Below are 71135 nucleotides of genomic sequence, written 5' to 3'. Positions count from 1 at the left end.
TGTTGCTCGTTGTGTGTGTGTCTGTGTGTGTCTGTGTATGTGTGCGTGTCTCAGTGTGTGTCTCGGTTTGTGTGTGTGTGTGTGTTTTGGGGTGTGTTTGCATGTATGTGTTTATGTGTGTGTCTCGGTTTGTGTGTGTGTGCGTGTGTGTCTTGGTGTGTGTGTGTATATGTGTGTGTGTGTCTCGGCGTGTATGTGTGTGTTTTGGGGTGTGTTTGTATGTATGTGTTTATGTGTGTGTCTCGGTTTGTGTGTGTGTGTGTTGTGGCGTGTATGCGTGTGTTTTGGTGTGTGTGTGTTTGTTTGTGTGTGTGTGTGTGTGTGTGCGCGCGCGTGTGTGTGTCTCAGTGTGTGTGTGTGTGTGTGTGTGTGTGTGTGTGTGTGTGTGTCGCGGCGTTTATGTGTGTGTGTTTTGGTGTGTGTGTGTGTGTGTGTGTTTGTGTGTGTCTCGGCGTGTATGTGTGTGTTTTGGGGTGTGTGTGTATATGTGTGTGTGTGCGTGTGTATGTGTGTATGTATGTGTGTTTGTGTGTGTCGCGGCGTGTATGTGTGTGTGTGTGTGTGTTGCGGCGTGTATGCGTGTGTTTTGGTGTGTGTGTGTTTGTTTGTGTGTGTCTCAGTGTGTGTGTGTGTGTGTGTGTGTGTGTGTGTGTGTGTGTGTGTGTGTGTGTGTGTGTGTGTGTGTGCGTGCGTGTGTGTCTTGGTGTGTGTGTGTGTGTGTGTGCATGTGTATGTGTGTATGTATGTGTGTTTGTGTGTGTCGCGGCGTGTATGTGTGTGTCTTGGTGTGTGTCTTGGTGTGTGTGTGTGTCTCGGTGTGTGTGTGTGTGCGTGTGTATGTATGTGTGTTTGTGTGTGTCTCGGTGTGTGTGTGAACTGGTTCAGGTTTTTATCCAAAACTTTTCGCTCGGTAAGCTCCACTTCGTGCCTCTTTCTGATCTACAGCAGTGAGACTCAACCCACGGCCCGCGGCCCAAATCTGGCCCCTGATAGGGTCCCTGGTGGCCCCCCCAAACATTTTCTAATTGACAGTGGAAATAAAGTGATGGACACTGTGGTGGTTTTGGTGTCCTCCCAGTAAAGACAGACTCTGTGCTGCAGGTGTGATGGAGGTGGACGTCCTGGAGTTCAGGGTTCCTGTGGAGAGCAACAAGACTCTCTTTGTGTGGGACATCCAGCCGAGTCAACCCGAGGCTCAAATCTACGTGAGTCCACCTGAAAAAAACCAGCCTTCAAAGTCTTCAACATTTTTCTTTTATAGAAAAAGATCAACACATTTTTGTAATTCTTTGAAGAATTAAAAAAAATAAACTAAACCCAATTTTTATGAAAAAGTCAATTAATTTTAAATAAAAAAATGCCCAGATTTTGCATGAAAAAGGTTCAAGCAAAAGACATTTTTGAAAGGAAAAATAAAACAAAACAAAAAATTTAATGAAAAAAGATGCTAGATGCCACAAAATTTTTCAAACAACAAAAAAATGACCCACTAACCCCACCAAACATTTTTACAGAAATAAAGATTGTCAACTTTTGTGAGGAAAGAAATAAAAAAATGCCTAAAATTTTTGAGTGAAATAAAAAAATTAAAGAAAAGAAATTAACAAAAATAAAAAGAAAAGACGAAAACATTTTTTTAAAAAATGTGCCCAATTTTTTTTAAAGAAAATATTCACCAAAGAAAACAAATTAGCCAAAAACCATTTAAAGTAAAAAAATCACAAAAATGTTCAGAAAAAGTTCATCTTGGGGGTTCGGGTCTTTTTTAACAGTCGTGTGTTGTCCTTCAGGACGGGCTGCACCGTGTCTTCTCGTTCTTCGGTCCTCTCCACCTGCTGAAGGTGTGTCCAAACGCCGCGCTCGGCCCGCCCGGCTTCTACGCCCTCATCAAGTTCTACTCTGCCGCTCAGGCCTCGGAGGCTCAGCGGCAGACCGACGGACGCCCGCTGATCCAGAACGCTCCGCTCAAGGTCGCCACTCAACGGTTCGTCTTCTTCTTCTGTGATTTATCACAGCCTCTCACCAGGGTCGTCTTCTTCTTCTTCTGCTGTGTTATTCAGGTGAGGCTGAGCTCCAGACAGACGCCTCACTTCCTGTCAGACGGCTGCAGACCGCTGAGCCACGCCCGCTGCCTGGAACTGGCCAATCACTGCCTGGGATTCAACGGCTGGACCTCTGACATCATCGCAGTGAGTGAAACACACACCCCAGCGGTTCTCAGGTGAGTCGGTGTGACTGCAGGTGACTTCTTATCTGTGTCTGCCGTCCTCAGCTAAAGGAGCTCACCAACGAAGAAGAAGAAGGTGAGGAGGAGGGTGGAGGCAGACGCAGGAGGCTGAAGTTCGGCTGTCTGCTGCAGCTCCGCTTCCCCCGTCACGGACAGACCACCAGAGCTGCAGCCGTGGTGGAGGACAGCTTCACCTGCACAGGTGAGTCCAGGTTCACCTTCGTCGTTCTCTTTGAGCTGAGTCATTCTCTGTGTGCTTAGTCATTGTCTGTGTGCTGAGTCATTCTCTGTGTGCTTAGTCATTGTCTGTGTGCTTAGTCGTTCTTTTTATGCGGAGTCGTTGTCTTTGTGCTGAGTCGTTGTCTTTGTGCTGAGTCGTTCTCTTTGTACTGATCCGTTCTCTTTGTGCTGAGTCGTTGTCTTTGTGCTGAGTCGTTGTCTTTGTGCTAAGTCGTTCACTTTGTTCTGATCCGTTCTCTTTGTGCTGAGTCATTCATTTTGTTTTGAGTCGTTCTCTGTGTGCTGAGTCGTATTCTGTGTACTGAGTCGTTCTCTTTGTGCTGAGCCGTTCTCTTTGTGCTGAGTCGTTCTCTTTGTGCTGAGTCGTTCTCTGTGTTTGCAGGTCCAGATGTTTTGATTCAGAAACGCTGCAGACTGCAGAAGTTGGCGAGAGAGCGAGCTCTGGTTCAGGCCTTCAGCAGCGTGCTGCTCATCCTGCTGGGTACTCACTGACTGTGTACAAATACTCTGAATACTCTGAATGCTGTGCACTGATCTGAGAGCTGCTGAGGTGTGTCACAGTGAGCTGACCCGTCTGTGTGTGTGTGTGTGTGTGTCTGCAGGTGACGGTAAAGTGATGGTTGAGGTGAAACAGACCTCAGATCAGTTCCTGGGTGATGAGGCCGAAGGAGTCGTTCAGGTAAATTCACCTGCTGTCAGAAACGCTGAGTCACTGGTACACTGTACCGCACTGTCAGCGTCTGCGCTGCTGTTTAAAACAGGCTTCATACAGTCATGAAAAACCTGGACAAGTCATGGAATATGCAAATGGAAGTTTTGGAAAAGTCCTGGAATTTTGTAGAATTAGTAGAATAACTAATGATATATTCAAGGAAATTTGAAGATCCAAAGATAATTTCTGTTTTTACAGTTTCTGGCTGATAAACTGGTCATTTTTTAAAGAAAACTGGTCTTCCAAACCTACGTTCTTTAAAAATCACACACACAAAAAAAGATAATTGTCAAAATTATTTTTGAAATTACCAAATTAAAAAAAAAAAAAAAGTCACCATTAATTTAAACAAAAAATAGAAAACGCTAAAAACCACACAGCAGAAGACACACGGTTGTGTCGGTTTTTATTCCGGATGGCGGAGTATGTTGTCTGCGCGTCTTGGGCAACATGCCGTTTCATTTTGTTTCGCTTCATTTTTTTGATTATTTTTTTTTAAGTTAAGTTAAGTTTTTTAAGTTTAGTTTTTATTTTAAATAATTTTGAGTTCTGATGGAGTTTTTTTGAAAATGCAGTTATTATTTTGAGGGGTTTTTTTAGGTGTTTTATTTAGAATTTTATTTTTTTTCAAAAAATTTGAAATTTTGGGATGTTTTAAAAAATATTAAAATAATTTTGTTTGTTTTTTGTGATTTTCTTCTTTTTTGGTTCTAAGAATTTAACATGTGTGGAGAGTACTTTTTTCTGCATTTAGTATATTAACTTTTAGTGCTTTAAGTATATTTTTACCTAATTATACTTATTAACTTAAATACCATTTTTTATGCAGGACTTTAAGTTGTAACAGAGTATTTTCAGTATTAGTACTTTTACTTAAGTCAAGGATCTGAATATTTCTTGCACCACTGAATAGAAGAAAAACGTGTGTGTGTGTGTGTTAATGTTTGTGTGTGTTTGTGTTTGTGTGTGTGTGTGTGTGTGTGTGTGTGTGTGTGTGTGTGTGTGTGTGTCAGGTTAACCAGTTGTCCTGGGGGGAGTTTGCTGCTGATGAAGAGGAGGCTGATGATGAAGAGTGGGATCTGACTGATTGTTGGCGCCCAGAGGACTGTGGTGTCTCTAAAGAACAGTGATGCATTGTGGGAGTCATGGCTCATGTTTCATTTATTTAATAAAGAGTTTTATGACGTTTAACTGTCAGTTTCTTGTTTTCACAGCGACTGAATGAAGGGACTGTTGTGATTGGTTGTTCCTGCTCAGCTCTCCGTTACAACCATAGTCTGTAAATAAAGATGGCCGACACGCCCCTCTGACCCGCTGAGATTAAAATATTGGAGGATCGAGGATGATGTCATGTAGAGGCGGAGCCTGCACAGTGGCGATATCCGAGGTGGGTGAGTTCCACCTTTCACCGCTTAGTTTCATGTAGTAAGTTATTCAGACTGAAGTGATGATACAAACAAACATCAGGGAGACAAGAGTCAGCACACACACACACACACACACACACACACACACACACAGAGAGAGTGTACTAGGAGTTTTTATTTTGGAGTATTATTCACTAATAAGGAGGCTCTGAGCTGTACTGCAGACAGACAGCAGGGGGCGACACACTCACACACACAGTGGCGGGCTCCCATGGTGTCCATCTTTATTTACAGTCTGTGGAACAGACAGACAGATTATACTGTGACCTTTTCTCTGCTGATGCCAAAGTTGAGAGGTGGAACGGGACATTATGGTGACTTAAAAGAATGTCATCAAAAATTATCCAAAATGACCCTGAACTGTCATATTATACTATGCTGTCAAAAATGACCCCAAAAAGTCATAGTCTTGTATGTCACCAAAAACGACACAAAATCAGGATCAGAATATTTTTATTGTCATTGTAAAGATGAATACAACAGAATTCCTTTGCACTGCTAAGCGATCAATACAACTAAAAAATGTATAAGATAAAATAAATAGTGAAAAAGAATGAGTCACTTAAAAACATGACAACATAAATATCCATACACCCACATAAAAACACCATAATATGGCATGTCGAAAAAAAAACCCAAAAATTTAACACTATACCAAAAACAGCTGAAAGCTGCATGAAATAGCGTGCAGAGATACGCCATAGCATACAATGTTGCTAAAATTTTCCCCAAAACACCATAATATAGCATGTTGAATAAATGACCAAAAATGCCATACTAGCATGGAGAAAGATGTCAAAAATTGACATGTCCCAAAGACAGCTGAAAACTACATAAAAGAGTGTGCTTCAACATGCTATAGCATAGAATGTTGCAAAAACGGCCAAAAACACCATGATATGGCACATTGAAAAAAAACAAACAAAAATGCCATAGTATAGTATGGCGAAAAATGTCAAAATTTGACATGTCCCAAAAACAGCTGAAAACAGCATAAAATAGCATGCCGAGACACGCCATAGCATTGAATATTGTTAAAAACGGCCCTAAACACTGTAATATAGCATGTCGAATAAATGACCAAAAATGACATACTAGCATAGCGAAAAATGTCAAAAATGAACATGTCCCAAAGACAGCTGAAATCCACATAAAATAGTGTGCTAAAACACCCCAATAGCATAGAATGTTGCAAAAACCAAACGAAAATGCCAAAGTATAGCATGGCGAAAAACGTCAAAATTTGACGTCCCCCAAAAAAAGCAGAAAATCGTATAAAATAGCGTGCTGAAACACGCCAGGGCCTAGAATTTTGCAAAAATGTCCCAAAACACCATAATATGGCATGTGGAAAAACACACAGAAAATGACACAGTATAATATGTCTGTTGAGAGTCCAGCCAAAAATGGAAACTTGGATCCAGATCCTAACCCAAGCTGTTCATTCCCCCTAAAGGAAACTAACCCCTTCATGAACATGCAAACGGCCGCACCCTGGCTTATGAGCATGTTTTACATGTTCATTAATCAGCAGCAGCAGCAATCAGTGACAGGAAAGCACATGAGGAGAGGTAGAAACTCCCGGGCAGCAGCAGGTGGAAGCTTCTATTCGAACATGCCATCCCAAAGCCAGCCAATGAGGAAGGACGGAGAGTGGGGTGATGACGGGATGGACTTCCAGATAAAGAGGAACAGCAGATCACTGTGTGTGCTATTTGGGGCTTTTTGTGCTTGTGTGCTTCTGCTGTGTTGTTGTTGTACGTAACTCCTGTAAAAGGGAGCGAGGAAACTGTTGCTTTTGACATTTTTATCTTTGAATAAAGCCTGCCTCAAGCAGTTTTAACCTTTTTCTACCATCCCTTGGTGTTCACCTCTTCATCTCTCAACAAGACAATAAAGAAACAGATTGCTGGATGAAAGCAAACTTTTTGTTTGCTACTTGGCTTTGATCGACCATGAGTGAATAGAATCTCACAAAAAAACCAAGGGGGGGTAGTAACAGAGGTACTCCGAGAGCTGCCCTGGATCCCCCAAGAGGAGACACACAGGAGATGCGGACAGGGAAAATGTCAAGATTTGACGTGTCCCAAAAACTGTTGTTGCAAAATCTATGGTGGCCTTGAAGTGCAAAACACAAAGACAAATCACAAGCACATCATAACACAAGCACAAATCACAAAACACAACCTGTTAGAAGTTAATGTTGCATTTTCTGATTTAAATTGTGTTTTCTTATTAGCATTTGTATGTTCTCCGATGCACTTCAGGGCCACCGTAGCTTTTTGGCCATTTTTGGCCGTGTTTCCCACTTTGTATACTATAACGTGCTTGCACAAGCTATAATATGTTGTTTTTGGCTATTTTTACGACGTGTCAAAATTTGACATTTTCGACAGGCTGTACTAATTGCGTTTTTGGCCAGTTTTTTGGCATGCTAAATTGTGAAGTTTTTGGACTCTTTCTGCGTTCCCCCCGCTGCCCCTCCCGGAGCCAGGCCTGGGGTGGGGCTCAGTGGCGAGCGCTTGGTGGCGCAGCCTTTACCCATGGGGCCCGGCCGGGCACAGCCTGAAGATGCAACATGGGACCTCCTTCCCATGGGCTCACCACCCATAGGAGGGGCCAAAGGGGTTGGGTGCTATGTGAGTTGGGCAGCAGCCGAAGGCGGGGACATTGGTGGTCTGATCCTCAACTGCAGGAGCTAGCTCTGCTAGCTTCGACCATGTCCCGGGGGAGGCGGGGGACATTGAGTCTGAGTGGGCCATGTTCCGTTCCTCCGTTGTTGAGGCGGCCAATCTGTGCTTTGGCTGCTTTTGTCAGTGCCTGTCGTGGCGGCAACACCCGAACCCGCTGGTGGACACAGGCGGCCTTCTTGGCCTGTGAGACTCCGGAGGCAGCAGACGGGTACTGGCAGGCCAAGTGGAGGCGAGAACCCTGGCGTGGGAGGAGTTCGGTGAGGCCATGGAGAACGACATTCGAATGGCTGCGAAGAGGTTCTGGACCACCATCCAGCGTCTCAGGAGGGGAAAGCAGTGCTCTGTCAACACTGTGTATGGTGGGGACAGTGCGCTGCTGACCTCGACTCGGGACGTTGTGGATCAGTGGAAGGAATACTTCGAAGAAGACCCCCTCAATCCCACCGACACGCCTTCCAGTGAGAAAGCAGGGCCTGGGGACTCGGTAGTGGGCTCTCCCATCTCTGGGGCTGAGATTGCTGAGGTGGTCAAAAAGGTCCTCAGTGGCAGGGCCCCGGGGGTGGATGAGTCTGCCCGGAGTTCCTTAAGGCCCTGGATGTTGTGGGACTGTCGTGGTTGACAGAACTCTGCAACATTGCGTGGACATCGGGGGCAGTGCCTCTGGGCTGGCAGACCGAGGTGGTGGTCCCTCCCCCTACAGTGTCCCAACTATAGGGGGATCACACTCCTCAGCCTCCCTGGTAAGGTCTATTCAGGGGTACTGGAGAGGAGGGTTCGTTGGATAGTTGAACCTCGGCTTTAGGAGGAGCAATGCGGTTTTCGTGCTGGTTGTGGAACTGTGGGCCAGCTCTGGACCCTTGGCAGGATCCTTGAGGGTGCATGGGAGTTTGCCCAACCAGTCCACATGTGCTTTGTGGACTTGGAGAAGGCATTGGACTATGTCCCTCGGGGGTCATGTGTGAGGTACCCCGGGAGAATGGGGTATCGGATCCCCTGATACGGGCTGTCTGTTCCCTGTACGACCGCTGCCAGAGCTTGGTCCGCATTGCTGGCAGTAAGTCGAACTCATTTCCGGTGAGGGTTGGACTCCGCCAGGGCTGCCATTTGTGACCAATTCTGTTCATGACCTTTATGGACTGAATTTCTAGGTGCAGCCAGGGCGTTGAGGGGGTCCGATTGAGTGACCTCAGGATTGGGTCCCTGCTTTTTGCAGATGATGTGGTCCTGTTGGCTTCATCAGGCCGTAACCTTCAGCTCTCACTGGATCATGTCACAGTCGAATGTGAAGCAGCCGGGCTGAGAATCGGCACCTCCAAATCCGAGGCCATGGTTCTTAGCCGGAAAAGGGTGGAGTGCCTTCTCCGGGGAGGATCTCCTGCCCCAAGTGGAGGAGTTAAGTACCTCGGGGTCTTGTTTACGAGTGAGGGAAGGATGGAGTTGGAGATCGACAGGCGGATCGGTGCAGCATCTGCAGTAATGTGGACTCTGCACCGATCTGTCGTGGTGAAGAGGGAGCTGAGCCAAAAGGCAAAGCTCTCGATTTAACCGGTCAATCTCCTTTCCTACCCTCACCTATGGTCACGAGCTTTGGGTAGTGACGGAAAGAGCAAGATCGCACGTACAAGAGACTGAAATGAGCTTCCTCTGTAGGGTGGCTGGGCTCTCCCTTAGAGATAGGGTGAGAATTTCAGTCATTCGGGAGGAGCTTGGAGTAGAACCGCTGCTCTTCCGTGTTGACAAGAGCCAGATGAGGTGGCTCGGGCATCTAATTAGGATGCCTCCCTGACTCCTCCTTGGTGAGGTGTTCAGGGTACGTCCCGCTGGTAGGAAACCCCAGGAAAGACCCAGGTCACACTGGAGAGACTATGTCTCTAAGCTGGCCTGGGAATGCCTCGGGATCCCCCGGAAAGAGCTGGACGAACTGGCAGGGAGAGGCTTCCCTGCTTAGGCTGCTGCCCCCGCGACCCGACCCCAGAAAAGCTGTTGGATCGATCGACATACTATGTTCCCACTTCGTACACTATGGCACGTCTCTACAAACTATAATTTTTCATTTTCAGCCATTTTCACGACATGTCAAAATTGCACGTCTAAAAACCTGCTGAGACGCACTTAATATAGCATGTAAAGACACGTTATAGTATACAGTGTGGAAAAAATATCCGGAAACGGCCTAAAAAGTCATGAAATAGCATACTGAAAAAAATGACCAAATAAGAAACACTATGGCAAAAATGTAAATATTTGACATGTCCAAAAAAAAAAAAAGCTTGAACCCACTTAGTATTGCATGTAGATGCATATTATAGCATATAGTGTTGAAAGAAAACATTCAAAAAGTTCATAAAAAGCCATAAAATAAAATGTTGAAAAAATGACCAACAAAGATAGGTGAAAGTATGGTAAAAATGTCAAAATTTGACATGTCCAACAAGCAGCTCAAAACTACTTAGTATAGCATGTAAAGGCAGGTTTTAGTATATTGTGTTGAAAAAACATCCAAACACGGCATAAAAATCATAAAATTTAATGTTGAAAAAATGACCTGAGAAACAAGGCTATAGCATAAAAAAATGACAAAATTTGATACATACAAAAAACAGCTGAAAACCACTTAGTATAGCATGTGGAGGCATATTATGGTATGCAGTGTTGAAAAAAAACCTGTCAAAACGACCCAAAAGACATAAAATAACATGTTGAAAAATTGACCGAAACAGAGCAAGGCTATAGTATGGCGAAAATGTCAAAATTTGACATGTCACAAAAACTGCTGAAAACCACTTGGTATAGAAAGTAGAGGCATGTTATAGTATACACTGTTGGAAAAACATCCAAAAACGTACTAAAAGGACATAAAATAACATACTGAAAAAATGACTGAAAAAAAAAGCAAGGCTATAGTACGGTGAAAATGTCAAAATTTGACATGTCACAAAAACTGCTGAAAACCACTTAGTATATCACGTAGAGGCGTGTTATAGTATACACTGTTGGAAAAACATCCAAAAACGTACCAAACAGACATAAAATAACAAGTTGAAAAACTGACCAAAAAAAAAAGCAAGGCTATAGTATGGCGAAAATGTCAAAATTTGACATGTCCCAAAAACTGCTGAAAACCACTTAGTATATCACGTAGAGGCGTGTTATAGTATACACTGTTGGAAAAACATCCAAAAATGACCCAGAAAGACATAAAATAACATGTTGAAAAACTGACCAAAAAAAAAAAAGCAAGGCTATAGTATGGCGAAAATGTCAAAATTTGACATGTCCCAAAAACTGCTGAAAACCACTTAGTATATCACGTAGAGGCGTGTTATAGTATACACTGTTGGAAAAACATCCAAAAACGTACCAAACAGACATAAAATAACATGTTGAAAAACTGACCAAAAAAAAAAAAGCAAGGCTATAGTATGGCGAAAATGTCAAAATTTGACATGTCCCAAAAACTGCTGAAAACCACTTAGTATATCACGTAGAGGCGTGTTCTAGTATACACTGTTGGAAAAACATCCAAAAACGTACTAAAAAGACATAAAATAACATACTGAAAAACTGACCAAAAAAAAAAAAGCAAGGCTATAGTATGGCGAAAATGTCAAAATTTGACATGTCCCAAAAACTGCTGAAAACCACTTAGTATATCACGTAGAGGCGTGTTCTAGTATACACTGTTGGAAAAAAGTCCAAAAACGTACTAAAAAGACATAAAATAACATACTGAAAAACTGACCAAAAAAAAAGCAAGGCTATAGTATGGCGAAAATGTCAAAATTTGACATGTCACAAAAACTGCTGAAAACCACTTAGTATAGCACGTAGAGCTGTGTTATAGTATACACTGTTGGAAAAACATCCAAAAGTGACCCAGAAAGACATAAAATAACATGTTGAAAAACTGACCAAAAAAAAAAAGCAAGGCTATAGTATGGCGAAAATGTCAAAATTTGACATGTCCCAAAAACTGCTGAAAACCACTTAGTATAGCACGTAGAGCCGTGTTATAGTATACACTGTTGGAAATACATCCAAAAACGTACCAAAAAGACATAAAATAACATGTTGAAAAACTGACCAAAAAAAAAAAAAAGCAAGGCTATAGTATGGCGAAAATGTCAAAATTTGACATGTTACAAAAACTGCTGAAAACCACTTAGTATAGCACCCAGAGCCGTGTTATAGTATACACTGTTGGAAAAACATCCAAAAACGTACCAAAAAGACATAAAATAACATGTTGAAAAACAAACCAAAAAAAAAGCAAGGCTATAGTATGGCGAAAATGTCAAAATTTGACATGTTACAAAAACTGCTGAAAACACTTAGTATATCACGAGGCGTGTTATAGTATACACTGTTGGAAAAACATCCAAAAGCATTAAAAAGACATAAAATAACATGTTGAAAAACTGACCAAAAAAAAAAAGCAAGGCTATAGTATGGCGAAAATGTCAAAATTTGACATGTCCCAAAAACTGCTGAAAACCACTTAGTATATCACGTAGAGGCGTGTTATAGTATACACTGTTGGAAAAACATCCAAAAACGTACCAAAAAGACATAAAATAACATGTTGAAAAACTGACCAAAAAAAAAAAAGCAAGGCTATAGTATGGCGAAAATGTCAAAATTTGACATGTCCCAAAAACTGCTGAAAACCACTTAGTATATCACGTAGAGGCGTGTTATAGTATACACTGTTGGAAAAAAGTCCAAAAACGTACTAAAAAGACATAAAATAACATGTTGAAAAACTGACCAAAAAAAAAAAAACAAGGCTATAGTATATGAAAATGTCAAAATTTGACATGTCCCAAAAACTGCTGAAAACCACTTAGTATAGCACCCAGAGCCGTGTTATAGTATACACTGTTGGAAAAACATCCAAAAACGTACTAAAAAGACATAAAATAACATACTGAAAAACTGACCAAAAAAAAAAGCAAGGCTATAGTATGGCGAAAATGTCAAAATTTGACATGTCCCAAAAACTGCTGAAAACCACTTAGTATATCACGTAGAGGCGTGTTATAGTATACACTGTTGGAAAAACATCCAAAAACGTACTAAAAAGACATAAAATAACATACTGAAAAACTGACCAAAAAAAAAAGCAAGGCTATAGTATGGCGAAAATGTCAAAATTTGACATGTCCCAAAAACTGCTGAAAACCACTTGGTATAGAAAGTAGAGCCGTGTTATAGTATACACTGTTGGAAAAAAGTCCAAAAACGTACTAAAAAGACATAAAATAACATACTGAAAAACTGACCAAAAAAAAAAAAGCAAGGCTATAGTATGGCGAAAATGTCAAAATTTGACATGTCCCAAAAACTGCTGAAAACCACTTGGTATAGAAAGTAGAGGCGTGTTATAGTATACACTGTTGGAAAAACATCCAAAAACGTACTAAAAAGACATAAAATAACATATTGAAAAACTGACCAAAAAAAAAAAAGCAAGGCTATAGTATGGCGAAAATGTCAAAATTTGACATGTCCCAAAAACTGCTGAAAACCACTTAGTATATCACGTAGAGGCGTGTTATAGTATACACTGTTGGAAAAACATCCAAAAACGTACCAAACAGACATAAAATAACATGTTGAAAAACTGACCAAAAAAAAAAAGCAAGGCTATAGTATGGCGAAAATGTCAAAATTTGACATGTCCCAAAAACTGCTGAAAACCACTTAGTATATCACGTAGAGGCGTGTTATAGTATACACTGTTGGAAAAACATCCAAAAATGACCCAGAAAGACATAAAATAACATGTTGAAAAACTGACCAAAAAAAAAAAAGCAAGGCTATAGTATGGCGAAAATGTCAAAATTTGACATGTCCCAAAAACTGCTGAAAACCACTTAGTATATCACGTAGAGGCGTGTTATAGTATACACTGTTGGAAAAACATCCAAAAGTGACCCAGAAAGACATAAAATAACATGTTGAAAAACTGACCAAAAAAAAAAAGCAAGGCTATAGTATGGCGAAAATGTCAAAATTTGACATGTCCCAAAAACTGCTGAAAACCACTTAGTATAGAAAGTAGAGGCGTGTTATAGTATACACTGTTGGAAAAAAGTCCAAAAAGCGTACTAAAAAAACATAAAAAAATATATTGAAACACTGAACAAAAAAAAAAGCAAGGCTATAGTATGGCGAAAATGTCAAAATTTGACATGTCCCAAAAACTGCTGAAAACCACTTAGTATATCACGTAGAGGCGTGTTATAGTATACACTGTTGGAAAAACATCCAAAAACGTACTAAAAAGACATAAAATAACATGTTGAAAAACTGACCAAAAAAAAAAGCAAGGCTATAGTATGGCGAAAATGTCAAAATTTGACATGTCCCAAAAACTGCTGAAAACCACTTAGTATAACACGTAGAGAGGTGTTAATAGTATACACTGTTGGAAAAACATCCAAAAAGCATTAAAAAGACAAAAAAAAACATGTTGAAAAACTAACCAAAAAAAAAAAAGCAAGGCTATAGTATGGCGAAAATGTCAAAATTTGACATGTCACAAAAACTGCTGAAAACCACTTAGTATATCACGTAGAGGCGTGTTATAGTATACACTGTTGGAAAAACATCCAAAAACGTACTAAAAAGACATAAAATAACATGTTGAAAAACTGACCAAAAAAAAAAGCAAGGCTATAGTATGGCGAAAATGTCAAAATTTGACATGTTACAAAAACTGCTGAAAACCACTTAGTATAGCACGAAGAGGCGTGTTATAGTATAGACGGTTGGAAAAACATCCAAAACGTACTAAAAAAGACATAAAATAACATGTTGAAAAACTGACCAAAAAAAAAAAAGCAAGGCTATAGTATGGCGAAAATGTCAAAATTTGACATGTTACAAAAACTGCTGAAAACCACTTAGTATATCACGTAGAGGCGTGTTATAGTATACACTGTTGGAAAAACATCCAAAAACGTACTAAAAAGACATAAAATAACATGTTGAAAAACTGACCAAAAAAAAAAAAGCAAGGCTATAGTATGGCGAAAATGTCAAAATTTGACATGTCCCAAAAACTGCTGAAAACCACTTAGTATATCACGTAGAGGCGTGTTATAGTATACAATGTTGGAAGAACATCCAAAAGCGTACCAGAAAGACATAAAATAACATGTTGAAAAACTGACCAAAAAAAAAGCAAGGCTATAGTATGGCGAAAATGTCAAAATTTGACATGTCCCAAAAACTGCTGAAAACCACTTGGTATAGAAAGTAGAGGCGTGTTCTAGTATACACTGTTGGAAAAAAGTCCAAAAACGTACTAAAAAGACATAAAATAACATGTTGAAAAACTGACCAAAAAAAAAAAGCAAGGCTATAGTATGGCGAAAATGTCAAAATTTGACATGTCCCAAAAACTGCTGAAAACCACTTAGTATAGCACCCAGAGCCGTGTTATAGTATACACTGTTGGAAAAACATCCAAAAACGTACCAAAAAGACATAAAATAACATGTTGAAAAACTGACCAAAAAAAAAAAAGCAAGGCTATAGTATGGCGAAAATGTCAAAATTTGACATGTCCCAAAAACTGCTGAAAACCACTTAGTATATCACGTAGAGGCGTGTTATAGTATACACTGTTGGAAAAACATCCAAAAACGTACCAAAAAGACATAAAATAACATGTTGAAAAACTGACCAAAAAAAAAAAAGCAAGGCTATAGTATGGCGAAAATGTCAAAATTTGACATGTCCCAAAAACTGCTGAAAACCACTTAGTATATGAGAGGCGTGTTATAGTATACACTGTTGGAAATACATCCAAAAACGTACCAAAAAGACATAAAATAACATGTTGAAAAACTGACCAAAAAAAAAAAAGCAAGGCTATAGTATGGCGAAAATGTCAAAATTTGACATGTCCCAAAAACTGCTGAAAACCACTTAGTATATCACGTAGAGGCGTGTTATAGTATACACTGTTGGAAAAACATCCAAAAACGTACTAAAAAGACATAAAATAACATGTTGAAAAACTGACCAAAAAAAAAAAAGCAAGGCTATAGTATGGCGAAAATGTCAAAATTTGACATGTTACAAAAACTGCTGAAAACCACTTAGTATAGCACCCAGAGCCGTGTTATAGTATACACTGTTGGAAAAACATCCAAAAACGTACCAAAAAGACATAAAATAACATGTTGAAAAACTAACCAAAAAAAAAGCAAGGCTATAGTATGGCGAAAATGTCAAAATTTGACATGTTACAAAAACTGCTGAAAACCACTTAGTATATCACGTAGAGGCGTGTTATAGTATACACTGTTGGAAAAACATCCAAAAACGTACTAAAAAGACATAAAATAACATGTTGAAAAACTGACCAAAAAAAAAAAGCAAGGCTATAGTATGGCGAAAATGTCAAAATTTGACATGTCCCAAAAACTGCTGAAAACCACTTAGTATATCATGTAGAGGCGTGTTATAGTATACACTGTTGGAAAAACATCCAAAAACGTACCAAAAAGACATAAAATAACATGTTGAAAAACTGACCAAAAAAAAAAAGCAAGGCTATAGTATGGCAAAAATGTCAAAATTTGACATGTCCCAAAAACTGCTGAAAACCACTTGGTATAGAAAGTAGAGGCGTGTTCTAGTATACACTGTTGGAAAAAAGTCCAAAAACGTACTAAAAAGACATAAAATAACATGTTGAAAAACTGACCAAAAAAAAAAAAGCAAGGCTATAGTATGGCGAAAATGTCAAAATTTGACATGTCACAAAAACTGCTGAAAACCACTTAGTATATCACCAGAGGCGTGTTATAGTATACACTGTTGGAAAAACATCCAAAACGTACCAAAAAGACACATAAAATAACATGTTGAAAAACTGACCAAAAAAAAAAAAAGCAAGGCTATAATATGGCGAAAATGTCAAAATTTGACATGTCACAAAAACTGCTGAAAACCACTTAGTATATCACGTAGAGGCGTGTTATAGTATACACTGTTGGAAAAACATCCAAAAACGTACCAAAAAGACATAAAATAACATGTTGAAAAACTGACCAAAAAAAAAAAGCAAGGCTATAGTATGGCGAAAATGTCAAAATTTGACATGTCCCAAAAACTGCTGAAAAACACTTAGTATATCACGTAGAGGCGTGTTATAGTATACACTGTTGGAAAAACATCCAAAAACGTACTAAAAAGACATAAAATAACATGTTGAAAAACTGACCAAAAAAAAAAAAGCAAGGCTATAGTATGGCGAAAATGTCAAAATTTGACATGTTACAAAAACTGCTGAAAACCACTTAGTATAGCACCCAGAGCCGTGTTATAGTATACACTGTTGGAAAAACATCCAAAAACGTACCAAAAAGACATAAAATAACATGTTGAAAAACTAACCAAAAAAAAAAAAAGCAAGGCTATAGTATGGCGAAAATGTCAAAATTTGACATGTTACAAAAACTGCTGAAAACCACTTAGTATATCACGTAGAGGCGTGTTATAGTATACACTGTTGGAAAAACATCCAAAACGTTACTAAAAAGACAAAAAAAAACATTTTAAAAAACTGACCAAAAAAAAAAAGCAAGGCTATAGTATGGCGAAAATGTCAAAATTTGACATGTCCCAAAAACTGCTGAAAACCACTTAGTATATCACGTAGAGGCGTGTTATAGTATACACTGTTGGAAAAACATCCAAAAACGTACCAAAAAGACATAAAATAACATGTTGAAAAACTGACCAAAAAAAAAAAAGCAAGGCTATAGTATGGCAAAAATGTCAAAATTTGACATGTCCCAAAAACTGCTGAAAACCACTTGGTACAGAAAGTAGAGCCGTGTTCTAGCATACACTGTTGGAAAAACATCCAAAACGCATTAAAAAAGAAAAAAAAAAACATGTTGAAAAACTGACCAAAAAAAAAAAAGCAAGGCTATAGTATGGCGAAAATGTCAAAATTTGACATGTCCCAAAAACTGCTGAAAACCACTTAGTATATCATGTAGAGGCGTGTTATAGTATACACTGTTGGAAAAACATCCAAAAACTTACTAAAAAGACATAAAATAACATGTTGAAAAACTAACAAAAAAAAAAAACAAGGCTATAGTATGGCGAAAATGTCAAAATTTGACATGTCACAAAAACTGCTGAAAACCACTTAGTATATCACGTAGAGGCGTGTTATAGTATACACTGTTGGAAAAACATCCAAAAACCTACCAAAAAGACATAAAATAACATGTTGAAAAACTGACCAAAAAAAAAAAAGCAAGGCTATAGTATGGCGAAAATGTCAAAATTTGACATGTCCCAAAAACTGCTGAAAACCACTTAGTATATCACGTAGAGGCGTGTTATAGTATACACTGTTGGAAAAACATCCAAAAACGTACTAAAAAGACATAAAATAACATGTTGAAAAACTAACCAAAAAAAAAGCAAGGCTATAGTATGGCGAAAAATGTCAAAATTTGACATGTTACAAAAACTGCTGAAAACCACTTAGTATAGCACCCAGAGGCGTGTTATAGTATACACTGTTGGAAAAACATCCAAAACGTACCAAAAAGACATAAAATAACATGTTGAAAAACTAACCAAAAAAAAAGCAAGGCTATAGTATGGCGAAAATGTCAAAATTTGACATGTCCCAAAAACTGCTGAAAACCACTTAGTATATCACGTAGAGGCGTGTTATAGTATACACTGTTGGAAAAACATCCAAAAACGTACTAAAAAGACATAAAATAACATGTTGAAAAACTGACCAAAAAAAAAAAAGCAAGGCTATAGTATGGCGAAAATGTCAAAATTTGACATGTCCCAAAACCACTGAAAACCACTTAGTATATCACGTAGAGGCGTGTTATAGTATACACTGTTGGAAAAACATCCCAAAATGTACTAAAAAGACATAAAATAACATGTTGAAAAACTGACCAAAAAAAAATAAGCAAGGCTATAGTATGGCAAAATGTCAAAATTTGACATGTCCCAAAAACTGCTGAAAACCACTTGGTACAGAAAGTAGAGCCGTGTTCTAGTATACACTGTTGGAAAACATCCAAAACGTACTAAAAAGACATAAAATAACATGTTGAAAAACTGACCAAAAAAAAAAGCAAGGCTATAGTATGGCGAAAATGTCAAAATTTGACATGTCACAAAAACTGCTGAAAACCACTTAGTATAGCACCCAGAGAGGCGTGTTATAGTATACACTGTTGGAAAAAACACCAAAAACGTACCAAAAAGACATAAAATAACATGTTGAAAAACTGACCAAAAAAAAAAAAGCAAGGCTATAGTATGGCGAAAATGTCAAAATTTGACATGTCACAAAAACTGCTGAAAACCACTTAGTATAGCACGTAGAGCCGTGTTATAGTATACACTGTTGGAAATACATCCAAAAACGTACCAAAAAGACATAAAATAACATGTTGAAAAACTGACCAAAAAAACAAGCAAGGCTATAGTATGGCGAAAATGTCAAAATTTGACATGTCCCAAAAACTGCTGAAAACCACTTAGTATATCACGTGAGGCGTGTTATAGTATACACTGTTGGAAAAACATCCAAAACGTACCAAAAAGACATAAAATAACATGTTGAAAAACTGACCAAAAAAAAAAAAAAGCAAGGATATAGTATGGCGAAAATGTCAAAATTTGACATGTTACAAAACTGCTGAAAACCACTTAGTATAGCACCCAGAGCCGTGTTATAGTATACACTGTTGGAAAAACATCCAAAAACGTACCAAAAAAACATAAAATAACATGTTGAAAAACTAACCAAAAAAAAAAACAAGGCAATAGTATGGTAAAATGTCAAAATTTGACACGTTACAAAAACTGCTGAAAACCACTTAGTATATCACGTAGAGGCGTGTTATAGTATACACTGTTGGAAAAACATCCAAAAACGTACAAAAAAGACATAAAATAACATGTTGAAAAACTGACCAAAAAAAAAAAAGCAAGGCTATAGTATGGCGAAAATGTCAAAATTTGACATGTCCCAAAAACTGCTGAAAACTACTTGGTATAGAAAGTAGAGGCGTGTTATAGTATACACTGTTGGAAAAACATCCAAAACGTACTAAAAAGACATAAAATAACATGTTGAAAAACTGACCAAAAAAAAAGCAAGGCTATAGTATGGCGAAAATGTCAAAATTTGACATGTCCCAAAAACTGCTGAAAACCACTTAGTATATCATGTAGAGGCGTGTTATAGTATACAATGTTGGAAAAACATCCAAAAACGTACCAAAAAGACATAAAATAACATGTTGAAAAACTAACCAAAAAAAAAAGCAAGGCTATAGTATGGCGAAAATGTCAAAATTTGACATGTCCCAAAAACTGCTGAAAACCACTTAGTATATCATGTAGAGGCGTGTTATAGTATACACTGTTGGAAAAACATCCAAAAACGTACCAAAAAGACATAAAATAACATGTTGAAAAACTGACCAAAAAAAAAAAAGCAAGGCTATAGTATGGCGAAAATGTCAAAATTTGACATGTCCCAAAAACTGCTGAAAACCACTTAGTATATCATGTAGAGGCGTGTTATAGTATACACTGTTGGAAAAACATCCAAAAACGTACCAAAAAGACATAAAATAACATGTTGAAAAACTGACCAAAAAAAAAAAAAGCAAGGCTATAGTATGGCAAAAATGTCAAAATTTGACATGTCCCAAAAACTGCTGAAAACCACTTGGTATAGAAAGTAGAGGCGTGTTCTAGTATACACTGTTGGAAAAAAGTCCAAAAACGTACTAAAAAGACATAAAATAACATGTTGAAAAACTGACCAAAAAAAAAAGCAAGGCTATAGTATGGCGAAAATGTCAAAATTTGACATGTCCCAAAAACTGCTGAAAACCACTTAGTATAGCACCCAGAGCCGTGTTATAGTATACACTGTTGGAAAAACATCCAAAAACGTACTAAAAAAACAAAAAATAACATGTTGAAAAACTGACCAAAAAAAAAAAAGCAAGGCTATAGTATGGCGAAAATGTCAAAATTTGACATGTTACAAAAACTGCTGAAAAACACTTAGTATATCATGTAGAGGCGTGTTATAGTATACACTGTTGGAAATACATCCAAAAACGTACCAAAAAGACATAAAATAACATGTTGAAAAACTGACCAAAAAAAAAAAAGCAAGGCTATAGTATGGCGAAAATGTCAAAATTTGACATGTCCCAAAAACTGCTGAAAACCACTTAGTATAGCACGCAGAGCCGTGTAATAGTATACACTGTTGGAAAAACATCCAAAAACGTACCAAAAAGACATAAAATAACATGTTGAAAAACTGACCAAAAAAAAAAAAGCAAGGCTATAGTATGGCGAAAATGTCAAAATTTGACATGTCCCAAAAACTGCTGAAAACCACTTAGTATATCATGTAGAGGCGTGTTATAGTATACACTGTTGGAAAAACATCCAAAAACGTACCAAAAAGACATAAAATAACATGTTGAAAAACTAACCAAAAAAAAAAGCAAGGCTATAGTATGGCGAAAATGTCAAAATTTGACATGTTACAAAAACTGCTGAAAAACACTTAGTATATCACGAGAGGCGTGTTATAGTATACACTGTTGGAAAAACATCCAAAACGTACTAAAAGACATAAAATAAAATGTTGAAAAACTCACCAAAAAAAAAAAAAGCAAGGCTATAGTATGGCGAAAATGTCAAAATTTGACATGTCCCAAAAACTGCTGAAAACCACTTGGTATAGAAAGTAGAGGCGTGTTCTAGTATACACTGTTGGAAAAAAGTCCAAAAACGTACTAAAAAGACATAAAATAACATGTTGAAAAACTGACCAAAAAAAAAAAAAGCAAGGCTATAGTATGGCGAAAATGTCAAAATTTGACATGTCCCAAAAACTGCTGAAAACCACTTAGTATATCATGTAGAGGCGTGTTATAGTATACAATGTTGGAAAAACATCCAAAACGCACCAAAAAAGAAAAAAAAAAAAATGTTGAAAAACTAACCAAAAAAAAAAAGCAAGGCTATAGTATGGCGAAAATGTCAAAATTTGACATGTCCCAAAAACTGCTGAAAACCACTTAGTATATCATGTAGAGGCGTGTTATAGTATACACTGTTGGAAAAACATCCAAAAACGTACCAAAAAGACATAAAATAACATGTTGAAAAACTGACCAAAAAAAAAAAGCAAGGCTATAGTATGGCAAAAATGTCAAAATTTGACATGTCCCAAAAACTGCTGAAAACCACTTAGTATATCATGTAGAGGCGTGTTATAGTATACACTGTTGGAAAAACATCCAAAAACGCATCAAAAAGACATAAAATAACATTTTGAAAAACTGACCAAAAAAAAAAAGCAAGGCTATAGTATGGCAAAAATGTCAAAATTTGACATGTCCCAAAAACTGCTGAAAACCACTTGGTATAGAAAGTAGAGGCGTGTTCTAGTATACACTGTTGGAAAAACATCCAAAAACGTACTAAAAAGACATAAAATAACATGTTGAAAAACTGACCAAAAAAAAAAAGCAAGGCTATAGTATGGCAAAAATGTCAAAATTTGACATGTCCCAAAAACTGCTGAAAACCACTTAGTATAGCACCCAGAGCCGTGTTATAGTATACACTGTTGGAAAAACATCCAAAAACGTACTAAAAAGACATAAAATAACATGATGAAAACTGACCAAAAAAAAATAAGCAAGGCTATAGTATGGCGAAAATGTCAAAATTTGACATGTTACAAAAAATGATGAAAAACACTTAGTATATCATGTAGAGGCGTGTTAGAGTATACACTGTTGGAAATACATCCAAAAACGTACCAAAAAGACATAAAATAACATGTTGAAAAACTGACCAAAAAAAAAAAAGGCTATAGTATGGCGAAAATGTCAAAATTTGACATGTCCCAAAAACTGCTGAAAACCACTTAGTATAGCACGCAGAGCCGTGTAATAGTATACACTGTTGGAAAAACATCCAAAACGTACTCAAAAGACATAAAATAACATGTTGAAAAACTGACCAAAAAAAAAAAGCAAGGCTATAGTATGGCGAAAATGTCAAAATTTGACATGTCCCAAAAACTGCTGAAAACCACTTAGTATAGCACGTAGAGGCGTGTTATAGTATACACTGTTGGAAAAACATCCAAAACGTACTCAAAAAGACAAAAAATAACATGTTGAAAAACAGACCAAAAAAAAAAAGCAAGGCTATAGTATGGCAAAAATGTCAAAATTTGACATGTCCCAAAAACTGCTGAAAACCACTTGGTATAGAAAGTAGAGGCGTGTTCTAGTATACACTGTTGGAAAAAGTCCAAAAAGCATTACAAAAAAGACATAAAATAACATATTGAAAAACTGACCAAAAAAAAAAAAGCAAGGCTATAGTATGGCGAAAATGTCAAAATTTGACATGTCCCAAAAACTGCTGAAAACCACTTAGTATATCACGAGAGGCGTGTTATAGTATACACTGTTGGAAAAACATCCAAAAGCATTACTAAAAAGACATAAAATAACATGTTGAAAAACTGACCAAAAAAAAAGCAAGGCTATAGTATGGCGAAAATGTCAAAATTTGACATGTTACAAAAACTGCTGAAAACCACTTAGTATAGCACCCAGAGCCGTGTTATAGTATACACTGTTGGAAAAACATCCAAAACGTACTAAAAAAGACATAAAATAACATGTTGAAAAACTAACCAAAAAAAAAGCAAGGCTATAGTATGGCGAAAATGTCAAAATTTGACATGTCCCAAAAACTGCTGAAAACCACTTAGTATATCATGTAGAAGTGTTATAGTATACACTGTTGGAAAAACATCCAAAACGTACTAAAAAGACATAAAATAACATGTTGAAAAACTGACCAAAAAAAAAAAGCAAGGCTATAGTATGGCGAAAATGTCAAAATTTGACATGTCCCAAAAACTGCTGAAAACCACTTAGTATATCACGTAGAGGCGTGTTATAGTATACACTGTTGGAAAAACATCCAAAAACGTACTAAAAAGACATAAAATAACATGTTGAAAAACTGACCAAAAAAAAAAAAGAAAGGCTATAGTATGGCAAAAATGTCAAAATTTGACATGTCCCAAAAACTGCTGAAAACCACTTGGTACAGAAAGTAGAGCCGTGTTCTAGTATACACTGTTGGAAAAAAGTCCAAAAACGTACTAAAAAGACATAAAATAACATGTTGAAAAACTGACCAAAAAAAAAAAAACAAGGATATAGTATGGAAAAATGTCAAAATTTGACATGTCCCAAAAACTGCTGAAAACCACTTAGTATAGCACCCAGAGCCGTGTTATAGTATACACTGTTGGAAAAACATCCAAAAACGTACTAAAAAGACATAAAATAACATGTTGAAAAACTGACCAAAAAAAAAAAGCAAGACTATAATATAGCGAAAATGTCAAAATTTGACATGTCACAAAACTGCTGAAAACCACTTAGTATAGCACGTAGAGGCGTGTTATAGTATACACTGTTGGAAATACATCCAAAACGCATTACCAAAAAAGACATAAAATAACATGTTGAAAAACTGACCAAAAAAAAAAGCAAGGCTATAGTATGGCGAAAATGTCAAAATTTGACATGTCCCAAAAACTGCTGAAAACCACTTAGTATATCACGTAGAGGCGTGTTATAGTATACACTGTTGGAAAAACATCCAAAAACGTACTAAAAAGACATAAAATAACATGTTGAAAAACTGACCAAAAAAAAAAAGCAAGGCTATAGTATGGCGAAAATGTCAAAATTTGACATGTTACAAAAACTGCTGAAAACCACTTAGTATAGCACCCAGAGCCGTGTTATAGTATACACTGTTGGAAAAACATCCAAAAACGTACCAAAAAGACATAAAATAACATGTTGAAAAACTAACCAAAAAAAAAAAGCAAGGCTATAGTATGGCGAAAATGTCAAAATTTGACACGTTACAAAAACTGCTGAAAAACACTTAGTATATCACGTAGAGGCGTGTTATAGTATACACTGTTGGAAAAACATCCAAAAACGTACTAAAAAGACATAAAATAACATGTTGAAAAACTGACCAAAAAAAAAAAAAGAAAGGAAAAAGTATGGGGAAAATGAAAAAATTTGACATGTCCCAAAAACTGCTGAAAACCACTTGGTATAGAAAGTAGAGGCGTGTTCTAGTATACACTGTTGGAAAAAAGTCCAAAAACGTACTAAAAAGACATAAAATAACATGTTGAAAAACTGACCAAAAAAAAAGCAAGGCTATAGTATGGCGAAAATGTCAAAATTTGACATGTCCCAAAAACTGCTGAAAACCACTTAGTATATCATGTAGAGGCGTGTTATAGTATACACTGTTGGAAAAACATCCAAAAACGTACCAAAAAGACATAAAATAACATGTTGAAAAACTAACCAAAAAAAAAAAGCAAGGCTATAGTATGGCGAAAATGTCAAAATTTGACATGTCCCAAAAACTGCTGAAAAACACTTAGTATATCACGTAGAGGCGTGTTATAGTATACACTGTTGGAAAAACATCCAAAAACGTACCAAAAAGACATAAAATAACATGTTGAAAAACTAACCAAAAAAAAAAAAGCAAGGCTATAGTATGGCGAAAATGTCAAAATTTGACATGTCCCAAAAACTGCTGAAAACCACTTAGTATATCATGTAGAGGCGTGTTATAGTATACACTGTTGGAAAAACATCCAAAAACGTACCAAAAAGACATAAAATAACATGTTGAAAAACTGACCAAAAAAAAAAAAGCAAGGCTATAGTATGGCGAAAATGTCAAAATTTGACATGTCCCAAAAACTGCTGAAAACCACTTAGTATATCATGTAGAGGCGTGTTATAGTATACACTGTTGGAAAAACATCCAAAAACGTACAAAAAAGACATAAAAAAACATTTTGAAAAACTGACCAAAAAAAAAAGCAAGGCTATAGTATGGCGAAAATGTCAAAATTTGACATGTCCCAAAAACTGCTGAAAACTACTTGGTATAGAAAGTAGAGGCGTGTTATAGTATACACTGTTGGAAAAACATCCAAAAACGTACTAAAAAGACATAAAATAACATGTTGAAAAACTGACCAAAAAAAAAAAAGCAAGGCTATAGTATGGCGAAAATGTCAAAATTTGACATGTCCCAAAAACTGCTGAAAACCACTTAGTATAGCACCCAGAGCCGTGTTATAGTATACACTGTTGGAAAAACATCCAAAAACGTACTAAAAAGACATAAAATAACATGTTGAAAAACTGACCAAAAAAAAAAAAAAGCAAGGCTATAGTATGGCGAAAATGTCAAAATTTGACATGTTACAAAAACTGCTGAAAAACACTTAGTATATCATGTAGAGGCGTGTTATAGTATACACTGTTGGAAATACATCCAAAAACGTACTAAAAAGACATAAAATAACATACTGAAAAACTGACCAAAAAAAAAAAGCAAGGCTATAGTATGGCGAAAATGTCAAAATTTGACATGTCCCAAAAACTGCTGAAAACCACTTAGTATAGCACGAGCAGTGTAATAGTATACACTGTTGGAAAACATCCAAAACGTACTAAAAAAGACATAAAATAACATGTTGAAAAACTGACCAAAAAAAAAAGCAAGGCTATAGTATATGAAAATGTCAAAATTTGACATGTTACAAAAACTGCTGAAAACCACTTAGTATAGCACCCAAAGCCGTGTTATAGGATACACTGTTGGAAAAAACATCCAAAAACGTACCAAAAAGACATAAAATAACATGTTGAAAAACTAACCAAAAAAAAAAAAGCAAGGCTATAGTATGGCGAAAATGTCAAAATTTGACATGTCCCAAAAACTGCTGAAAACCACTTGGTATAGAAAGTAGAGGCGTGTTCTAGTATACACTGTTGGAAAAAAGTCCAAAAACGTACTAAAAAGACATAAAATAACATACTGAAAAACTGACCCAAAAAAAAAAAGCAAGGCTATAGTATGGCGAAAATGTCAAAATTTGACATGTCCCAAAAACTGCTGAAAACCACTTAGTATATCACGAGGCGTGTTATAGTATACACTGTTGGAAAAACATCCAAAAACGTACTAAAAAGACAAAAAAAAACATACTGAAAAACTGACCAAAAAAAAAAAAAGCAAGGCTATAGTATGGCGAAAATGTCAAAATTTGACATGTTACAAAAACTGCTGAAAACCACTTAGTATATGACGTAGAGGCGTGTTATAGTATACACTGTTGGAAAAAAGTCCAAAACGCATTACTAAAAAGACATAAAATAACATGTTGAAAAACTGACCAAAAAAAAAAAAAAAAACAAGGCTATAGTATGGCGAAAATGTCAAAATTTGACATGTTACAAAAACTGCTGAAAACCACTTAGTATAGCACCCAGAGCCGTGTTATAGTATACACTGTTGGAAAGACATCCAAAAACGTACCAAAAAGACATAAAATAACATGTTGAAAAACTAACCAAAAAAAAAAGCAAGGCTATAGTATGGCGAAAATGTCAAAATTTGACATGTTACAAAAACTGCTGAAAAACACTTAGTATATCACGTAGAGGCGTGTTATAGTATACACTGTTGGAAAAACATCCAAAAACGTACCAAAAAGACATAAAATAACATGTTGAAAAACTGACCAAAAAAAAAAGCAAGGCTATAGTATGGCGAAAATGTCAAAATTTGACATGTCCCAAAAACTGCTGAAAACCACTTAGTATATCACGTGAAGGCGTGTTATAGTATACACTGTTGGAAAAACATCCAAAACGTACTAAAAAGAAATAAAAAAACATGTTGAAAAACCGACCAAAAAAAAAAAGCAAGGCTATAGTATGGCGAAAATGTCAAAATTTGACATGTCACAAAAACTGCTGAAAACCACTTAGTATATGACGAGAGGCGTGTTATAGTATACACTGTTGGAAAAAAGTCCAAAAACGTACTAAAAAGACATAAAATAACATGTTGAAAAACTGACGAAAAAAAAAAAAAGCAAGGCTATAGTATGGCGAAAATGTCAAAATTTGACATGTCCCAAAAACTGCTGAAAACCACTTAGTATAAAAAGTAGAGGCGTGTTATAGTATACACTGTTGGAAAAACATCCAAAACGTACCAAAAAGACATAAAATAACATGTTGAAAAACTGACCAAAAAAAAAAAGCAAGGCTATAGTATGGCAAAAATGTCAAAATTTGACATGTCCCAAAAACTGCTGAAAACCACTTGGTATAGAAAGTAGAGGCGTGTTATAGTATACACTGTTGGAAAAACATCCAAAAACGTACCAAAAAGACATAAAATAACATGTTGAAAACTAACCAAAAAAAAAAGCAAGGCTATAGCATGGCAAAATGTCAAAATTTGACATGTTACAAAAACTGCTGAAAAACACTTAGTATATCACGTAGAGGCGTGTTATAGTATACACTGTTGGAAAAACATCCAAAAACGTACCAAAAAGACATAAAATAACATGTTGAAAAACTGACCAAAAAAAAAGCAAGGCTATAATATGGCGAAAATGTCAAAATTTGACATGTCACAAAAACTGCTGAAAACCACTTAGTATAGCACGTAGAGCCGTGTTATAGTATACACTGTTGGAAATACATCCAAAAACGTACCAAAAAGACATAAAATAACATGTTGAAAAACTGACCAAAAAAAAAAAAGCAAGGCTATAGTATGGCGAAAATGTCAAAATTTGACATGTCCCAAAAACTGCTGAAAAACACTTAGTATATCACGTAGAGGCGTGTTATAGTATACACTGTTGGAAAAACATCCAAAAACGTACTAAAAAGACATAAAATAACATGTTGAAAAACTGACCAAAAAAAAAAAAGCAAGGCTATAGTATGGCGAAAATGTCAAAATTTGACATGTTACAAAAACTGCTGAAAACCACTTAGTATAGCACCCAGAGCCGTGTTATAGTATACACTGTTGGAAAAACATCCAAAAACGTACCAAAAAGACATAAAATAACATGTTGAAAAACTAACCAAAAAAAAGCAAGGCTATAGTATGGCGAAAATGTCAAAATTTGACACGTTACAAAAACTGCTGAAAAACACTTAGTATATCACGTAGAGGCGTGTTATAGTATACACTGTTGGAAAAACATCCAAAAAACTACAAAAAAAACATAAAATAAAAGGTTGAAAAACCAACAAAAAAAAAAAAAAGCAAGGCTATAGTATGGCGAAAATGTCAAAATTTGACATGTCCCAAAAACTGCTGAAAACCACTTGGTATAGAAAGTAGAGGCGTGTTCTAGTATACACTGTTGGAAAAAAGTCCAAAAGCATTACTAAAAAGACATAAAATAACATGTTGAAAAACTGACCAAAAAAAAAGCAAGGCTATAGTATGGCGAAAATGTCAAAATTTGACATGTCCCAAAAACTGCTGAAAACCACTTAGTATATCATGTAGAGGCGTGTTATAGTATACAATGTTGGAAAAACATCCAAAAACGTACCAAAAAGACATAAAATAACATGTTGAAAAACTAACCAAAAAAAAAAAAGCAAGGCTATAGTATGGCGAAAATGTCAAAATTTGACATGTCACAAAAACTGCTGAAAACCACTTAGTATATCACGTAGAGGCGTGTTATAGTATACACTGTTGGAAAAACATCCAAAACGTACCAAAAAGACATAAAATAACATGTTGAAAAACTAACCAAAAAAAAAAAGCAAGGCTATAGTATGGCGAAAATGTCAAAATTTGACATGTCCCAAAAACTGCTGAAAACCACTTAGTATATCATGTAGAGGCGTGTTATAGTATACACTATTGGAAAAACATCCAAAACGTACCAAAAAGACATAAAATAACATGTTGAAAAACTGACCAAAAAAAAAGCAAGGCTATAGTATGGCGAAAATGTCAAAATTTGACATGTCCCAAAAACTGCTGAAAACCACTTAGTATATCATGTAGAGGCGTTATAGTATACACTGTTGGAAAAACATCCAAAACGTACTAAAAAAGACATAAAATAACATGTTGAAAAACTGACCAAAAAAAAAAAGCAAGGCTATAGTATGGCAAAAATGTCAAAATTTGACATGTCCCAAAAACTGCTGAAAACCACTTGGTATAGAAAGTAGAGGCGTGTTCTAGTATACACTGTTGGAAAAAAGTCCAAAAACGTACTAAAAAGACATAAAATAACATGTTGAAAAACTGACCCAAAAAAAAAAAGCAAGGCTATAGTATGGCGAAAATGTCAAAATTTGACATGTCCCAAAAACTGCTGAAAACCACTTAGTATAGCACCCAGAGCCGTGTTATAGTATACACTGTTGGAAAAACATCCAAAAACGTACTAAAAAGACATAAAATAACATGTTGAAAAACTGACCAAAAAAAAAAAAAGCAAGGCTATAGTATGGCGAAAATGTCAAAATTTGACATGTTACAAAAACTGCTGAAAAACACTTAGTATATCAAGTAGAGGCGTGTTATAGTATACACTGTTGGAAATACATCCAAAAACGTACCAAAAAGACATAAAATAACATGTTGAAAAACTGACCAAAAAAAAAAGCAAGGCTATAGTATGGCGAAAATGTAAAAATTTGACATGTCCCAAAAACTGCTGAAAACCACTTAGTATAGCACGCAGAGCCGTGTAATAGTATACACTGTTGGAAAAACATCCAAAAACGTACCAAAAAGACATAAAATAACATGTTGAAAAACTGACCAAAAAAAAAAAAAGCAAGGCTATAGTATGGCGAAAATGTCAAAATTTGACATGTTACAAAAACTGCTGAAAACCACTTAGTATAGCACCCAAAGCCGTGTTATAGGATACACTGTTGGAAAAAACATCCAAAAACGTACCAAAAAGACATAAAATAACATGTTGAAAAACTAACCAAAAACAAAAAGCAAGGCTATAGTATATGAAAATGTCAAAATTTGACATGTCCCAAAAACTGCTGAAAACCACTTGGTATAGAAAGTAGAGGCGTGTTCTAGTATACACTGTTGGAAAAAAGTCCAAAAACGTACTAAAAAGACATAAAATAACATACTGAAAAACTGACCAAAAAAAAAAAAAGCAAGGCTATAGTATGGCGAAAATGTCAAAATTTGACATGTCCCAAAAACTGCTGAAAACCACTTAGTATATCACGTAGAGGCGTGTTATAGTATACACTGTTGGAAAAACATCCAAAAACGTACTAAAAAGACATAAAATAACATCTTGAAAAACTGACCAAAAAAAAAAAAGCAAGGCTATAGTATGGCGAAAATGTCAAAATTTGACATGTTACAAAAACTGCTGAAAACCACTTAGTATATGACGTAGAGGCGTGTTATAGTATACACTGTTGGAAAAAAGTCCAAAAACGTACTAAAAAGACATAAAATAACATGTTGAAAAACTGACCAAAAAAAAAAGCAAGGCTATAGTATGGCGAAAATGTCAAAATTTGACATGTTACAAAAACTGCTGAAAACCACTTAGTATAGCACCCAGAGCCGTGTTATAGTATACACTGTTGGAAAGACATCCAAAAACGTACCAAAAAGACATAAAATAACATGTTGAAAAACTAACCAAAAAAAAAAAGCAAGGCTATAGCATGGCAAAAATGACAAAATTTGACATGTTACAAAAACTGCTGAAAACACTTAGTATATCACGAGAGGCGTGTTATAGTATACACTGTTGGAAAAACATCCAAAACGTACCAAAAAGACATAAAATAACATGTTGAATAACTGACCAAAAAAAAAAAAAGCAAGGCTATAGTATGGCGAAAATGTCAAAATTTGACATGTCCCAAAAACTGCTGAAAACCACTTAGTATATCACGTAGAAGTGTTATAGTATACACTGTTGGAAAAACATCCAAAAAGCGTACTAAAAAGACATAAAATAACAAGTTGAAAAACTGAACAAAAAAAAAAAGCAAGGCTATAGTATGGCGAAAATGTCAAAATTTGACATGTCCCAAAAACTGCTGAAAACCACTTAGTATATGACGTAGAGGCGTGTTATAGTATACACTGTTGGAAAAAAGTCAAAAAACGTACAAAAAAAAAAAAAAAAAACATGTTGAAAAACTGACCAAAAAAAAAAAGCAAGGCTATAGTATGGCGAAAATGTCAAAATTTGACATGTCCCAAAAACTGCTGAAAACCACTTAGTATATCATGTAGAGGCGTGTTATAGTATACACTGTTGGAAAAACATCCAAAAACGTACCAAAAAGACATAAAATAACATGTTGAAAAACTGACCAAAAAAAAAAAGCAAGGCTATAGTATGGCAAAAATGTCAAAATTTGACATGTCCCAAAAACTGCTGAAAACCACTTGGTATAGAAAGTAGAGGCGTGTTATAGTATACACTGTTGGAAAAACATCCAAAAACGTACCAAAAAGACATAAAATAACATGTTGAAAAACTAACCAAAAAAAAAAAGCAAGGCTATAGCATGGCAAAAATGTCAAAATTTGACATGTTACAAAAACTGCTGAAAAACACTTAGTATATCACGTAGAGGCGTGTTATAGTATACACTGTTGGAAAAACATCCAAAAACGTACCAAAAAGACATAAAATAACATGTTGAAAAACTGACCAAAAAAAAAAAAAGCAAGGCTATAATATGGCGAAAATGTCAAAATTTGACATGTCACAAAAACTGCTGAAAACCACTTAGTATAGCATGTAGAGGCGTGTTATAGTATACACTGTTAGAAAAACATCCAAAACGTACCAAAAGACATAAAATAACAAGTTGAAAAACTGACCAAAAAAAAAAGCAAGGCTATAGTATGGCGAAAATGTCAAAATTTGACATGTCCCAAAAACTGCTGAAAACCACTTAGTATATCATGTAGAGGCGTGTTATAGTATACACTGTTGGAAAAACATCCAAAAACGTACCAAAAAGACATAAAATAACATGTTGAAAAACTGACCAAAAAAAAAAAGCAAGGCTATAGTATGGCAAAAATGTCAAAATTTGACATGTCCCAAAAACTGCTGAAAACCACTTGGTATAGAAAGTAGAGGCGTGTTCTAGTATACACTGTTGGAAAAAAGTCCAAAAACGTACTAAAAAGACATAAAATAACATGTTGAAAAACTGACCAAAAAAAAAAAAGCAAGGCTATAGTATGGCGAAAATGTCAAAATTTGACATGTCACAAAAACTGCTGAAAACCACTTAGTATATCACGTAGAGGCGTGTTATAGTTTACACTGTTGGAAAAACATCCAAAAACGTACTAAAAAGACATAAAATAACATCTTGAAAAACTGACCAAAAAAAAAAAAGCAAGGCTATAGTATGGCGAAAATGTCAAAATTTGACATGTTACAAAAACTGCTGAAAACCACTTAGTATATGACGTAGAGGCGTGTTATAGTATACACTGTTGGAAAAAGTCCAAAACGTACTAAAAAGAAATAAAAAAACAAACTGAAAAACTGACCAAAAAAAAAAAGCAAGGCTATAGTATGGCGAAAATGTCAAAATTTGACATGTTACAAAAACTGCTGAAAACCACTTAGTATAGCACCCAGAGCCGTGTTATAGTATACACTGTTGGAAAGACATCCAAAAACGTACCAAAAAGACATAAAATAACATGTTGAAAAACTAACCAAAAAAAAAAGCAAGGCTATAGTATGGCGAAAATGTCAAAATTTGACATGTTACAAAAACTGCTGAAAAACACTTAGTATATCACGTAGAGGCGTGTTATAGTATACACTGTTGGAAAAACATCCAAAAACGTACTAAAAAGACATAAAATAACATGTTGAAAAACTGACCAAAAAAAAAAAAGCAAGGCTATAGTATGGCGAAAATGTCAAAATTTGACATGTCACAAAAACTGCTGAAAACCACTTAGTATATCACGTAGAGGCGTGTTATAGTATACACTGTTGGAAAAACATCCAAAAACGTACCAAAAAGACATAAAATAACATGTTGAAAAACTGACCAAAAAAAAAAAGCAAGGCTATAGTATGGCGAAAATGTCAAAATTTGACATGTCCCAAAAACTGCTGAAAACCACTTGGTATAGAAAGTAGAGGCGTGTTCTAGTATACACTGTTGGAAAAAAGTCCAAAAACGTACTAAAAAGACATAAAATAACATGTTGAAAAACTGACCAAAAAAAAAAAAGCAAGGCTATAGTATGGCGAAAATGTCAAAATTTGACATGTCCCAAAAACTGCTGAAAACCACTTAGTATATCACGTAGAGGCGTGTTATAGTTTACACTGTTGGAAAAAAGTCCAAAAACGTACTAAAAAGACATAAAATAACATGTTGAAAAACTGACCAAAAAAAAAAAAGCAAGGCTATAGTATGGCGAAAATGTCAAAATTTGACATGTTACAAAAACTGCTGAAAACCACTTAGTATATCATGTAGAGCCGTGTAATAGTATACATGCGGGACAAGAAGAGGCTGAACAAGCTGGTCAGGAGGGCCGGCTCGGTCTTGGACTGTCCCCTGGACTCCATCGAGGAGGTGGGTGAGAGGAGGATGTTGGTCAAGCTGACATCCATCATGGACAACCCCTCTCACCCCCTTCATGAGACTGTGGGAGACCTGAGCAGCTCCTTCAGCAGCAGACTGCGGTACCCACGCTGCAGGCAGGAGCACTACCGCAGGTCCTTCCTTCCATCGGCCATCAGGCTATACAACACCAGCCTGAGCCAACAATAACGTGGACTCACTACAATAATAAGTTGCATTCTCTGACTTTTGTATTTACAACCTGTACATTTTTTGTTTTCCTTGATACGTGCCTATTTTTGCACTATTGCATATTTTATATTTTATATTTTGTATATATTGATATTTTTATATATTTTTTTCTGTACATACGGCTGCTGTGACAAGTTAATTTCCCACAAGTGGGATAAATAAATGTGTCTAAGTCTAAGTCTAAGTCTACACTGTTGGAAAAACATCCAAAAACAACCCAAAAAGACATAAAATAACATGTTGAAAAACTGACCGAAAAAAAAAAAGCAAGGCTAGAGTATGGCGAAAATGTCAAAATTTGACATGTCCCAAAAACTGCTGAAAACCACTTAGTATATCACGTAGAGGCGTGTTATAGTATACACTGTTGGAAAAACATCCAAAAACATACTAAAAAGACATAAAATAACATGTTGAATAACTGACCAAAAAAAAAAAAGAAAGGCTATAGTATGGCGAAAATGTCAAAATTTGACATGTCCCAAAAACTGCTGAAAACCACTTGGTATAGAAAGTAGAGGCGTGTTATAGTATACACTGTTGGAAAAACATCCAAAAACGTACCAAAAAGACATAAAATAACATGTTGAAAAACTGACCAAAAAAAAAAAAGCAAGGCTATAGTATGGCGAAAATGTCAAAATTTGACATGTCACAAAAACTGCTGAAAACCACTTAGTATATCACGTAGAGGCGTGTTATAGTATACACTGTTGGAAAAACATCCAAAACGCACTTAAAAAAGACATAAAATAACATGTTGAAAAACTGACCAAAAAAAAAAAAAGCAAGGCTATAGTATGGCGAAAATGTCAAAATTTGACATGTCCCAAAAACTGCTGAAAACCACTTAGTATAGCACGCAGAGCCGTGTAATAGTATACACTGTTGGAAAAACATCCCAAAATGTACTAAAAAGACATAAAATAACATACTGAAAAACTGACCAAAAAAAAAAAGCAAGGCTATAGTATGGTGAAAATGTCAAAATTTGACATGTCCCAAAAACTGCTGAAAACCACGTGGTATAGAAAGTAGAGCCGTGTTATAGTATACACTGTTGGAAAAAAGTCCAAAAACGTACTAAAAAGACATAAAATAACATACTGAAAAACTGACCAAAAAAAAAAAGCAAGGCTATAGTATGGCGAAAATGTCAAAATTTGACATGTCCCAAAAACTGCTGAAAACCACTTAGTATATCACGTAGAGGCGTGTTATAGTATACACTGTTGGAAAAACATCCAAAAACATACTAAAAAGAAATAAAAAAAAATGTTGAAAAACTGACCAAAAAAAAAAAAAGCAAGGCTATAGTATGGCGAAAATGTCAAAATTTGACATGTCACAAAAACTGCTGAAAACCACTTGGTATAGAAAGTAGAGGCGTGTTATAGTATACACTGTTGGAAAAACATCCAAAAACGTACCAAACAGACATAAAATAACATGTTGAAAAACTGACCAAAAAAAAAAGCAAGGCTATAGTATGGCGAAAATGTCAAAATTTGACATGTCACAAAAACTGCTGAAAACCACTTGGTATAGAAAGTAGAGGCGTGTTATAGTATACACTGTTGGAAAAACATCCAAAAACAACTCAAAAAGACATAAAATAACATGTTGAAAAACTGACCAAAAAAAAAAAAGCAAGGCTATAGTATGGCAAAAATGTCAAAATTTGACATGTCCCAAAAACTGCTGAAAAACACTTAGTATATCACGTAGAGGCGTGTTATAGTATACACTGTTGGAAAAACATCCAAAAACATACTAAAAAGACATAAAATAACATGTTGAAAAACTGACCAAAAAAAAAAAAGCAAGGCTATAGTATGGCAAAAATGTCAAAATTTGACATGTCCCAAAAACTGCTGAAAACCACTTAGTATATCACGTAGAGGCGTGTTATAGTATACACTGTTGGAAAAACATCCAAAAACATACTAAAAAGACATAAAATAACATGTTGAAAAACTGACCAAAAAAAAAAAGCAAGGCTATAGTATGGCGAAAATGTCAAAATTTGACATGTCCCAAAAACTGCTGAAAACCACGTGGTATAGAAAGTAGAGCCGTGTTATAGTATACACTGTTGGAAAAAAGTCCAAAAACGTACTAAAAAGACATAAAATAACATACTGAAAAACTGACCAAAAAAAAAAAAGCAAGGCTATAGTATGGCGAAAATGTCAAAATTTGACATGTCCCAAAAACTGCTGAAAACCACTTAGTATAGAACGTAGAGGCGTGTTATAGTATACACTGTTGGAAAAACATCCAAAAACATACTAAAAAGACATAAAATAACATGTTGAAAAACTGACCAAAAAAAAAAAAGCAAGGCTATAGTATGGCGAAAATGTCAAAATTTGACATGTCCCAAAAACTGCTGAAAACCACTTGGTATAGAAAGTAGAGGCGTGTTATAGTATACACTGTTGGAAAAACATCCAAAAACATACTAAAAAGACATAAAATAACATGTTGAATAACTGACCAAAAAAAAAAAAGCAAGGCTATAGTATGGCGAAAATGTCAAAATTTGTCTAAAAGCCACATAATTTAGCATTATGAGGTTTTTGTATACTATGACGCGTCTCTACAAGCTATACTATGTTATTTTCAGCCATTTTCAGGATCAGTCAAAATTTGACTTTTTTAAACGTACTATACTATTGCCCTTTTGGCCATTTTTTTGGCATGCTTAATGATGAGGTTTTTTTTTACGGTGGCCCTGAAGTCGAAAACACAACGACAAAACAGAAAACACAATATGTTAAAAGTTAATGCTGTGTTTCCTTACTTGTGGTTGTGTTTTGCACTTCAGGGCCACCATCAAACCCGACAATATAACACCATAATATGGCACGTGGAAAACCTTATTCTGTGTGCAGTACTATGTATATGAATGTACTGTGTATGTATGTGTGACTGATTGGAAGTATGGTTATGCATGTCGATATGTTTTTAAACGATTTATTCTTTTTCACTATCTATTTTATCTTATGCACTTTTTTGTTGTATTGATCTCCGCTCAGCAGTGCAAAAGAATTCTGTTGTATTCATTTTTACAATTACAATAAAAATATTCGGATTTTGATGCATACCAGACTATGACGATTTGGAGTCATCTTTGACATCATTTTATACTATAATGTTTTGGGGTCATTTTTGACAACATACTGTATACTATGATATTTTAAGATAATAAAAGATAAGATAAGATAAGATAAGATTAAGAACTTTATTAGTCCCGAAGGAAATTCTTGTTCCAGATTGCTCCAAAAATACAGTAGCAAAAAGAATACAACAGAGCATCAAACAAGTGAAAATCAAATAAAAAGTGTCCAATATTATGTTTAAAAGTAAAAAGTAATGCTGCAGAAAATACAGGCGGCTCTGACCTTTCTTGTACACATCTTTTCTATCTTTTCTAGTCCAGTCCAGCTCATTGTCTATATGGACGCCCGGGTACTTGTACCCATCCATAATGTCCACGTCTGACCCATTGAAGGTGACCGAGTTCAGACGGGTTTGTTTCCTAAACTTCTCCACCAACTCCTTCGTCTTTGTGACTTTGAGCTGCAGGTGGTTTGGTCAACGCCACTCCACAAACCTGTCCGCCACTCTTCTGTACTCAGCCTCCTGACCCCTGCTGATGCAGCCCCGATGGCAGAGTCGTCTGAAAACATCTGCCGGACCGTGAGCAGAATCTGAAGTCTGAGGTTTAGAGTGTGAACAGGAAGGGAAACAGAACCGTCCCCTGTGGTCCCCCCGTGCTGCTCACTGTGGTGTCTGACACGGTGTTCTGCCGCCTCACGTACTGTGTCGCCCTGTGAGGTACTTGTTAATCCAGACCACTAGTGGAGCATCCACCTGCAAGTCCAGCAGCTGATTGCTGAGCAGGGCAGGTTTTACGGAGTTAAAAGCACTGGAAAAGTCAAACAAACGTGACTCTCACAGTGCTGCCTGCCTCCTCCAGGTGACTATAAGCCCTTTGCAGCAGAAAGATGATGCCATCTTCTTCTCCAGTACGGGGCTGGTAAGCGAACTGTAGGGGGTCCAATGATGGTTCGACGACCGTACGGAGCTGCCTCAAGACGAGCCCCTCCACTGACTTCATGACACGTGGAGTCAAAGCCACTGGTCTGCAGTCACTGTGTGTGTTGGGGTGTTTACTCTTGGGAACAGGAACCAGGCATGAAGTTTTCCAAAGGTCAGGGACAATCATCTGGCCCAGGCTCAACTTTCAGCACTCCGAGGCTGAGGCAGTCAGGGTCAGCCTTTCCTGGAAGAAGGCGACTGAAGTCTTTTCTCACATCCTCTGCGGTGATGGTGATTGGAGAGGCTGGAGGGTTGTCTGAGTGGGGAGTGGGACGAGGGACGAAGGGGGCATGAGGGCTGAGAGGAATGGGCAGGAGTCAGGAGAGTTATTGGGCGGAGATGGTGGGATGAGGGTGCCGGGGAGGGGGAGGGGAGAGGAGGTGAAAGGTGGTGGGAGAGGTTTGGGGGAGGATGGGCATCATCAAACCTGTTAAAGAACAACTCATTGGCCTGATGTCGGTCTCCTTCCATCCCCTGGTTGGTCGTCCTACCACGCCCAGTGATGGTTCTCTTACCACTCAGCACCTCCCTCATGCTGCTCTGTTGGAGTTTGCGCTCAAGCTTCCTCCTGTAACACTCCTTCCCCTCTTCAATCTCCTCCCTCAGGTCAACCTGCACCCTCTTCATCTCCTCCTTGTATCCACTCCTGATTGAAGCCTTCTTCCTGTTCAGTGCAGCCTTGATGTCTTTGGTCGCCCAGGGTTTATTATTGGGGAAAGAGCGCACAGTTTTGGTAGGAATTGTATTATCCATTCAAAAATTAACATAACCAGTAATGCAGTTTGTAAGACCATCTATATCCTCCCCATGTGTAGAACAGAGAACATCCCAGTCAGTCACCTCAAGACAGTCCTGTAGAGTCTCCTCGGCCTCCCGTGACCACATTCGGACAGTTCTGGTGATAACAGGCTGCCGCTGGACTGCTGGGATATAAAGGGGTTTGAGGTGGACCAGGCTGTGATGTGATCTGCCAGGGGAGGGAGATCTATGGAGCTGTATGCTTCTGTGACATTAGCATACAGCAGATCCAGTGTTTTATTTCCTCTGGTCTTACACTCTACAAACTGTTTGAAAGTGGGCAGGGTAGTTGTCAGGGTAACATGGTTAAAATCCCCAGAGATCGCTATGAAGGCACTTGGGTGCAGAGTCTATAATCTTGGGGTCATTTTTGATGCTTTTATGCCATTTAGGGTCATTTTTGACGACATACTATACTATGACATTTTGGGGTCATTTTTGTTGACACTGCACTATGGGGTTATGGGGTCATTTTTTACGATATACTATACTATGACGTTTTTGTGCCATTTGGGGCCAATTTTGATGACATACTATAATTTTCAGGGTTTCAGGGTTATTTTTGACAACATGCTACATTATCATGTTTTCATGCCGTTTTGGGTAGTTTTTGATGACATACTATACCGTAAATTTTGGGGTGATTTTTGACAATTCGGATTTCTATGGTGACTGGCGTATTGCCTGTGCTAGGTGCCCTAGACATACAGAGAGAGAGACTGAACCTGAAAACATGACTGTAATATAGAGAACATACAGAAAACATACTGACACACAAACTGCTGACAAACCATATCTACACAATCTGAACACAGGTGACATACACAAACTGATGCTGCTTTCATGTGCTGTCAGAATATCACAATTGTATAAGAAGTTGTAGCAAAAAAAGAAAAAAACACTTACTCAAAAACAGTTCTGTAGAAGAAGAGACGTGTTTGTGAGGAAACTTCAAGTCGGTCGGATTATTTTGAATCTGAAAAACAAAATGTACAACAATTTTTCCTTATAAGAACCCTTAGGACCTGAAAGCAACATCAATATTTTTACTAAGTTTACAAGGAGCCCTTGAAGGCAGCACTGAAACACGACATCGTCACAACACGTTGACACATGAAACCTGTCGACACTGACCTCTGCTTTGGTTCTTAAAGGAGCATTTCACCTTTTTCTCTATTTAGCCCTTCAACTTTAAATCCTTCAACTTTAAACTTCATAGTGATGATCAGTACATGTTTTTATGATTTAACCCTTTGATTTAACCCTCTTCACTGCCTGAGAAAACACAGATGGGATCACAACAAGAAGTTTGTCTTTCTATGTGATCTCACTCAGAGGCCAGGAGGATGCTGGGAAATGCAGTTCACACAGCAAATCAGATATTGAAAAAACATAAAAATTAAATATTCCAAAAACAGATAAACGCATTGGGCCTTATGCAGCAACATTCTCTGAAATTTCTCTTAATTTTCAGCTAAGAATATCAGAGAAGTCGACTCCAGATACAGCAAAATCGTAAAATCTTCTCTGAGCTCAGAGAAAGAAGAAGAAAATGTTGATGAATCCCAAAATCAGCAGATACCAACAACATAAGAACAAATTCTGGATACGAGCAGAAATCAGAGAAAATTTCTTACATGAGGCCGAATGAGCATAAATCACTTTACATTATTGAAAATTAGGATTTTCATTCAAATAAACACGAATCTCCACTTCACACAACAGCACACACACAGACACACAGTCCAGCAGGTTTTGGTCCAGTTCAGGGTGTGACAGCCCGGTTTAGTCCGGTTCAAGGTGTGACAGTCTGGTTTGGACTGGGTCAGGACGCAACAGTCCGGTTTGGTCCGTTTCAAGATGTGACAGTTTGTTTTGGTCTGGTTCAGCGCATGGCATTTGGTTTGGTCCAATTCAGAGCGTGACGGTCCGGTTTAGTCCGTTTCAGGGTGTAACAGTCTAGTTTGGTCCGGTTCAGGGTGTAACAGTCTAGTTTGGTCCGGTTCAGGGTGTGACAGTCTGGTTTGGTCTGGTTCAAGGCGTGACAGTCCAGGTTGGTCCAGTTCAGGGTGTGATGGTCTGGTTTGGTCCAGTGCATCGCGGGCCAGTTCTGTTTGGTCCAGTTCAGGACGTGACGGTCCGGTTTGGTCCAGTTCAGGGTGTGGCGGTCTGGTTTGGCCCACATCAGGGTGTGACAGTCCAGTTTGGTCTAGTTCAGGAAGTGACAGCCCGGTTTGGTCCAGTTCAGGGTGTGACGGTCTGGTTTGGTCCTGTAGAGCGTGGGCCAGTTCTGTTTGGTCCAGTTCAGGACGTGCCGGTCTGGTTTGGTCTGGTTCAGGGTGTGACGGTCCAGTTTGGTCCGGGTTGTTCCAGTTAAGGATGTGTTTCCATGGATACTGTTAATTTCTCTTAGGGCGTCTCAGTCCAGGAGGTGACCCAGTGTTTGGGTGACTTCCTGTTTCTGGACGAGCAGACGTCGTCCCGGATCAGGAAACCGTCTGCGTCCATTTGCTGCTGCTGTTTGTCTTTACCCACAATCCTCCCCTGGTGGAGCGCCGTGGCCCGCCACGCCCTCCGACGCACAAAGAAACCACACTGCAGACAAAAGACAGAAAGCTCGTTACCCAAAATGAAGAATCGACAATTAATATGAAGACTGAGACAAAGATGGACATTAGCAGAGAAACAGCGATCCATGAAGATCGAAAGAGTTATTGACGAGCTGATCGATCAGATTCACAGGAGCTACAGCTGGAAGGAAGAAAGCCCCGCCCCCTCTGTCTGAGAGCGGAGGAAACACAACGCAAATAATCAGCAGCAGTCGGAGAATAGTCAGCAAACAGTCAGCAAACAGTAAGTAAACAGTCAGTTACAGTTACAGTCTGAGACGGTGACAGACGGAGACAGTTACAGTGACAGTGGGGGACAGTTACAGTCAGACAGTAACAGTGACAGTGGGGGACAGATACAGTCAGAGACGGTGACAGTCAGACAGTAACAGTGACAGTGGGGGACAGTTACAGTCAGACAGTAACAGTGACAGTGGGGGACAGATACAGTCAGAGACGGTGACAGTCAGACAGTAACAGTGACAGTGGGGGACAGTTACAGTCAGACAGTAACAGTGACAGTGGGGGACAGTTACAGTCAGACAGTAACAGTGACAGTGGGGGACAGATACAGTCAGAGACGGTGACAGTCAGACAGTGACAGTCGGAGCGTGCTGAGCAGCAGTCCGGCAGCAGCCAGTCCTTACAGCAGGGCTCTCGGGCAGCAGTCTGCCCGGCCTTTAGAGCTCCTGGTCCGGCCTCTGGTTCTGGGACGGCTGGCTCTTCATGTGGGCTCTCTGGGTCTTGGCCTGGTACATCTCTCTGGTGGCAGCTCTCCTGAAGAAACCGCACTGAACAGTAGGGGGGCGACACAACGTCACTTTACCAAGCAGGAGGTGACGAAGACATAACAAACTGCTTCAGAGCGGATCCTAAAACTTTGACCTAAGGTAAGTTCACAGGTTTCTGCAGCGATCTGGCGGACCGCCTCGGACAGTTTACCTTCCAGAGCAGCAGGCAGATCACAGCCAGCAGGAGGACTCCAGCCAGGACAGACACCACCATGATCCACAGGGGGGCGCCGGAGTCCACCCGCTGCCCCCGATCCGGATAGATGTGGACCTCCATCTGCAGAGGGAGAGCACAGTGAATCAGGAGGCATCACAGGAGTCCACAAACACCCTGATGGGGACTTCCTCCTGCTGAGGATGAAGCACAGATCTGTCACGATGCTGTGTGTTCAGACTGCGGCTGTGAGGAGCGCTGCTGCCTGCGGGGGGCGCTGCAGGCTGCTCAGTACCTCTGCGCTGTGAGGCTCCATGCTGATGGTTGGTTTGTCAGTCTGCAGCTTCAGAGTCGCCCGGCCTCGAACCACCACGCTCCTGGCATCGCTGTAGTCCTGACACAGGAGAGAAGATAACAGTGAATCCGTGTAAATAAAAGTTTAAGTTTTTTTTTTACACTTATGTATACGTTATCTTAAAGCAAGATGATAAAAAAAAAAAAGTTTTAAATTCCTGCCATTTTAAGACCCCGAGAACAGAGTCATACTGCCATAACATGAAGTATAAATGTTTATTACTACAAATAAAGCTGAATATAAATAACTGCCTGGTTCTGACTGAACACTACAGCTGCAGCACCACAGCGCCGCAGCACCATAGCACCGCAGCACTGCAGCGCCATAGCACCGCAGCACCGCAGCACCACAGCACCGCAGCACCTCAGCACCACAGCACCGCAGCACTGCAGCGCCATAGCACCGCAGCACCACAGCACCGCAGCACCACAGCACCGCAGCACCGCAGCGCCATAGCACCGCAGCACCACAGCACCACAGCACCACAGCACTGCAGCTTCAAGAAGCAGGCGGTTCATTTTAGGCCTACAGAGGGCAGCAGAGACAGGAACACAACTGATCACGCAGCTGATCAGGCGGCTGATCACAGCTTACTGCCTCCAGGAAGTGTTTATCAGGAAACAGCTGAGAGACAGACGGCAGAGGGACAGACGGCAGAGGGACAGACGGCAGAGAGACAGACGGCAGAGAGAAAGATGGCAGAGAGACAGACAGCAGAGCGGCTGCACAGCTAAAAAATGAGAATGGAAATCAGACGTCGATGGTGTTCATACCTCCAGCAGGGTGGAGCTCCAGAGTCTGGCTGCCACTGTCACCGTCGCCCAGTTCGTTATGTCCATCAGTGGACACACAAAGGTCACACAGCGAGCCCCGCGCACACAGTCCTGCACACACACACACACACACACACACACACACACACACACACACACACACACACACACACGTGAGGAGCAGCAGTCTCACTGGATCTGGTCTCAAACAGCAGCTAAATGTCCTCACATTTTAAATGTCCTTATTTTCTAACACTGCTATCTCTCTGAAAACATGCCCTGACTTTCAACAAGGTCCTCCGTCTCAGTGTCCCCACAGAGACAGACACAAAACCAGACAACACGTCAGCTAATGTCCGGTGGAGACTCTTTCCTCTGAGCGTCTGTGTCCTCTGGTCTCAGACTGAATCTCGGCCGTCTGAATCAAGCTGCTTTTTTTCGGGGCTGGACTCGTTTTTACAGATGGACAGAGAGTTAGCAGGCGGGTTTTTATTAACCCTCAAATCACACAAATCCAAACTGTGAATAGAAAATCTGTCTCATGAAAACAACCTCAATGCTTTTTTCTCACGTTTTTGTGTCTACGTGACTGATGGAAACACTTTTTTAAACTGGTCCAGTAATGAGAGAAAATCACCCAAACACGCTGCAATATAACCACTCTGGGCACGTTTGAATTGTCAAATGTCCTTAAAAGCGTTTGTACCAGAGTGTAGGACATCTTCTTCTGTCCCTGCAGGTGGAGGACAGGTGTCCTTTCTCTCTGCTCTTCCTCCTCCAGACTCCTCCTCCTCCTCTTCTCCTCCTCTGACAGCTGAGGAAACAGGAGGTGACGGTAAGGATGCTGTCATCATTGACACGTATTAATGTGTGCGTCAAATTATCAGAACTGATCTGATTTCCAGGAATATTTAACGTCACAGCACTTTGAAAACATTTCAGAAGAAACAACAACGTTACCATAGTTACCTTGAGGTCATGAGGCTGACGTTGCCATAGTTACTGTGAGGTAGTGAGGGGGTATTGCCATAGTTACCGTGAGGTTGAGGGGGTTGAGGATGTTTCCGGGCGGAGCGCAGCGAGCCTCTGACGTGCCGTTTACTCGGATGTCTGTGAGGTACAGCAGCCACTTCCCATTGGCCGCCTCCCTCGGCCAATCAAACTCCACCTGCAGGTTGCCGAGGCGACCCAGGGGCTTCCCGTTGACGTGCACCTGTGGGAGCAGGAAGTGAGTGAACACCTGGACGGCCAACTTCCTGTCAGGCAGACGGAGCTCAGACGAACCTGCAGGGTGAAGAGCAGCGGACTACCGACGTCCTCAGTCCGCCTCATCGCCGACTCGCCCGTCACATGACCACTGAAGGTGGTGGGGCCTGGACGCTCAATTCTGTGGGGACACAGGTGAGGTCATCAGATCAGGGGTCAGAGGTCAACATGAGTATATGTGTGTATATGCGTGCGTGTGTGTGTGTGTGTGTGTGTGTGTGTGTGTGTGTGTGTGTGTGTGTGTGGTTGTTACTTACAGAGTCAGAGACGTCTGCAGAAAATACTCCACCAACATGGACACAGAGACAGGGGACAGATCCGTCTGCTCGCTTAGCCTGAGGACACAGAGACTCACAGCTCAACCTGTCCAACACCTGTCTAACAGCACACCTGTACACAGCTCTGTGTGTGTGTGTGTGTGTGTGTGTGTGTGTGTGTGTGTGTGTGTGTGTGTGTGTGTGTGTGTGTGTCCTACGTGGACAGCTGCAGCAGACTCTGAATCTCTCTGGTGTCCAAACTGACCTCAGATGGCTGAAAGATGATCAACACCTGAACCTGAGGGACAGACAGAGACGGAGGGTCAGCAGGAGGACATACTGTACGAGTCAACGAGTCCTCACACAATGACTCGTATGACTCGAGAGTCAGCACCCAGTGAATGACGTCACGTCCTTATCCTGGAGTTTCTGCGTTATCTTGAGAAAAAGAGACATGACGATGAACCTTAAAATGACTCAAACTTAAGGCAGCATTCATACAGTCCTGAAAAACCTGGAAAAGTCATGGAATTTGCATATAACAATTTCCAGGCCTGGAAAAGTGTTGGAAAACTAAAACTACCCGGAAAGTTTTTTAAAAAATCCTGATTCTTTTTTTACAGAAACCTGTATAAACTCATGAGTTTGTTATTTAAGGACCGTTGGAAAACTCCAATTATCATTTCTGTCTTTACAGTTTCTGGCTGATAAACAGGCTCATTTTTTACTGCAGCATTTCCTCTTAAAAATTGAAAGAAAAATGATTGCCAACATTTTCAGGATTTTGTAAATGATAAAAAATAATAGCCAAATTTTTTTTTTTTAATTCCCAAATTCTTAAGAAAAATAAGTTACAATAAAAAGAAAAAATATTGCAATTTTTTTAAAGAGAAAAATGATCGAAGAGAAAAACAATTAAATTTTTTTTTTTTTGGAAAAAAAACATCTTTAAACAAATAAAATTGCCAAATCATCAAAAATATCATAAAAAATCGGCCATGAAAAAGAAGAAGTGAGGAGTCTCGATAGTCTTTTCAGAGGATGTTTGTTCTAGAAATGCGTTGGTAAAAAGGTGTAGGAACCTTGTTGAGAACATCGTTCTCTAAAAGAAAGTCGTGCATTTAGTGAAGATCCACCTCACCGACCGGCCTCTGAGACCGCCTCACAACGGTCAGATCGCAACCTTCACCAGCTCGTGGTCACGAAACATACGTGTGATACGCTGCATCACTTTTTACAGCAGAGCGGAGGAACAGTGCCGGAGAACCGGAGAACCGGCACTGTTCTACCGTGAGAAGGTTCCTTACCTGCTGGCTGCTTCTGAACGGGTTCCCCAGCTCACATAGGAGAACGGCATCCTCAACAGAACACTTCACCGCCGCCTGCGAGTGCCCCTGAAACACAAACACAGGAGCCACTGAAGGAGGAACAGGTCCCAGTCAGTCCCAGGTCCCAGTCAGTCCCAGGTCTGGGTCAGTCCCAGGTCTGGGTCAGTCTAAGGTCCGGGTCAGTCTAAGGTCCGGGTCAGTCTAAGGTCTGAGTCAGTCCCAGACCCTCCAGTCAGTCAGTTAACGGTTGATGAACTTGTATTGCGGCGTTCACACGGACACTCATACAGGGGTGGAAGGTCAGGACTGGAGCAGCGATCCTGTGATTGGTGGAGGACTGGCTCCGCCTCCTGAGCCCCGGACACGTGCTGCTTCTCAGAGTGAAAAGAACGAATCCTTGAATGGCTGAATTTCAAGGAGGCTGCACCGCTGAATCCCACCAGAGGACTGACTTGATTTCAAGGATTCTTCCAGTGCTGCCGCGGACCGAGTCCTTCGCCCAAAGAATTTCAAGTGTCCTCAGCAGCCATGACGACCCAGAATTCTTTGTGCACAATTTACTGAAATTGACGGCGGGCATTAGATGTATTGAGAAAGTCTGAATACAGCGTTTGGGGCACACAGAGTGTGAAGGACGAGTCTCTCCTGGTCTCTGGAGGACCGACCTGGAAGGACCCGATCCACCAAGGAGGCATCCTTGACTTTGAGAAGCACTGCGTAAATCAGTAAAGTCCTTTTTGGGTACGTCTGAGTCAAGTATTATGTCAAGTACAGAGTCAAGTCCCAGATCCTTTCAGACAGTGACACTCAACCTACGGCGCGTGGCCCAAATCTGGCCCCTGATAGGGCCCCTGGTGGCCCCCCTACCATTTTCTCCTTGACAATAAAAATAAAGGGATTGACAGTGTGAATTATTTTTGTCCTGTTAGTATTCATCAGGTGTCACAGAGCATAAGACATCAAAATCCCAAGTTTGATTTGAGTACAGAGTTCAGCCCCAAGTGGTTTAGAAAAAGGCTAAATAAAGTCTCGAGTCCTAAGTACTTCAGGGTGAACCCCATCAGGTCTCGCCGATGGCGGGATGACAAAGACCTTCAGCCTCACTAACCTTGGTCCGGACTGCAGAGTAAACGAGTGGCGGCGGGATGCTGATATTCAGAATGGCGTTGTGAGCGTCCTCTGCTGGTCGCCCCAGAGACGGCGTGTTGCTGACATTGACCTCCAGAAACAGCCGGGTGATGCTGCTGTTGTAGTGCAACAGCTGACTGCCCCCCCGCCTGGAGACACAAACACAACAAACAACAACACACACAATAAGCACAAAAAAAACCAAAAAAAACCCACAACAAACACACGACGGCATCAGACTGACGTCATGTTAGTCCAGAGCTACGGCGGCCTGCAGAGGACAAACTCCACCCGCCCACCTGATCACAACAGCAGCCACCTGTCATGGTCTCTGGTCCAAGTCTCCGGTCCAGACTCGAGGACGAGGCAGATTCCAGTCTCAACCTCAGATTCCTTAAGGTGGGTCAAATCCAAAGTAAAGTCCCAGTCCCATGTTACCAGGTCCAAGACTTAAGTCAAACAGTCAGGTCCTTCAGAGTTAGAGCATGTCAAGTCCAGAGTTCAAGTCCTTCAGGTCGAGGCCAAGACAACTCTCAGGTCTTAAAGGGCAAATATAGGTCAAGTCCCTTAACTAAGTCCAAGTTAATCATAAGTCAGGTGTCAAGTCAAGTCCCTGTCCTCAGTTCCAAGGTTAAACAGTCAAGTTCTGTCAGAGCTAGAGCATGTCAAGTCAAGAAGTCAAGTCCATTAGGTCTGGTCTCAAGTCAAGTCCCAGGTCCTTTAGGGGAAGATTTAAGTCAAGTCATCAAGTCATTGAGGGAGAGTCCAAGCAGCAGCAGCTTCAGTAATCAAACGAGTCTGATCGACATGAACAATCAGTGGATGATGAGTTTAGAACAGGGAGACGTTCTCTAACCTGGTGAACGGGTTCTGGTTCTCATCTGTGAACTGGGCCGTCATCTGCAGGTTACTGTGGCATCGGTTATCAGAACCGCAGGCCTTCTGGATGTGGATCTGACGGAACAACAGAGTCAACATTCACACAGTCAAGTCCCACTTCTCTTGGGTTCTCACCAGATAGGTTCTGACCTGGGTTCTAAAGGGTTCTGACCTGACCTTGGTTCTGTGTGGTTCTGACCTGGGTTCTGACGGGTCGGGGTGTCTGGCTCAGTATGGGGAGGCGTCTCAGGTCCTGCACTGCGTTTCTCTTCTTGGGGAGCTTCTCATACAGCGAGACATTCAGGGAGAACACCAGAGGTTCCACTTTGTCTCTGATCGAACTCTGCAGAACAAAACACAGAACAGAACCTAAAAGACAGATTTCATTCAAGGACCCGATCTGGTCCTCTGAGGACGGCTCATCGGGGTCAGAGAACCGCAGACAGAGTGACAATGACGATGACTTCACTTCAGCAGAACAGGAACGAGACTAAACCCTGAGTGTTCTCCTGAGGAACGGTTCTGACAGCAGAGTGCTGATCTGGAGAACATCCAGCACGAACCTAAAGTAAGGATTTACAGTTTCCGGTCATCAGAGGCCTGATGTCATCACACAGAACCACAAACAGAACCTGCTGCAAACAGAACAAGCCTGAACACAGAGAACTTCACATCATTACACTGAAAACGCAACATCCACCAAAAAACCAGTCAGAAGAACCAGTCTGAAGAACCAGACTGAGGAACCAGTCTGAAGAACTAGTCTGAAGAACCAGTCTGAGGAACCAGTCTGAGGAACCAGTCTGAAGAACTAGTCTGAAGAACCAGTCTGAAGAACCAGTCTGAGGAACCAGTCTGAAGAACCAGTCTGAAGAACCAGTCTGAGGAACCAGTCTGAAGAACCAGTCTGAGGAACCAGTCTGAAGAACCAGTCTGAGGAACCAGTTTGAGGAACGAGTTTAAAGAATTAGCCTGAGGACCCAGTCTGAGGAACCAGTCTGAAGAACCAGTCTGAGGAACCAGTTTGAGGAACGAGTTTAAAGAATTAGCCTGAGGACCCAGTCTGAGGACTGCTGAAGTTTTCAGTTGAACCATTTCTTGAGCGTTGGAGATCCGGACGTGACGTCTGTCAGCAGCCGACTGATTAAAGCTTCTTATCTCAAACTGCACGACTTCCTCTCAGAACGTCTCAGACTCTGATCAAACTCTGCGGCTCCGCTCGCATGTTGTTGTTGTTGTTCCACCCAGAAATCCAACGTCAGTCTGTTCCTAATTCTGATTATTATTGGCAGGAACCGCCGAGCTAACGGCAGCATCTATTCTCACGTTTTATTACAGACTTTCTCAGACTGACCCTCAAAGATATCTCAGTGCAGTTCAAACATTATATTTACTTATATATATATATATATATATATATAATATATATATATATATATATATATATATATATATATATATATATATATATATTAGAGCATGGCGTGGATTTTTTTTTGTGACCTTAGTGTTTGTCCCTCATGATGTGTTCAAGGACCTTTGGAAATAATGTGAAAATAATGTCATCTGGTGGGGCCATGGGTTTTATTTTGGCGGGCCCATGGGTTTGTAAGGCATGTTTTCTTTTAAAAATTCCCCTAAAGTGTAAAAAAAAAATTAAATTAAATTTTTTTAAAAATCACCAAAATTGTTTAAAAATCATTGCAAAAATTCAAGAAAACGATTTTTTGTGCCATTTTTTTAACACAAAAAATTCACCAAAAAGTTTTGAAGAACTTAAAATCTATAATAAAAAATCTATAATATTTTTCAAAAAGTCTCAAAAAGTTAAAAAAAAAAACCCAAAGTTTATAAAAGAAAACATGTTTTTTTAAAAGTTTGTTGCGCTGACTGTGCTGTGTTCTGTTCTCACCAGCAGTCCGACTCTCAGGCTTTCACAGCGTTTCTTCGGCATCGACAGGTAACCAGAGTACACGCTCTGCCCGTTGTCACGGAAACGAAGGCGGGGCTTGAGGCTGGTGACGTCGGCGGTGACGGTGAAGTGGACGGCTGAAGGACAGACAAAGAGACAGTGAAAGACAGACGTGGCTCTCTGATTGTAAGACACAATAAATAAATTAGGTACAAAATAATAACATCAGAATTTAAACTTTAAACCTCAGGTTTAAAGTTTGGTTTATGGAGATGCAGCAGCTTCAAATCACATTGAGTGCAAAACGACACAAAGAGATGAAACCCTCAGGTCAGAGCAGAGCTGACGGACACGTGGTGACACGACACCGATGACCTGTTTGGTGAACTTCATCGACTCGGAGGTCTCGTGATAAAACATCGGCTTTTTTTTTGTTAGTGTCTGAGAGAAACAGCAGGATGTGACAAAAAGTGTTTCTGTCCGAGGCTTCAGAACGCATCACTGACAGTTTTCCCGTATTTTGACGTGATAAACGACACGTTAGTTGATTCTTTCTGTGTTTTGGAGTTTTGATTTTATTCTTATTAATTTTTTGGGGCGCTGACGAGCCGCTCCGTCACTAAAACACGAAACTCACGTTATCATCGCGTCTCTGTTTGCAGAAAAAATCAACTTAAACTGAACATAAACAATAATTCACATTTATAATATTTACTGACGACACAACAGGTCTGTGTGTGTGTGTGTGTGTGTGTGTGTGTGTGTGTGTGTGTGTGTGTGTGTGTGTCTGTGTGTGTCTGTCTGTGTGTGTGTGTGGAGGTGTGGTGTCATAGCAACAGTGTGACCTCCTCTCTGATTGGCCACATTAACGAGACAGAAGCAGGACATATACACACATGCATGCACACACACACACACACACACACACACACACACACACACACACACGCACACACACAGAGCTCCCTGAGGAATACAGAGTGTGTGAGTGTGTGTGTGTGTGTCTCAGATGTAATAATATCAGTTTCTGTAATGTGATTTATCATTCACAGAAACACACAGAAGACAAGGACACAAGGACATGAGGACACACAAGGACACAGCATGATGTCAGCCGACGTGTTTGTGTGTGTCTGTGTGTGTGTGTGTGTGTGTGTGTGTGTGTGTGTGTGTGTGTTGATTAACAGCTGGTGTTAATTGACAGCTCTGTCCTGTCAATCAATCAGGTCAATTAGCTGAGAGTGCACATGCGCGCGCGTGCACGCACACGCACACACACACACACACACACACACACACACACAGGAAGCTGGTTAATGGTGATTGATCAGGCTCATTAGCATCATGTCCTTATAAAACTCCATCTGTCATGTTAGCCACAGAAGCTAATCAGCAGTGTGTGTGTGTGTGTGTGAGTGTGTGTGTGTTTGTGGTTGTGTGTGTGTGTGTGTGTGTGTGTGTGTGTGTGTGTGTGTGTGTGTGACAGGAAACGTGCTCAATTTGTCTGAAATGAGCTCAGACAGAAAGCTGTCTCTCTGTCTCTCTGTGTGGAGCAAAAACGACCCGAAAATGTCTAAAAACACTCCTCAGGTTGTGATGTAAACTCACGAGGCTCGTTTATGTGATCTCGTCGTTTTATATCATCGTCATGACGACAGAAGTCTGACGTTCATCGCGTTTCAAACTGAATTTTAGAAAAAACAACAAACTCACTGATGATGTCTCTGTCGCTCCGCTCACCGCTGCTCAACAGGTACGAGAAACACACCTCCACCTGCACACTGACACACACACACACACACACACACACACACACACACACACACACACACACACACACACACACACACAGAGTGAGTCAGCATGTTAGCATGTTAGCTGTTAGCATGTTAGCAGGTGTGAGTCTCACCAGAAGTCGCAGCTTTTTGGGTCGACGACGTCCGGAGAAACTCTGATGGTTTTATTGAGGTGAAGCACTGGACGAGCTCTAAGGAGACAATCAATCAATCAATCAGTCAATCAATCAACAAGGTGTGTGTGTCATGTGACCTCAGGTGTGTGTGTGTGTGTGTCATGTGACAGCAGGTGCGAGTGTGTGTGTGTGAGTGTGTGTGAGCGTGTGTGTGTGTGTCATGTGACCTCAGGTGTGTGTGTATGTCATGTGACAGCAGGTGCGAGTGTGTGTGTGTGAGTGTGTGCATGTGTGTGTCATGTGACCTCAGGTGTGTGTGTGTGTGTGTGCCATGTGACCTCAGGTGTGTGTGTATGTCATGTGACAGCAGGTGCGAGTGTGTGTGTGTGAGTGTGTGTGAGCGTGTGTATGTGTGTGTCATGTGACCTCAGGTGTGTGTGTGTGTGTGTCATGTGACCTCAGGTGTGTGTGGTTACCTGAGCAGAGCGACGGTGTCGTCCAGAGAGCCGACCAGCAGGTCCGGGTATTTGTTTCGGTCCACGTCGATTCCTGCAGACAGCGAGTAGCCGAAGGTCCTGAACCCGCGAGAGATGGCGCCACCGTGGATCACCTGCAGAGAGGAGGGGGAGGAGCCGCAGGTGAGACCTGCCTACTGAGCACGCTCACACTGACCTGCTGGTTTCCTGTCTCACCTGGCTGGGCTCTGTGGAGACCCCCTCGCTGCTGCCGCTCCAGATCATCACACTTCCTGTTTCGTGGAACGGCGCTCCGACTGCAAAGTCTGAAACAAAAACAACCGTCAGCTTCTTCTTCTTTGGTGCCGAGACGTCTCTTCATCCTCAGCGTCTCACCCTGGAAGCCATCTTGGTTCAGGTCTCCGGCGGCGGTGACGGCCATCCCAAACGCCGACCCAGCCGGTCCTCTCAGCACCACGCTGGGCGCCGAGTCAAACCGGCCTCCTACGTTCATGTAAACATACACGGCACCGCCCGCCTCCTGCTGGCGGTGGAAGTAAAACGGAGCGCCGACCAGCAGGTCGCTCCACCTGCAGAGCAAAACACAGCCAGTCTGCACACGCTCATACTCACATGTTCATAAGCACACGCTAAAAATCACATGTTCATACTCACATGTTCATTTTCACACGCTAAAAATCACATGTTCATAATCACACGTGGATAATCACATGTTCATAATCACACGTGGATGATCACATTTTCGTTTCCATACGAGGACAGAGATGACTTCCTGTTTCCTGCGTTTCATTTCACAACATCACAACACAAAAAGCAGAAAACAAACAGGAAGTAGTCTCGGTGTAAGTCACGTGACCTGTAAATCCTTGCTCACCCGTCATTGTTGAGGTCGGCGGTTGCCACGGCGTTACCGAAGTACGAACCCATCTGTTCGCCGCGCAGAGTCTGCTGAGTCACCAGTTTATCAGAGCGTTTCACCGCCAGCAGCACCGAGCCGCGGGCGTCCTCTTTACTGTCCTTAGGAGCTCCTGGAGATCAATACAGCAATCAATACACCAATACAGCAATCAATACACCAATACAGCAATCAATACACCAATACACCAATACAGCAATCAATCGATCGATCAGTCCAGTTGATCACTGAGGATCAAAGTAAAGAAGTCCATCACCTGTTACTATGGTTTCATCGTCCTGAGAGAGAAGACGACGAGCCTGAGTCACCGAATACCCTGAGACATCAGAGACAAAGAGACATCAGAGACAAGAGACATCAGAGACAAAGACACAAAGAGACAATGACACAAAGAGACATTAGAGACAAAGAGGTGTCAGAGACAAGAGACATCAGAAACAAAGAAACATAAGAGACAATGAGACAAAGAGACAATGAGACATTAGAGACAGAGTTGTCAGAGACAAAGGGACAAAAAGACATCAGAGACAAAGACACATAAGAGAAAATGAGACAAAAAGACAAAGAGACAATGTGACATTAGAGACAAAGAGTTGTCAGAGACAAAGAGACAAAAAGTCAGAGACATAAGAGACAATGAGACATCATCACACTGAGTGATGTCATCACGTGTTGACTGAGTGATGTCATCACGTGTTGACTGAGTGATGTCATCACGTGTTCACAGTGATGTCATCAGGTGTTCACTGAGTGATGAAGAGGAGGAGTTTTAAAGGGACGGTTACCGATGTAAATGTTTCGGCGCTGCAGGTTGGGGAAGGAGCTCCTCTGGGTGTCAAAGGTCACGTCTGGATTCATCCAGGAGATGTGGACGTTTCCTACAACACACACACACACACGAGACACACACGGGATACACACCGGAGACACACCTTTATACGGGAGCAGAAGAGACGTCAGACGGACAGAGGAGGCGCTCACCTTGCCACTCGTAGCTTCCAGGTGATCCGACGATGACCTCAGTCTGCGTGATGGCGGCAGAAACTCCCATGTTACACATGACCTCCCTGCTGACATCACCCAGGTGACTGAACACACACAAACACAGCTTTACTCTCAGCGCACCTCACCTGACCTCTGCGTCATGTGTGTCATGTGACCTACCTGCAGGGCTGGTCGGTTTTCTGCCAGTGCAGGTCCGTCTCATCGTACTGCAGGTCGTTTCCACGGAGATAACAGCGGCCAATCATGTGTCTCAGTTTGAACGCCCCGTAGAGTTTAATAAAGCGATGACCGCACGCCTGGAGAGAGCAAGGACAGAGCGGAGACAGCGAGGACAGAGCAGGACAGAGCAGTGAGAGTGAGGACAGAGCGGAGACAGTGAGGACAGAGCGGAGACAGCGAGGACAGAGCAGGACAGAGCAGTGAGAGTGAGGACAGAGCGGAGACAGTGAGGACAGAGCGGAGACAGCGAGGACAGAGCAGGACAGAGCAGTGAGAGTGAGGACAGAGCGGAGACAGTGAGGACAGAGTGGAGACAGCGAGGACAGAACAGGACAGAGCGGAGACAGCGAGGACAGAGCAGTGAGAGTGAGGACAGAGCGGAGACAGCGAGGACAGAGCAGGACAGAGCAGTGAGAGTGAGGACAGAGCGGAGACAGTGAGGACAGAGCGGAGACAGCGAGGACAGAGCAGGACAGAGCAGTGAGAGTGAGGACAGAGCGGAGACAGTGAGGACAGAGCGGAGACAGCGAGGACAGAACAGGACAGAGCGGAGACAGCGAGGACAGAGCAGTGAGAGTGAGGACAGAGCGGAGACAGCGAGGACAGAGCAGGACAGAGCAGAGACAGCGAGGACAGAGCAGGACAGAGCAGTGAGAGTGAGGACAGAGCGGAGACAGCGAGGACAGAGCAGGACAGAGCAGTGAGAGTGAGGACAGAGCAGTGAGAGTGAGGACAGAGCGGAGACAACGAGGACAGAGCAGGACAGAGCAGTGAGAGTGAGGACAGAGCGGAGACAACGAGGACAGAGCAGGACAGAGCAGTGAGAGTGAGGACAGAGCGGAGACAGCAAGGACAGAGCAGGACAGAGCAGTGAGAGTGAGGACAGGACGTCTGTTTTCTCCTACATGAGTCATTAATAAAATGTAGGCCTGTTGTCTCCTATATTAGTCATTAATTATCAGAAATTAAGATTATTTTCGGTGATAAATTTGCAGCGTGTGATCGATGAAATCTCAGAAACTCAAACAGGAGACTCACCAGGACCCGCCCCCCCGGTGGACCCTGACTGGCTACTGAGACGCCCAACCACATGTCCTCAATTAGGTCCTCAGACAGGTCCAGGTCTGAAACAGGAGAGAACAGGCGAGTCACACTCTGGATATGTGTGAGTGAAAATGAGCTCATCTGATTGGCCGTTGTCCCGGTACCACAGCTTACAGCCCACTCAGGAGACAGCATTATCACTAAGGGACTACCCATAATGCACCACAGAGATAACATCACAGGACACAGCCCTGAGTTATGACTGTCAGGATGTTACATTACGATTGTCTCTGACAGACTTCCTGTGAGTCTCACCTGGGTCTATGAGCTTCATCCTGCTGCAATCTGATTGGTCAGCAGTGATCGGGCAGCTGTACACCCCTCCTGTTCGATTAGCTGGAACATTAGGCTCCGCCTTCTCCCTGGGAGCTCCAACCAATAGCCTGCCAGGACAAGACAGGTGAGACAGGTAAGACTGAGGAGACAGGTGTGACAGGTTAGATAGAAGCAGGTGAGAAAGGTGAGGCTCTGTTGTGTGCAGAGAGCGATACCACGACCTGGAGCTCCAGAGAGTGCGTTCAGAGGCAGAAAAGTGCAGATGGTTTCTGTTCTCATAAAGTCGTGTGAACGCCTGATTCTGCTGATAAATCCGTAATCGTCTCTCCAGGTCACCATGAACAGAAAAACCTGAAACATGCATGTGCACCCTGACATGTGTGTCCTCCAGCATCACTGCAGCGTCTGTCTCAGTTTCTATTTGACCTCCTTGTCTGACCTGCAGCTCTCAGCTCAGACTGCGTGTGAACGCTGCAGAAAGTATGAGCTTTTCACAGAAACCATAAACACTTGGTCAAGATCTCGAAAAAAGACGTGTGTGTGTGTGAGGTGCTCTCTAAGTTTCATTTCCTTTCACTCACACACACACACACACACACACACACACACACTCACACACACACGCACACACAGGCAGGTGTGGCCTCTGACCTCAGATCTGATCTCAGCTGGTGTTGCCGTGGCGATAAGGTTGGAGCTGTAACTTCCTCTCAGACATGACATCATGTGACCTAACGGCAGCACCACCTTCACACTGAAGGGGAGCCTTCAAGGACCACTCAAGGACTCCTGGAACCTCCTCAATGCCTGCCCCGCCCCAATCTGCATCTGATTGGCTCTCACTGACACTCTAACCCTGCTCGGCCAATCAGAGGTGGAGGAGAGCAGAATGGGCGGTGTTCATTATTGATCAGTTCCAGATGTTTCAGATCAACCAATCACAGAGGGAGAGGCTTCTGAAGGGCGGGACACATTGACCTCCTGACCCCTGGACTGAGTGTGTGTGTGTGTGTGTGTGTGTGTGTGTTGGGTCCATTAGCAGCCAATCACATTAAAGGACATAAAGACATGGTCGTCATGGAGACCCCAGAGACGGACAGCTGGTGACCTCTGAGTGACTTCATCACTCTGGACTTTAACTTCAAGGACCCCTTGAACATCCTCTGAGGTTTTAAAGGACCCTTCATCTTTCTTATCACATCCTGGATCATCCTCAAGGACCCCATACAGCTTCCATTATGACTTTTAGATCAATGTCAAGGACCTCCTGATGACTCTTGAATCTGCCTCAAGGCCCCATAGAAACTTCCAGAACTTCCAACAAACTCCCCAAGGACCCCTGGAACCTCTTCATGGATTACTGGAACCTACCACTTTCTCAAGGTCCCATTCAATTTCCAGAGTGCCTCTTGGAGTCTCTACAAGGACTCCAAAGAGTTACTCAAGGACTCCTGGAACTCTCTCTTTGAGTACATCACGAATCTCCTTAAGAAAACCTCAAACCTCCTCAATGGCCCCTGGAACCTCTTCAAGGCCTCCTTCTCCTGCAGCTGATGTTTCCAGGAGATTTCAAACCCCATCATTAACACTTCAAGACCATCGACCGATCAGCTGACCGATCAGCTGACCGATCAGCTGACCGAGCGACTGGAGGAGGGAGAGAATTCCTCTGAATCAACAGAGTTTAAAAATGTGTTATTTACAGACAGGAGGACAGAGACAGGAAGACAGACAGAGACAAAGAGACAGGGAGACAGAGACAGGGAGACAGACAGGTGTGTACTCACAGGTAGGTGTCTGTCTTCAGGTCCTGGTGCAGAGCCACAGACAATCCAAACAGACTTCCGTCTCCGCCCGTCTTCAGCACTGGGAACGACGTGTCGAGGTTGAACGCCAAGCACACACCGACCCACACGCTCAGCAACACACACACATCTGTCGCCATAGAGACACACACCTGAGAGGACGACAACAACAACAGCATATGAGACAGGTGAGGACAGACAGACAGTCGTGAGACCTGCTGAGCTCTCTGACCTGATGGCATAACACCATCACTCGCACAATTTAACATCCTGGACAGACAAAAAGTGGACTCTGAGGACATACAATAACAAAAGGTGCACTCTGAGGACGTCCAAGGACAAAAAGTGGACTCTGAAGACATCCGATAACAAAAGGTGGATACTGAGGACGTCCAATAACAAAAGGTGGACTCTGAGGACATCCAATAACAAAGGGTGGATTTTAAGGACATCGAGGACAAAAGGTGGACTCTGAGAAAGTTGAAATAAATGAAATGTAAAATCGGAGCTGCTGAGTTTTGGCTACTGAAGTTTGATGTGGAATAAAATTGAGTGATTGAAGTAAATTTACTTCAAACTGAGCTGAACTGTGAAGAACTTGTATTTGAATATTTCTGTAGATTATTTAAAGTTTTGGTTGTTTTGAAAATTCAAACTTTCTGTGAATAAAGAAGCATCAGGATGAATATTAATGAGACTCTGAGCCGTCGTTCAGCAGAACAGCTTTTCATTTTTTCAGCACTTTTCACCGATGATGTTTCAGAACTGATCCTGATCAAAACTGATCCTGGTCCGAACTGATCCTGATCAAAACTGATCCTGGTCCGAACTGATCCTGATCAAAACTGATCCTCGGCCGAACTGATCCTGATCCAAACTGATCCTGATCCAAAATAATCCTGCTCAGAACTGATTCTGATCCAACCTGTTCCTGGTCAGAACTGATCCTGATCCAACCTGTTCCTGGTCAGAACTGATCCTGATCAAACATCACCATCATCAGTAAAGAAACATGATCCAGATTCACACAAACTGAACTCTGCCTTCTGAACAGAGGAAGAAGACGGTCCGACCTGTCTCTGTCCCTCACCAGCTGCAGCTCGTCCTCCTCCTTAGCAAAGATGAGCTGAATGTTTTTCAGCAGGTCGCTGGTTCGATTCCCGCTGAGCTCCGACTGACCGACCGCCTGCTGAGCCTCCGTCTGCTCCACTGGGCTCAGCTCCGCCCCCTCGCTCAGTCTCATTCTCCAGCAGCTCGCTCACCCCGAAATGAAATCATCTCTCTCTCCGCCCACACACACACACACACACACATACACACACACACATACACAGAGACACACACACACACACACACACACACACACACACACACACATACACAGAGACACACACACACACACACACACACACACACACACACACACACACATACACAGAGACACACACAGAGACACCATAAATGGATTCAGGATGTTGGGCGTGCGGGGGCACCTTGATTGTCTCGCTCTCTGCACACACACACACACACACACACACACACACACACACACACACACACACACATTAAGACAGCTGGGTGGTGTGTGTGTGTGTGTGTGTGTGTGAGAAAGTGAATGTTTGAAATTATGAGGGCTGAACTTTGACTGCTGACACACACGCACGCACGCACGCATGGACACACGCACGGACACACGCACACACACAGAGTCTCAGCTTCCTGTCTTTGTGGGGACTTCCTCTGTTTCTCTCCTTTTTTTCTGATTTTCAGAAACAAGCGATAAGTCCTCTGTAAACATCATTAACCAGCTCACAGTTTTAACACTTTAATGCAAAGTTTAACCCTTTAACGTCTCTCTGCAGAGTTCAGACATACCGCAGAGTGACATCTCGGTGACAGAGGAGAGGAGTGTGAACAGTTTGCTGTGTGAATGTTTCCTCCTGCTGCTCTTCAAAGAAGTGAAGTGAGTCTAATGTTGCCTAGTCGTCGTGTTTCCTTCAGTGTGTAATCAGCCAAAATCAGAGCGTTTGTGTTTTGGTTCCCTGAGAACGAACTGTTTATACGGACACATGGAGCAGCTCCTCATCTGCGGACATCAAGACATTTCAGTAATATTCCCTGTGATATTTGAAAAACAGAAAAAAAGTAATATTTGAAGAAAAAGTTAGATAAAGTCAAACATTTTGGAAAAAAAGTATAATATTTCAAGACAACAAATGAGAGCAGCGCGGACACTGGTGGAGACACTAGCGGAGACACCGGCGGAGACACCGGCGGAGATATTGGCTGATAATGAAAGGGGAGCAGACAATGGCGGAGACACCGGCAGACAATGAGAGCGGAGCGGACACCGGCGAAAACACCGGTGGAGAATGAGAGCGAAGCTGACACCTGTAGAGACACCGCCGGACAATGGGAGGGGAGCGGACACCAGCGGAGACACCGGCAGAGAATGAGAGGGGAGTGGACACGATCAGAGACACGGATGGAGAATGAGAGGGGGGTGGACACCAGTGGAAACACCAACCGAGAATGAGAACTGAGTGGACACCGGCAGAGACACCGGCAGAGACACCGGTGGAGAATAACAGCGGAGCGGACACCTGCAGAGACAGTGCCAGACAATGAGAGGGGAGCAGACACTAGCAAAAACACCGGTGGAGAATTAGAGCGGAGCGGACACCAGCAGAGACACCGGCAGAGAATGAGAGGGGAGTGGACACGATCAGAGACACGGGTGGAGAATGAGAGGTGGGTGGACACCAGTGGAAACACCGGCGGAGAATTACAGCGGAGCGGACACTGGCAGAAACACCAGTGGAGAATGAAAGGGGAGTGGACACCAGCAGAGACACCAGCAGAGACAGAGAGCAGAGTATTATCATTATTATTATTATGAATCATTATTATATTAATTATTATATTATGTGTTCAACATTTACAGAATTTTATTCCAGAGCGACCACAAAACCAGCAGAGACCTTCAACAACCACTGAACCCAAACATCACAATCACGAGCACAGCTGAACGCAGCCTGGCAACACACACACAGAACATACTCGTAACACACACAGAGTACAACACACACACAGAACATACTCGTAACACACACAGAGCACAATAGCCAATCAGAAGCAGAAACAGCTGCCTGAATCTAAAAAAGAGCGACTGATCAAAGACTTCCTGTCTGTCGACCCTGAACGCCTCGCCGACTCTGAACGCTTCATCGACTCTGAACGCTTCATCGACTCTGAATGCTTCGCCAAGTGTTTAAAGCTCAGCGCTCCTCTAACTGCCACCTTCCATCTCACAGAAAAACAGAAAATTACCTGCGATCAATGGAGGGAAACACTGATTGGCTGAGCCTAGCAGCCAATCAGAGAGCTCAGAGATTCACATGAACATAGTTAGTTTTTTTCTTCTCATTTTGTTTGTTTGTTTGCTTTTCTTTTGCTTTTATATTTTTTTACGTTATTTTTTTCTTACAACAGTTTTGGCAACTATTTTGTTAAGAATTTTTGGGCAATTTTTGTTTTCATTGAATTTGTTGGACATTTTTGGCAGTTTTTTTTCTTAAAAAAGATAACTTTCTTTAAAAATGTTTGGCAATTGCTTTTCTTGAAAAAAGGCAACTTCCCTGCTTTAAATATGTTAAGCAACTTAGTTTTCTTTAAAATATATTGGCAAATTTTTTTGTCAATAAATTTGGGCGATTTTTGTTTTCTCCAAAATTATTTGACAAATTTTCTTCTTTAAACTTTTTTTTCCTTTAATTTTTTTTGCAACTTATTTGCTAAAAGTTGCTGGCAATTTATATTTTCTTTATAACTTCTATTGATTCTCGTTTTTTTGGTAAATTTTTTTTCTTTAAATGTTTTTGCATCCATCCAGGGAGAGTAAATGAGCCTTTAGAGAGCTGCTGCACAGCTCACGACCACAGAAGAACTGCGAGGCCAAACCTCCATCAGACCAACAGGCTTTATTGGTGTCTGCACCCTCTGCAGGCCGCAGTCGTCATGACAACAAACATCCTGTGTGGTTCTTTGACACAAAATGAGCAAACATGAGGAAGCAAATGAGCCAATCAGCCATCAGCCAATCATCAGTAATTATCACTTCATCAGTCATCATTCTGCATCAGCCCTAAAACAAAAATAACATCTTCACTGTTGATTAACCTCATTCAAAATATGAAACTTTATTTAAATGCTCTCAAACAAAACAGGCAGCTTTTGTTTGACTACACCCCTTCCTGGACATTTTCTAGTGTTTTTTTTTTCTTTTTTCCTGTTTAAATTTGAGATTTGTTCCAAATGTAAAAGAGCATCACAAATCAATTGTCGAGGACAAAAAAAGACAAAAAAATACAGAAAAAAATTAAGAAGGAGTAAATTTAAAAAAAAAAAAAAAGATTAAAGAAAACATGCAAACCTGCAGGTCTGTAGGTATGGAAGGCATGTTTCACAATTTTAATAAATGAAAAAAAAAAATTAAATAAATAAAAATCATCAAAATGTTTCCTTTAAATATTGCAAAAAGTAAAAAAAAAAAAAAACTTTTTGCATCAGCCCCTCCCCTCATAAATGACAAACAGTCCTTCAGTTATCGTCTCTGTGTTTCACTGAAATAACGTTTCTGAAATGTCTGACACGATCAAACGGCCACAGTTTGTTTGTTTGTTTACAACAGTTAGCTGTTAGCATGACAAGCTTCCTGTTAGCCTGCTGTTTGTTTTTAGTGGAAGACGAAAGATGATGACATCACAGGCTCATTTGCATATTGATGACATCACTGTACATTTTTTACATTAACAATTAAATTTGAGGGAGATTTGGCTCTGAGCAGCATTTTACAAAATATTCACAATATTAAATCTATGAAATATATTAAATCTATAAAATCTATGAAATGTCTGAAATCTGTTTCAGTCGTTTTCTTTAAAAAGTCTGAATTTGTCAGCAGTCGCGTCTCTGATGAAAAGTTGCCCGGTTGCCATCGCTGACATCAGCTTCAGTCGCGCATCACATGATGCGTTCAGGCTCGGCGCTGAGCGTGGGACACCTGAGCTTCAGAGGCAGGACTGAAAGGAAGAGGACAGAGACTGCAGACTGTGGACAACCTGAAGGGGGATGGACCTGATCGGGACACCGTGGGACAACAGGTGCTAAGGGAGGACAGGTGAACAGGTGTGCTGTGGGAAAGCCTCAGGTGTGACAGACAGGTGTGAACAGGTACCACAGGTGAGTGGGGATGTTTCCAAACCGGTTCAGTCCGGACTCTCAGACGTTGGGCCGGATCTCAGCGTAGTTCTTGACGACTCCGGAGAACCTGACGACAAGAACCTCTGGGTTCCGCGGTTTGAAGTCCTGCCACAGGTACTCAGGTGAGAGCACCTTACTGGGTTTGTTGATCCACATGAACCTGAACACACAGGAAGTTCAATCAACACCTGTCCAGGTGACTCTCCTCCTCCTGCCTATCTGTCCATGTGACTCTCCTCCTCCTGCCTATCTGTTCAGGTGAGTCTCCTCCTGCCTACCTGTTCAGGTGAGTCTCCTCCTGCCTACCTGTTCAGGTGACTCTCCTCCTCCTGCCTACCTGTTCAGGTGAGTCTCCTCCTGCCTACCTGTTCAGGTGAGTCTCCTCCTCCTGCCTACCTGTTCAGGTGAGTCTCCTCCTGCCTACCTGTTCAGGTGAGTCTCCTCCTCCTGCCTACCTGTTCAGGTGAGTCTCCTCCTGCCTACCTGTTCAGGTGACTCTCCCCCTCCTGCCTACCTGTTCAGGTGACTCTCCTCCTGCCTACCTGTTCAGGTGACTCTCCTCCTGCCAGGCAGCCTCGATGCCTTCTTTGGCATCAGCCTCAAAGTTGGAGCGGCAGGTCTTGGCGAGCAGGTACACCTCTTGCAGGAGGCCTCCAAACGCCCCCCCGCAGTAGTAGAAGTCCCCCTCACCATTAGCCAGGTACGCTCTGGAGGCGGATCTTCGCTCGTAGGGGAACCTGCTGCGGTCGTCTCTGTAATAACCTGCAGAAACAGAAACAGCTGATCATCACGCTGGCGGACTGTGACGTGCTGATCCATGTTCACCTGGTCCGTCCGTCCACTGACCCGGGTGGATCACAGCCACCAGTCCTCCCAGTGACTCGGTCCCCCAGCGGCCGTGGAACTTCGAATCCACGTCCAGACAGAAGATGTAGTCACTATGGTTACGGAGCTCCTCCTCGATGAGCGTCTGGATGAGCTCCATCCTCCGAGCCGAGATCTCCTGCCAGCGCTGCGAGCCGGGCACCGAGCGCACCGTCAGCTGGAGGAGGGAGAGGAGCACATCACCCACCCAGCATCGAGTCCCGACTCCAACCGACTCCAACTGTGCACTGCAAATGTCCTGACTCAAACTCGTGACACATCTATGTCTGTCTGTCTGTTTGTTTACATGCTTGTTTGTTATGTTTACCTGTCTGCCAGCGGCCATGGTGACCTGAGGCACCTCCTTCGGCCGGTCGGTGAACACGTAGACGTGCACCCTGAAACCAACGAAGAAGTGCTGCTCGGCGGTCTCCAGGAAGTCCTTCAGGAAGCGGATGTACCTGTACAGAGGGGCGGAGCGTCACATGGCGCCTTCAGGGCGTTGTGGAAACCGGGGTGTCGTGATGATGTCATACTCACTTCCCCACGGCGAAGACAGTGGCGGCGACGCTGATGTTCTTCGTTTTGTAGATGCTGTCCAGCAGATCCGCGTTAAAGGTTCCCTCCCAGACCACCGGCGCTAACCACGGCGTCACTGTCACCACGTCGCCACGGCTACAGCCAGAGACACAGAGTGACATCATCAAACTGACTGAAGACAGAGCGAGACGGAGAGACAGAGGGACAGAGGGGTGGAGGGACAGAAGGACGCTGTCCACTGTGACAGCCTGTGACTGTGGTTTTGGTCGTTCTGAATAATCAAACTGATGTTGTTGTTTCATTGTTTACGTTGTTTATTTATCTGTTACAGATGTAAACAGATGACCTAATCACTGAACAGCTGTTTACAAAAAACAACAGAAAAAGTAAACAGAATTATGTCTTTCTTTCACTCGTTTTTCAAAACAAACGGACTCGCTGCCACATCGACACGATGCGTCACAGAAACACTCGACCCACAGGGGGCGCCAACGTCAACACCAGGTCACTGATCAAGAGACACACAAACAAACACAAACAAATAAACAAAAACACACAAACAAACAAACACACAGTGAATGATACTCACCCCTGCACGATGCTCGGCTGCTTGTACTGCAGACTGAAACACAAACAGTTAGCTCTGTTAGCACTATTAGCTAGCTCTATTAGCACTGTTAGCTCTGTCAGCACTGTAAGCTCTGTTGGCACTGTAAGCTCGGTTGGCACTGTTAGCTCTGTTGGCACTGTAAGCTCTGTTGGCACTGTAAGCTCGGTTGGCACTGTTAGCTCTGTTGGCACTGTAAGCTCGGTTGGCACTGTAAGCTCTATTAGCAATGTTAGCTCTGTAAGAACTGTTAATACTGTTAGCACTGTTAGCTATATGCTGTTGGCCTGCACTGGGCCCCCATCGTTACGAGATGCTTCACCTTCTGAGCTAACTGTTAGCATTAGCCTGACTGAGCTAACTCCAGTTTTAGCAACAGCGTTAGCAGCAGCACAGCCTGACAGGCAGCTATGATTGAACGAACGAGTGAGTGACACTGTGTGTGATGGATGGATGCATTACAGTGAAATCAGTGCGATAGAGATGAAGGTACTCACTGTTCAGGAGCCACCAGGTGGAACTCGTGACTCGGACTGATGACATCAGCAGGTCTGCATGACACACACACACACACACACAAACAAACACACATTATAAATGTACTACATATTCAGACTTCATACACATTTTACCAATAACTTTTTCCGGGACTTTCCAGACCCTGAGTCAGATGGGAAAGACCAAACAGTCTGTGAAACGACTATCGATCCTCATCAGTTCTTTTTCATCACCATATAACATAAATTTTGGTGATCTCTAAAGATTTTTTAAGAAAATGACTCTCCGTCTCTTGGGTTACGTGTGTTGATGTTGAGGTGTTTGGATGCGTCGGGCTTCCTGTCTGTTGCCACGTTTGACTGATAGAGTGACGAAGCTGAACAGGTGAGCAGCCTGTCAGTCCACACCCAGGGACACAGATCCACAGTGGGAGGGGTCATGGCGTCACGAGGCATGGCGGGCAAGGTCATAGCGAGCGTTTGTGTTTTCATCCACTGGATAAACCTGGACGCTCTGACGGCTGGAACACACACACACACACACACACACACACACACACACACACACACACACACACACACACACACACACACACACACACACACCTGTTGTCTGCTATAAACAAACCCAGAAAACTGAGACACTCACCTGAGCTGCTGACCGACGGGCTCCACCTGCACCCACTGCACCCCTCTGAAACACACACACGCACGCGCGCACACACACACACACACACACACACGTTTGATCCACAGTATGATCTACTGTGTGTGTGCATTTGTGCATTTGTGTGTGTGTGTGTGTGTGTGTGTGTGTGTGTGTGTGTGTGTGTGTGTGTGTTTGTGTGTGTGTGTGTGTGTGTGTGTGTGTGTGTGTGTGTGTGTGTGTGTGTGTGTGGGACTGGGTGCAGCTGTTTGAAGATTATCACTGAAGCACACACACACACCTTATGCAAACATCACTAAAATACCAACTGATTCATATGAAAAATATGTGTGTGTGTGTGTGTGTGTGTGTGTACCTGGGGGACAGGTAGGTGTAGCAGTACAGCGCTCTGTGGGTTCAAACAGAAACGGTCAATTATTAATAATCAATAACAGCTGATCAGATGGATACCTTGGTGCTGGATTCTTTCTGCTCTGTGATTGGCTGATTGTCAGTAAAATGCAACAGGTGAACATGTGAGCAGGTGAACTGGACAACAAGGGGTTAAACTACGAGGCGAGTCTATCGGAGCCGGCTCTCTGTGAGCTGCAGTCTCGCTCAGCGCGAACAGGAGCAATGAAGGAGCTTATCAACTTTCTTTAACTCTTTCTGCTCCAGACTCTGAGCGCGCTCACGGAAAACCAGTCACATGACGCGCTGACGTGTCTGACTCTGTCCCGTAATGAAGGAGACTATAAATCACTTCAGTTTTCAGACAAATCAAAATAAAATCATTTCTATGGATTAAATAATAAGTGTGATAAAAACCAACACACTGCTCTATCAGCTGTAATATGACGGCTGTGTAAACAGACTTCAGCCAATCAGAACTAAGCACGTAAACATGAGAAGTGGTGACGGTTTTATATCATCTGAAGGAATTATATCGCATTTAATGTGAAATTAACATCCTGATTAAAAATATATAGCGACCTGTTCATGCAAAATGTGCTGTGGTTTTAAAAGAGCTTTTTTAATGTCAAACTGAGTGGAAAACACCACACGCACACACACACACACACACACGCACACACACACACACGCACACACACACACACACGCACACGCACACGCACACACACGCACACACACAGACACGCTCAGTCGTTCACTGAGACACACAACCAGATCAATAAAGTAAACATTATTCTGTCTCAGATTTTTCTGTATCTCTTATAAACTGCAGATTCCTGTGGGGGAAAAAAAGCTTTGCGATGCATATCGCGATAACTGCACAGCATTTCTGTCACACTGCGGCGCAACAGGATGTATCAAGTGTATTATTAACGTTTTCGGCTAATATGCTGACGCTACAGAGGGACGCTCCTCAGAGACGCCGTGAAAGACGATTTTCAGCCGATTTCAAGCTGAAACTCGGAAAATAACCTGCTGCTGACCAGGTCTAGTCTGCAGCATCAGTTACCATGGTGACACGTCCCCGAGACACAGCGTCGCCGCAGATTTAAATAAATCACACAATTTTGCATGCCGTGCATCTGTAGTAATATTAGCAGTAACATACAGTAGTGTTTGCAGTAGTGCTTGTATATTTTCAGTAGTATGTGTAGTAGTGCTCGTATATTTGCAGTAGAATGTGTAGTAGTGCCTGTATATTTGCAGTAGTATGTGTAGTAGAGCCTGTATGTTTACAGTAGAATGTGTAGTAGAGCTTGTATATTTGCAGTAGAGTGTGTAGTAGTGCCTGTATATTTGCAGTAGTAGGTGTAGTAGAGCTTGTATATTTGCAGTAGAGTGTGTAGTAGTGCCTGTATATTTGCAGCAGGAGGTGTAGTAGAACATGTATATTTGCAGTAGAATGTGTAGTAGTGCCTGTATATTTGCAGTAGAATGTGTAGTAGTGCCTGTATATTTGCAGTAGTATGTGTAGTAGTGCTCGTATATTTGCAGTAGAATGTGTAGTAGTGCCTGTATATTTGCAGTAGTATGTGTAGTAGAGCCTGTATGTTTACAGTAGAATGTGTAGTAGAGCTTGTATATTTGCAGTAGAATGTGTAGTAGTGCCTGTATATTTGCAGTAGTAGGTGTAGTAGAGCTTGTATATTTGCAGTAGAGTGTGTAGTAGTGCCTGTATATTTGCAGCAGGAGGTGTAGTAGAACATGTATATTTGCAGTAGAATGTGTAGTAGTGCCTGTATATTTGCAGTAGAATGTGTAGTAGTGCCTGTATATTTGCAGTAGAATGTGTAGTAGTGCCTGTATATTTGCAGTAGTATGTGTAGTAGAGCCTGTATGTTTACAGTAGAATGTGTAGTAGAGCTTGTATATTTGCAGTAGAATGTGTAGTAGTGCCTGTATATTTGCAGTAGTATGTGTAGTAGAGCCTGTATGTTTACAGTAGAATGTGTAGTAGTGCCTGTATATTTGCAGCAGGAGGTGTAGTAGAACATGTATATTTGCAGTAGAATGTGTAGTAGTGCCTGTATATTTGCAGTAGAATGTGTAGTAGTGCCTGTATATTTGCAGTAGTAGGTGTAGTAGAGCTTGTATATTTGCAGTACTGTGTGTACATGAACTCACCCGAGCAGCAGAGCCGTCAGCAGAATCACCGTCACAGTTTTACTGTTGATCAGATTCATCGTCTCAGACTGAGTCCAGGACCACCGAGACCAGAGCCTGACCCACTCTGATCCAGACCAGGTCCACCTGGACCAGGACCACCGAGACAAGGTCCAGCAGGTGTCAGGAGGTAGTTAGTCTCTGTTCCTGGTCCTGGAGTCTCCTAGAGCGTCCTGGTCCTGTTCCAGCGCTTGAGGACACAGCAGCTCTGTCTGTCCACAGAGAGACAAACAGGACACAGTGAGACAGACAGTCAGTACGGAGTCTTGTGAGGGTCAAACGGAGCATTCAATCAGGTTTTACGCAAATTTAAATTTGGATAAAATTTGTATAAAATGATGGGAATAAGGCTGAGGCTGCTGTGTGGACAGACATCTTTAGTGTGTCCTCATGTGTCTATACGTGTCCATATGTGTCCTCCTCATGTGTCCACGTGTCTTCATGTGTATTCATGTGTCCCGTGTTGACAGTGTGTGATGAGTTGTCTTGTTTGAGTGTATCGTTTTAACTGCAACACTCTGAGGATGTTTTGGTGACACTGAGTGGTGACAGACCAGAAAATGTTCTTTTTATAAAACATTCGCACAATGTTACATGAGAACAAAGGAAGAACGCTTTCAAAACAACATTCAGAAAATGTTATTGAGGACTTACTGAGATTACAACAACATTTTTTACAAAAATGCAATGTTAAGAAAAAAAACACTTTTTTTTATGTTTACAGAGAATGTTCCCTGAACTTTAAGAAGAACGTTCTGGGAACTACAACAAAACTTGCTGCTAAAGACTTTGCGAAAACATTTGTTTCATTGTAACATTCAGAGAACGTTTTTAGAACAAACATTTCCAGCTGAGTTACTGATCCTGACCACTGTGCGCGCGCCGTACCCGACTCTCATCAGTACCCGACCTCACTCTCAGCTCATTTCCGCGTTAGCGCGAGAGCTCCGAACACACATTTAACCCACCGAACACCGCGAGCCCACCGGAAGCAGCCCGATGAGTCGGTGAGCCGGTACCGACCGAAGAAACACCGTCAAACAAAAGAAAACAAACAGCGGAGACTCACCGTGTCCAGCGCACGCTCGCTCTCTGAACAGGAAGTGAAACAACCATCTGTTTGCACACGCGCGCACACACACACACAGCCTAAGGCTCCTCCCCCTGCTCGCTCAGGTAACAGCAGGTGACGTCAGCAGGTACGCAAGCTGCCGCTACGTGCACGCGCAGCAGCACGGGCGCGCTTTTACGTTATCATCAGTCAGATGCTTCTGCAGAGTGAAGTTTTTCAAACGTTAAAACTTCTTAAAACAAAAGGACAGGAACGTGTAACTGGCGTCACTGCAGACTCACTCTGAAGTCGTCATATAAAGACGTGATAACCGATCCCTCTGCAGGTGATGCAGACCTGTGTCTCTGCTGAAAAATGTCTGTTTTATAGATATCTGTAGTGGAACATATATGCAGAGTTTATAGAGTTTGTGATTTGTCTTTTATAATGTCTAAGCATAACAACGAAGCAGTTATGATCGCGTGCCCACCGCGGCCCTGATAACGTGATCCATGTGCAGTCTAAAAATAGCCGCCAAATAGTGCTCACTATCAGTTTCATCATTTCTATGAGCTCTTTGCAACACGTGCTGCATGAACTACTGCCAGTCACAGCTTTGATTTTCCCACGTGGGTCCTGATGATGCAGGGTGACAAGCAAACCAACCAAAGTCCCGGACTATGAGGTGTGAAAACCACCTTAGAGACTGTTGGCTATGAATTAGAAGGGGGGATAGCTCACTGGCAAAAATTACAAATAAAAATTTTGTAAAGTGCTGCGGCCTCACGGCGAGATGAG

At 41.3% G+C, this 71135-nt stretch overlaps 3 protein-coding genes across 8 annotated transcripts in view; 1 reads left to right on the top strand and 2 right to left on the bottom strand.

The window, feature by feature from the left end:
* rdm1 (RAD52 motif containing 1) overlaps nucleotides 1–6462 on the top strand; it is a 6699-nt gene extending 237 nt beyond the window's left edge. For 2 of the 3 annotated variants that reach the window (XM_088091341.1, XM_088091339.1), the window contains exons 2-10: nucleotides 1102–1205; nucleotides 1791–1970; nucleotides 2061–2189; nucleotides 2273–2429; nucleotides 2850–2948; nucleotides 3070–3146; nucleotides 4193–4315; nucleotides 4394–4566; nucleotides 6063–6462. In XM_088091341.1, the coding sequence (XP_087947467.1) occupies nucleotides 1102–1205; nucleotides 1791–1970; nucleotides 2061–2189; nucleotides 2273–2429; nucleotides 2850–2948; nucleotides 3070–3146; nucleotides 4193–4309 (863 nt within the window). In that variant the 3' untranslated portion in view covers nucleotides 4310–4315; nucleotides 4394–4566; nucleotides 6063–6462. Of the gene's footprint in view, nucleotides 1–1101; nucleotides 1206–1790; nucleotides 1971–2060; nucleotides 2190–2272; nucleotides 2430–2849; nucleotides 2949–3069; nucleotides 3147–4192; nucleotides 4371–4393; nucleotides 4567–6062 lie in introns of those variants that run through there. The other variant, XM_088091340.1, reaches the window with a different exon arrangement.
* Nucleotides 6463–41522: 35060 nt separating this feature from the next.
* LOC121956879 (integrin alpha-3-like) lies at nucleotides 41523–59509 on the bottom strand. Of its 2 annotated transcripts, none has more exons than XM_042505307.2 (29): nucleotides 59324–59509; nucleotides 58216–58385; nucleotides 56408–56535; nucleotides 56087–56172; nucleotides 54989–55125; nucleotides 54806–54912; nucleotides 54610–54702; nucleotides 54081–54140; nucleotides 53783–53936; nucleotides 53284–53477; nucleotides 53125–53213; nucleotides 52909–53042; nucleotides 52430–52507; nucleotides 52234–52301; nucleotides 50521–50657; nucleotides 48808–48951; nucleotides 48586–48683; nucleotides 47710–47878; nucleotides 46581–46667; nucleotides 45492–45571; nucleotides 45274–45351; nucleotides 45035–45137; nucleotides 44787–44963; nucleotides 44457–44564; nucleotides 43751–43861; nucleotides 42918–43016; nucleotides 42620–42745; nucleotides 42325–42468; nucleotides 41523–41663 (listed from the first exon to the last, which is right to left on the bottom strand). In XM_042505307.2, exons 1-28 carry the CDS (start codon nucleotides 59474–59476, stop codon nucleotides 42358–42360), a joined length of 3279 nt encoding a protein of 1092 aa, XP_042361241.2. In that variant the 5' UTR covers nucleotides 59477–59509; the 3' UTR covers nucleotides 41523–41663; nucleotides 42325–42357. The 2 variants fall into 2 exon arrangements, with proteins under 2 accessions (XP_042361241.2, XP_042361242.2); XM_042505308.2 differs by having other exon boundaries at nucleotides 59307–59439.
* Nucleotides 59510–62194: 2685 nt separating this feature from the next.
* On the bottom strand, nucleotides 62195–70465 carry LOC121956892 (globoside alpha-1,3-N-acetylgalactosaminyltransferase 1-like). Of its 3 annotated transcripts, none has more exons than XM_042505322.2 (11): nucleotides 70356–70464; nucleotides 69248–69498; nucleotides 67026–67058; nucleotides 66653–66697; nucleotides 66004–66057; nucleotides 65489–65521; nucleotides 64900–65034; nucleotides 64688–64820; nucleotides 64342–64537; nucleotides 64038–64257; nucleotides 62195–63655 (listed from the first exon to the last, which is right to left on the bottom strand). In XM_042505322.2, the coding sequence occupies exons 2-11, from the start codon at nucleotides 69304–69306 to the stop codon at nucleotides 63514–63516; spliced, it is 1050 nt and encodes a 349-aa protein (XP_042361256.2). In that variant the 5' UTR covers nucleotides 69307–69498; nucleotides 70356–70464; the 3' UTR covers nucleotides 62195–63513. The 3 variants fall into 3 exon arrangements, 2 of the variants coding, with proteins under 2 accessions (XP_042361256.2, XP_087925381.1); XM_088069255.1 differs by lacking the exon at nucleotides 70356–70464 and adding an exon at nucleotides 70255–70273; XR_015774837.1 differs by having other exon boundaries at nucleotides 63553–63683; nucleotides 63979–64257; nucleotides 70356–70465.
* Nucleotides 70466–71135: the final 670 nt, after the last annotated feature.

Source organism: Plectropomus leopardus, chromosome 18 (genome assembly GCF_026936395.1).
Source record: "Plectropomus leopardus strain MGB_pleo_1.0 chromosome 18, ASM2693639v1, whole genome shotgun sequence".
NCBI lineage: Eukaryota > Metazoa > Chordata > Actinopteri > Perciformes > Serranidae > Plectropomus > Plectropomus leopardus.
Note: the sequence above shows the minus strand (reverse complement) of the source record. Positions and strands in the feature narration are given on the sequence as shown.

Coding starts and splice junctions, on each gene's coding strand:
- LOC121956879 (XM_042505307.2), bottom strand. CDS start 59,476: ATGAGACTGAGCGAGGGGGCGGAGCTGAGCCCAGTGGAGCAGACGGAG. Junction 45,138..45,273: donor CTGCAGACGTCTCTGACTCT/GTAAGTAACAAC, acceptor GTGTCCCCACAG/AATTGAGCGTCCAGGCCCCA. Junction 43,017..43,750: donor GGAGCTCCACCCTGCTGGAG/GTATGAACACCA, acceptor CTCCTGTGTCAG/GACTACAGCGATGCCAGGAG.
- LOC121956892 (XM_042505322.2), bottom strand. CDS start 69,306: ATGAATCTGATCAACAGTAAAACTGTGACGGTGATTCTGCTGACGGCT. Junction 64,538..64,687: donor CCATGGCCGCTGGCAGACAG/GTAAACATAACA, acceptor TCCCTCCTCCAG/CTGACGGTGCGCTCGGTGCC. Junction 64,258..64,341: donor GGTGGCTGTGATCCACCCGG/GTCAGTGGACGG, acceptor CTGTTTCTGCAG/GTTATTACAGAGACGACCGC.